The sequence below is a fragment of the Silurus aristotelis genome (assembly GCF_946808225.1).
Source record: "Silurus aristotelis genome assembly, chromosome: 12".
NCBI classification, from domain to species: Eukaryota; Metazoa; Chordata; class Actinopteri; order Siluriformes; family Siluridae; genus Silurus; species Silurus aristotelis.
In genome coordinates, this window is record NC_139585.1 from 33,464 (window position 1) to 105,552 (window position 72,089).

A 72,089-nucleotide genomic window follows, 5' to 3' on the forward strand; every position below is an offset into this window, starting at 1 on the left:
AACAACGTCGAGACGGCCTACTTTTATGGACAATCAAAACCACCTTAAATTGTTTACTGTTGTTTACTGTTTTACTGCTTACTGCTATAAGCATTTTTTGTATATACATCTTTTTCCTTCATACATATATCTTTATATATTTTTATTTTATTTTATATAGTTTTTATACTTTATTTATCTGCCTTTTTTTCTTTGGTTTTTTCTCCCCATCCTATTTCCTAATGCCGGACCATCATAAAAAGCATTTCACTGCATGTCGCACCCTGTATGTATGTGTATGTGACAAATAAAATTGTATTTGATTTGAGGACTGTTGGAAAACTATTCCAAGTGATAACCTCATAATGCCGACTGAGAGAATACCAAAAAAGTGCAAAAACTGTCATCAAAGCGAAAGGTTCTACTTTGAAGAATCAACAATAGAAAATATATTCTGGGTTATTTAACGTGTTTTTGTGTACTACAGAATTCCATACGTGTTCTTTCATAGTTCTTCACTATTAATGTACAATAATAAAATATTAATAAAAATAAAGAAAAAACACTGAAGGAGAAGGTGTGTTTAAACTTTTGATTGTTAAAGTACACACACACATGCACATACACACACACACAGTATCTCACAAAAGTAAGTGCACCCCTCACATTTCAGCATCCATTTTAGTATCTTCTAAAGGGACAATAATAAAGAAATGAAGCGTGGATATATTTTAGATGTGTAGTTTGCGTAGCAGTACAGATGTACTGTCGTACAGTCAATGTCTAAATAAAAAATTTTTAGTGCACCCTTAATGACAACAGCTGCATTTTGTGTAATTATACATGTTCCACATGTTCTATTCACCATGTTCATGTCCTTGTCTGCTTGTCAGAACCATACAAATTTGTGTCTTGTATTAGAGCAGTTACAATTTGTGCTTTGAGTCGATTCTCTCATACTGAACACTGGATGTTCAACAAGGACCTCATGAAGCTGAAGAAGTGGCCAAGTATGTCTCCAGACCTAAACCCTATTGAGCACCTGTGGGCCTCAAGCAGAGGTTGGAGAAGCTCCATGTATATCCTCTGTGATGTTATTATGGAGGAGTGGAAGAGGAACAGCAACAACCTGTGCAGCTCTGGTGAATATCACACCCAGGAGGATTAAAGCAGTTTTGGATAATGATGTGCTCACACACAATATTCACATGTTGCACACATTTTTGATGTTCAATTAGGGTGTACTCACTTTTGTTGCCACTTATTTAGACAGAAATGGCTGTATGTTAAGTTATTTTCAGAGAACAGTAAATCTGTACTGCTGAACAAACTGCACACTGACTCCTCTAAAATATCTCCAAGTTTTATTTCTATATTGTCCCTTTATAAGATACTAAAATGGTTGCTGAAATGTGCAGTGTGTGTGTGTGTGTGTGTGTGTGTGTGTGTATATTTATATATATATATATATATAGATGAGAGAGAGAACGAAAAAAGAGAGAATGATTTCAGCCACATTATCACCTGTATTGAAAACAGTTGCCAAAAAACAAAACAAAACAATCCCTACATTCCTCTTTACTCTGATCTGTCCATCTTTCTATCTGTTTCTTCAGCACTTCCTCCTGCGGAAGACAGGGTTAGCTACATCTAACATGTAGAATATTATCTAGGGTGTACTGTAACCGTTTATTCTACTCAAATAGGTCAGTCAACATCACATTTACACCAGAAATTAATGAATGGTAAAAAATTAATTAAACACACCGACCTGCTCTTAATGAAATTAATTTAGAAATGACTTGTCCTCTGGTTTTGCTGCGAATCAAACGACCTCCTAACAGCGCCGCCATGTTCACAGACTTTCCGTTCAGAGCATGCGCACTACTCAACTTACCGGCGGAAATGCGTCATCAATGAAATGTCGGAAAGAATTCATTTTTAAGTCTCTCTCTCTCTCTCTCTCTCTCTCTCTCTCTCTCTCTCTCTCTACATATATATATATATATATATATATATATATATATATATATATAAAACTCGCTTTACTGTAATTTTGTAGTTATTTTGTGTACTGTACTTGTTACTGTAGCGACGCCGAACGGGAGCAGCCGAAAGAAGAAGAATGTAATGTGGGAACTACTGCGCGTGCGGTTTTGACGCGTCACGCTTCAGGTGGCTGCAAAACGCGAAGACGTCAGAGGGTGAAAAGCAAAAACTTGAAACAATTTGAGCAGTATTCTCATCAAAATCAGTAAACACATAGTTAGAATTTCTTTTATCTGTAGCCAGAATATGACCTTTTTCTACGAAGTTTATATTAAAATGACCACCTGTTTAAATGTAAGTATGAATGTAATATATATCATTAGGGTTTGGTTCATGTGAACGTTATGTGATTGATAGATACAATGCCAATAAATAAGTACACCGTTTAAGCCCACTTCAAAACTTAAAAAAACTACACTACACCCCCCACATTAAGAAAGTAAGATACTTGAGTAGAATATTTGATTACTCTTTCCACCTCTCTCTCTCTCTCTATCTCTCTCTCTCTCTCTCTCTCTCTCTCCATATATATATATATATATTCGTAGATTTAAATGGAGAGCTATCCAGGATAATGCTAGTAAATTATGGCGTGCCACAAGGGTCAGTTCTGGGACCCCTGCTTTTTACAATATACATGCTTCCATTAGGAAATATTATTAGAAGGCATGGAATTAGCTTCCATTGTTATGCTGATGATACCCAGCTATATATTTCATCCAAACCAGGCGATACAGCTCAATTAGCTCGCATAACTGAGTGTGTTGAAGAAATAAGAGATTGGATGACCCATAACTTTCTGCTATTAAATTCTGATAAAACGGAGATTTTGCTCATCGGCCCAAAAAATAGTACACAGAAGCTCCAGCATCTCAGCCTGCATTTAGACGGTTGTTCTGTAACTACTAGTTCAACGGTAAAAGACCTGGGAGTTATTTTAGACAGCAACTTATCTTTTAAAAATCACATCAATCAAGTTACAAAAACAGCCTTCTTTCACCTTAGAAATATTTCTAAGCTAAGAAATATGTTATCTATATCTGATGCAGAGAAGCTCGTCCATGCGTTTATGACCTCTAGAATAGACTACTGTAATGCATTACTAGGTGGATGTCCTGCATCATTAATAAACAAGCTTCAGTTAGTTCAGAATGCAGCAGCAAGAGTTCTTACTAGGTCAAGAAAATACGATCATATAACCCCAATCTTATCGTCCCTACATTGGCTTCCTATTAAGTTTCGAATAGACTACAAACTACTGCTACTCACTTATAAAGCACTAAATGGTTTGGCTCCCATGTATCTATCCAGTCTCTTAACACGCTACAATCCGTCACGCTCCCTGAGATCTCAAAACTCTGGGCTTCTAGTAGTTCCTAGAATAGCAAAGTCCACTAAAGGCGGTAGAGCATTTTCACATTTAGCTCCTAAACTCTGGAATAGTCTTCCTGACAGTGTTCGGGGTTCAGATACACTCTCCCAGTTTAAGTGCAGATTAAAAACATATCTTTTTAGCAAAGCCTACACATAACACACATCACACACATCACATCACAACCTTGTGCTCCAGAACATCTGATCACATGCACATTATCAACTTGTGCTGTTAATATCATGAACAGCAGCTACGCTAATTCCTCTCCACTGCTTCTCTTTCTCTCCCCATCCCGAGGCATCCTGAGGTTTGGCCAGCTCCAGTCACGTCCCACCTCGTGAAGATTATGGACCTATGGATGATCATGGAGAAGTAGATGCCGAGTGTTTAAAGGCCCTGGCATGGAGAAGCTGATGCTGGATCTATGATGATCACAAATTGTTCTGTATTGTTGAAAGATTTATGACCAAACTTTTGATGTCACCCATATGAGGATGGGTTCCCCTTTGAGTCTGGTTCCTCTCAAGGTTTCTTCCTCATATCATCTAAGGGAGTTTTTCCTTGCCACTGTCGCCACGGCTGCTCATCAGGGACAAACGCACACCATTCACCTTCACTGTTGTTTTCTGTAAAGCTGCTTTGAGACAATGTCTGTTGTGAAAAGCGCTATACAAATAAACTTGACTTGACTTGACTTGACTTGATATATATACACACACACACACACACACACACACACACACACACTGGAGATCAAAATTTTTAAACAATTTATAAACAATTGAACAATTCTGCTCCACAGTTGAAGGAGTTTTTGTCGTGTCTACACCATGCTACCAGAACACCTTTTCCACAAAATAACTAAGGCATTTAAAAAAAAATAATTATTATTTTGCAGAAAACACACTGATCAAAATTAGAGAACAACAATGACTGTAGCATGGAAAAAGATTACAACTAAATGTTCTGAAGGTTACAACAGTCAGTAATTAGTAGGAAGTGTCCAGGCCTCTGCTCTGAATGACTTCAGCACATCTGCACTCGTCAGGACAGCACCAGTCTCTCACACTGCTCTGGTGTGATTTTGGTCCACTCTTCTTCCAGTCTCCTCCACAGTTCGGTGACTGTAGTGGGTTTCTTGGCCATAACTTTGTCGGCAAGGATTTTCCAGAGGTTCTCTATTGGGTTGAGATCAGGACTCTGGGCAGGACATCAACACTGCGGGCTGATTGGGTGATGAACGCAGGGAAGGAACCATATGTTGTTGAAGAAGGTTCTGATAAACATTTGCATTCACTCTGCCATGTAGCTGTATAAGAGGCCCAACTCCTGCTGCAGAACACATGCCCCAAATCATCACACTTCCTCCTCCACTTTTCACTGACTTCTTTACACACTTCGGGTTCAGTCTTTCTCCAGTTTGTCGCCGAACATAATGTTTCCCATCGGACCCAAATAAATTAAACTTGCTTTCATCACTGAAGTGAACTTTGGACCAGTTCTCCTCTGTCCACACAACATGCTCCTCAGCAAAGCTTAGTCTAGCCTTTTGATTCTTTCTGCTAATGAGAGGTTTGGTCACTGCAGAGCAGAGGAGGAAGTAAGGGAGTACAAATACTTCGTTACTGTACTTAAGTAGATTTTTTCGGTATCAGTTTTTTACTCCACTATTTATTTTTCAGACAACTTTTTACTTTTACTCATTACATTTTTACACAAATATCTGTACTTTTTACTTCTTACATTTTTAAAACAGGCTCTTACTTTAGTTTTAATTCATTGATTTGGTGAAATATATTTTTTATTTTCACTGCGCGCTGATTTCAGCCGAACAACTGATTTCCTGTTACTGCGCGTCTTTTTCAATCCGCTGGTGTATAAAGTCCTGACCCTCACTCACCACAGATGTAGACTAGTTTATGAAGATAAGAATCAGCAGGCAGAAGGCAGTAAGAAGTTTGGGGTTAATGTGGATGAGACAGAGGGAGTCAGTGATGAGAACATGACTGAGAACAGACACATTCCTGATCATCATCATCTTTTCTCTGCTTGTGTTCTATATGTGGATCTTCAGCCTGGATACATTCATTAGATAACAACATTTTTAATTCATTTTGTATTAATATATATATATATATATATATATATATATATATATATATTTGGCTGTCAAAATTCTAATTATTTGAAACGGCACTAAAAGTTTATTAACATGCTATCAATTCAGCGCGCATTTCTGTTTTTACCATTTTTGTAAAAAAAAATAAAAAAATGTAAATACATAAATAAATAACTAAATATAAAAGGCGAAATTAAAACCTCCAGCAAAACATACACTTATTCGCTACGTCCCTTCTTTACTTAGATACAAAAAAAATAAATAAATAAACTCCACTGAAAAATCATTTTAATCAGTAAACATTTGTTTTATTTCTGCGCCAAGTCTCAAATCAAACACCAAATCCCTCATGTTTTACACAATTTACCCTCTAGGTGGCGTTTTGTGGGTTTTTCCCCTCATAATGGCAACTACTTCTTCTTTCGGCTGGTCCCATTAGGGGTCGCCACAGCGGATCATCCGTCTCCATACCACCCTGTCCTCTATATCTGCCTCTTTTACTCCACTGCTCTTATCACTCCACTGCCCTCCCTCTCATTCACACACATGTACTCTGTCTTACTCCTACTGACTTTCATTCCCCTTCTCTCCAGCGCATATCTCCACCTCTCCAGGCTCTTCTCAACCTGCTCTCTACTCTCACCACAAATCACAATATCATCTGCAAACATCATAGTCCAGGGAGACTCCTGTCTGACCTCGTCCGTCAACCTGTCCATCACCACTGCAAACAGGAAAGGGCTCAGGGCCGATCCTTGATGCAGTCTAACCTTCACCCTGAACCAGTCTGTCGTACCTACTGCACACTTTACTGCCATCACACTGTCCTCATACATGTCCTGCACCACCCTCACATACTTCTCTGACACACCTGACTTCCTCATACAATACCACAACTCCTCTCTCGGCACCCTGTTGTACGCTTTCTCTAAATCCACAAATACACAATGCAGCTCCTTCTGTCCTTCTCTATACTTCTCCATCAACATCCTTAAAGCAAATAAGGCATCTGTGGTGCTCTTCCTCGGCATGAAACCATACTGTTGCTCACAGATGGTCACCTCTTCTCTCAACCTGGCTTCCACTACTCTTTCCCATAACTTCATGGTGTGACTGATCAACTTAATTCCCCTGTAGTTACTGCAGGTCTGCACATCTCCCTTATGCTTAAAGATCGGTACCAGCACACTCCTTCTCCATTCCTCAGGCATCCTCTCCCCTTCCAGAATCCTGTTAAACAATCTGGTTAAAAACTCCACTGCCATCTCTCCTAAACATCTCCACGCTTCTACCGGTATGTCATCTGGTCCAACCGACTTTCCATTCTTCATCCTCTTAATCGCTGCTCTCACTTCCTCCTTACTAAACCTATCTACATCCTGCTTCACCTACTCCACATCCTCCAACCTTCTCTCTCTCTTAATTTCCTCATTCATCAGCTGCTCAAAATACTCCCTCCATCTTCTCAACACACTCTCCTCACTAGTCAACACATTTCCCTCTCCATCCTTTATTGCTCTAACTTGCAGTACATCCTTCCCAGCTCGGTCCCTCTGCCTGGCCAATCGGTATAAATCCTTTTCTCCTTCCTTAGTGTCCAACCTCTTATACAGTTCCTCATATGCCTTTTCCTTGGCTTTCGCCACATCCCTTTTAACCTGCTGCCGCATCTCCTTGTACTCCTGCCTACTTTTCTCATCACTCTGTCGATCCCACTTCTGTTTTGCCAACCTCTTTCCCCTAATGCTCTCCTGCACTTCCTTATTCCACCACCAAGTCTCCTTGTCTTGCTTTCTATTTCCAGATGTCACACCAAGTACTTTTGTAGCTGCCTCCCGCATCACTCCTGCAGTAGTTACCCAATCATCCAACACCTCTTCAACACCACCGAGCCCCTGTCTGACCTCTTCCCTGAACCTCACACTACACTCTTCCTCCTTCAGTTTCCACCATCTTATTCTTCTTTCAAACCTTACTTTCCTCCTCTTCTTCTTCGCCTCCAAAACCATCCTACAGACCACCATCCGATGCTGTCTAGCTACACTGTCCCCCGCCAACACCTTACAGTCTCCAATCTCCTTCAGGTTGCATCTCCCACATAGAAGATAATCCACCTGTGTGCACCTTCCTCCACTCTTATACGTCACCCTATGATCCTCCTTCTTCTTAAAATACGTGTTCACCACTGCCATTTCCATCCTTTTAGCAAAATCCACCACCATCTGCCCTTCCACATTCCTCTCCTTAAAACCATACCTACCCATCACCTCCTTATCACCTCTGTTCCCTTCACCTACATGCCCATTAAAGTCTGCCCCAATCACCAATCGTTCTTTCCTAGGTACACCATCTACCACTTCATCTAATTCACTCCAGAATCTTTCTTTCTCCTCCATCTCACAGCCAACTTGTGGAGCATAGGCACTGATGACATTTATCATCATCCCTTAAACTTCCACCTTCACGATCATCACCCTATCAGAAACTCTCTTCACCTCCACTACACTCTTACTGTACGCTTCCTTCAGAATCACCCCTACATCATTTCTCTTCCCATCCACACCATGATAAAACAGTTTAAACCCACCTCCAATGTTCCTGGCCTTACTCCCTTTCCACTTGGTCTCCTGAACACACAACACATCTACCTTTCTCCTCTCCATCATATCAGCTAACTCTCTCCCTTTACCCGTCATAGTACCAACATTTAAAGTACCAACCCGAACCTCTACTCTCCTACACTGCTCCTTTTCCTGCCGTCTCTGTAGACGTCTTCCTCCTCTCCTTCTCCTCCTTCGGCCAACAGTAGCCCAATTTCCACCGGTACCCTGTCGGCTAACGATACCTGTGGCGGTCGTTGTTAACCCGGGCCTCGACCGATCCGGTATGAAATTCTCATTTGTGATCCGCATATTTGATTTGGCACATGTTTTACGCTGGATGCCCTTCCTAACGCAACCCTCCCCATTTACCCGGGCTTGGGACCGGCACTAAGAGTACACTGGCTTGTGCCCCCCTAATGGCTGGGTTCCCCTCATAATGGCAACACGACCTTAAAATTACTGTCTTCATTGATCGTACAGATAAAAACAATACATCATTCAAATCTGTAAAATGTCTATATCTATCTATCTATCTATCTATCTATCTATCTATCTATCTATCTATATATATATATATATATATATATATATATATATATATTCAATATTCAATATTCTTATAATCACAGATTTGGAACGACCAACTTGTTTTGCTGTGGCTGATTGGGTCGTCCCTTTGGCCTTCATCTGGACAACCTGCTGCCAGAGGCTTTCAGTCACTTTAGAACGGCCCACCATCTTGCAGAGTCAGTGAAACTGGAAGTTAGGCTGCCAGTTAAATAGGGGTTGCCAGATAATCAAGGAAATTAGTTTTTGGTACCAGATTAACACCAGTAATTGGGAGGTATCTGAAAGTGTTCTCTAATATTGATCAGTGTGTTTTCTGCAAAATAATGTTGTTTTTTTTACGTCTAAAAAGGTGTTCTGGTAGCATGGTATAGACACGACAAAAACTCCTTCAACTGTTGAGCAGTGAAGATCACATTATTTCAGAATTGTTCAATTGTTTATAAATTGTTCTCTAATTTTGATCTCCAGTGTATATTTTTCATTAGATTAAAATATTTATTTATGATTAATCTCATTATTGTTCAGTTAACTCGTGACTAATCCCAACTTCATTGCACATTTGTATTCTAAATGTACTTTGAATTAATACTTAATACATATTTAATTACGTATTTAATTATCTAATCAACATGAACATGGACAAATATTTGCATAAACTAGATTTATGCAAATGTATGTTTATTATTAGTTAAACCAAACTCAACATAGAGCATGAAGACAAAATATTTTTGTAAATGTTTGAACATACTGCTATTAGGACACCAAACTGAAAAATTTTTGTTTTCACACGGATGGTTTTAATGACTTTCTGTATCAGTAAAATAAATGTTGTGATTAAAAATGAATTTTCACTTGAGTTTATTTTTTATAACTGAGTAAAGAAAGGGTATCATGAATAAATGTGTCTTGCGTTGAACAATGCATTGTATCATGTCTTCTGTCTGTATACATCTGGGAACTGAGGAGAGCAGTTGGTGAAGTTTTTAGAGAGGAATGTTGTACCATATGCGTCTGATACAGGATTCTAACTGCTGTAAAATCCTGGGTTTCCTTTGTGGTCCTTTGCCTGCAGGCAGTCCAGTTTAGCTACTACTAGGTCATGCTATTGTAATAGATGCAGTTAACATTGTCCTACTTAAACTTCCCTGAAAAAATGCATTTGTTGCTTTAAAACCTGTATATAGAGTTCAGCATTCATGGAGCCTTTCCAGATGTACAAGCGGCTTTTAAAGAAATTTAAAATTTTAGCAGAACAGTTTTTCACTTTGCCTCAGTACATTTTAAACAAGCTTTGTCCCAGAGAGAACAGTGGCGTTTCTGGATAAATATACGTGTGTGTGTGTGTGTGTGTGTGTGTGTATGTGTGTGTTGGGGGAGAGATTAAACAGTTTCAGTGCTGCAGGATTTTACTGTTTAATTCACTTTTATTGACTGTGCAGAAATCCCCCCTCACCCCCAACCACACCCACACACACACACACACACGCACACACACTCTCTCCCTTCAACCCCCAACACACACACAATTCAGCTAATTTTAATGTACAAAACATGTTATTCAGCAAGGGGGAATTTAAAGCTTCTGATTTGATTCTCTTTTCCCCTGGTACAGCGTGACTACGCCAGGTCTTATCTTCATCCAGAGATGATCAGAGGAACATCACTGCAACTGAGACACCCATACAATAAAACACACACACACACACACACACACACACACACACACACACACACACACACACTTACTACACAGTAGTAGTTCACTGAAAGTGGGGGAAAGTCATGTTTATTAATAATTAATGTTAGCAATAATGTAGGCAGCTGACATTAGTGATAGGAGTGATAAATATAACTCCAAAAACACACAGAGCATATAAATCCAAATCTAACTAACTAAGACTAACAGTTATCTCATTATACAGCTGAGCAATTAAGAGTTAAGGGCCTTAATCAAGGGCCCAGCAGTGGCAGCTTGGTGATGCTGGGATTTGAACCCATGATCTGATCAGAAGTCAAACATCTTATCCACTGAGCTACCACATTCATTTTGACCTTTGAATGAGTTTTGCTATATAAAAGTATTTACAATAAATCAACATGTGACAGTACAGAAATATTCACTACTTAAATAGTCTTGAGTCCTGAACTCAAAAACCATTCTGAGCTTCACACCCAGTATTAATGACGGAGCTACAGTAGGGGCAAAGTGAAGGTGAAATTTAATCTAAAGCCTTTTTAATGATGAATCAATCAAGTAGGCTTTAAAGGTATTCAAACAATATACAGTGCAGTACACAGTGAAAGCAAACTTTTTCCCAGGACGAGGTTCTCCATCAGACAAAATTAATCAACAAAAGAAACATCGAACTAAACAGAACTATGTAGTACTATGACAATTATTTGGCATTTTACAATGTAGTCGAATCACATTGTATTTATAATGACATTTAAATTAGAAGTAATTACCACATTATCCGTTCCTGTGGCTCCCGTCCCCGGTGCGTTTGGCACGAGCCATGACAAGTTCAGTGGGGACACGGCGGCGGTCTTTAGCCAAACCCACCACATGCATGAGGTCGATGAAGCAGGTGGTAAGGTTCAGCTTACAGCCAAACTCACTGGTGGCGTAATCATACGGGAAGGTGTGATGGTAATTATGAAATCCTTCACCTGAAAAACGAATCAGTGTTTATTTATGCTAATCTAAAAACAAAAAAGATTCAAACAAAGTCATGATTGATAAGTGATCAAGAAGCGGCTATGAAGGGCGTATGAGCAGCGGCTATAGAGCGCGTATGAGCAGCGACTATAGAGCATAATTCTGCAGTAAGTTGTACATTAACAGTGTATTCATAATGAAAGTAAACCACACCAATGGCACTGAAGGTGACAAAACGGTTCTCCCGTGGGTTGATGTTCGCATCGTATGGCCGGTTTCCCCACATGTGGGCAGCACTGTTCACTAACCAGGTGGCATTTAGCACCAGCGTGTACCTGAGGAGTCCAGGTACAAAAAAGGCAATCCACAGAGACTCCTCCCACAGGAACCATGGCAGCATCGCTGGGACCAGGAAGCACATCACTAGTACAGACTCTTTATAGTACCTGAAACGACATACAGAGAGCATTACATTTTATCCCTTTATCCCATTCTGGATCAGTTTGAGGAGTCAAATAACAAGTGCAAAAGCACCTGTGTGTCTTTAGTGAATGAAATTGACAAATTGTCCTGATTTTGTAAAGAGGAAATGCACAAGTGTATGAGATTAGAAATGTGTAAAAGTCCGTTGGAGATCACAAGCTCATTATTTATGTGAGGCTTTGAAGGCTACAGTTGTTATGTTTAAATGCATTATTATCTATTCGTAGGCAAATATTATGATGTTTATATGAATGTTAACAGTCAGCATGAGCAAATTAAGGCTCATTTACAAATAATTTGTTGACAGTAAGACATTTGACCTTAACAGTCACAGTAGCTTGAAAAAGGTTTGCCCATTTTAAACAAATTTCACCTAAAGATTGAACAGTAATTAAAAGAGTGCGCTGCTCCTTGTGGATGGGTAGTGAACTGCATGTGTCAGTTTGAAGAGGTGATTTATTTCCTGCGTTGCGTGTACATGCTGACTTCTGCTGGACAGTATATTTTCAGTTGGTGCCTTATATTACATGCATTATTTACTATATTATACACTTACATGACTACATGATTAAAATGATGGATAATGTCAGCTAGCTTCCAAATGGTGACACAATCAGTTATAACTCAAAGCTCTAAAATTGTTTACCAACAGCATGTGAACATTTTTATAGCTGCAATTGAGCCCTTTACATCCTAATGAAATAACACAGTACTTTGTAATTGTGTATAACTTTTACACTTTTCTGTAAGATCTCGCACGTGTGCTCCTGAGGTAAACAAGTATTTATTGCCAGTACAGGACTTATAAAGACTTTTCTTCACCAATATGGGTGGGAAAGAAGCAGAACACTGACCAGTCAGCTTTATCTTCTCCATCTTCTGACATCAAACTTTTTACTGAGTAGAATCTGCTTCCATGTTTATCCAAGATGACTCACATTCAAAAAAGCTTTGAGACCAAACTATAGGAGTAACTTACGCCATATGTCTCACATATAGTCATTAGTTGTACCTTTTCTGGAACATGACAACTCTGTCATTCTTCAGGTCACTGAGGTCCAGTTTTTGTCCATCCTTGATGACATTGGGGTGTTTCCTCACTAGCAGCCAGCCAATGTGAGAGAAGAAGAATCCACGAGAGGCGTTATGGGGATCTGAGTCTGTCTCTGAAAACTTATGGTGGACACGGTGGTCTCGGGACCACTCGTAAATATCATTCTGATTAACACACAAAAGAAAATTACATTATACATAAACCTTTGAATTTACATTTCTATCAAACATATTAATGAGTTAAACAGTGTCATTTTCGAGGAAATCTTTAGAAGTTGACTCCAAATGTACTCAGATGTAAATAGGAGGTAGACATTGCTTCCTTTATCTCACATGTCAGGACCAATTTGGTCAGAACAGCAGGGTGCTGAAGTAATAATCCTGAACTCTCTCTCTGTCATCCCACTACTCTCTCTCTCTCTCTCTCTCTCTCTCTCTCTCTCTCTCTCTCTCTCTCTCTCTCTTTCTCTCATGCTCCTGAGGTACCAGTGATATGTGTTCCTGTATGTTTCTTCTCTTTGCATCTGTCTGATTCATCTCAATGTATCAGACAGAGGGAACTCCAGAGGGAACTCCATCCGTACAGCTGGAGATGTTCCACATCAACAGCCTAAAGATCCATGAAGTTACTGAGCAACTGAAGAATTTTGAGGATGGATTCAGACTGTAATTAATATCAACAGTCTGCTACAATGTGCTCAGGACCAGAGTTTGCATTTAATCACCGTCACTGCACACTTTAACAATGACATGATAAATATTTTTCTTCTAATTGCGCCATTTTCAGCACATCAACATGTTTCTTGTCACTGTGCAGCTTTTTTAATCCACTGGTGGATCATCTCCTGTCTCTCTCAAACCACAGACGTAGACTAGTTTCTGAAGCTCACAATGAGCAGGCAGAAGGCAGTAAGAGGTCTGGGGTTAACGTGGATGAGACAGAGGGAGTCATTGATGAGAACAGGACTGAGAACAGATACATTCCTGATTATCATCATCATTTCTCTGCTTGTGTTCTATATGGTCGATCTTTATCCTGCATACATTCATTAGAAAACAACATTTAAAATAAAAATCCACCATGATTCACACACTTAACCCTCTTGAGTCAACAAAAAAAATAGTGAGTTTTGGGGCATTTTTTCCTCATAACGCCGAAACATACTTAAATTACTCTGTCTTTTATTTGTATGCACTCATAAAAACAACAGAACGCTGTGCTTTTGTAAAATAAAGAAAACAGACAGGGGGCACTCTTTGCTGTTTCTGTCATCTCTCTTCACAGATATGTAAATAAAACAACCTGAACCTCAGTGAATATTTGCCTTAGAGACTAAATAAATATATGTATAGAAAACTCGAAATGTCTTTTTTTAAATAAACCAACACAATTCACATAATGAGTTAAAAGAGGTACAGTTTTTCTGATATCATCTCATTAACAGTCCGTGTGGAAACATAGCACAGATTCCGTTTGGTGTCCTGATAATTTATGTAATTTAAACCACCATAATTACTTTGAAACATTGACAAGAATATTTTGTTATCATGCTCTATTTTACTAGATCTTAGTGCTGCGTTCGACACTATAGACCATAACTTTCTCCTGAATCGCTTACAGAATTACATCGGCATTCAGGGACAGGCATTAAACTGGTTTAAATCCTACCTGTCTGATCGTTTTGAATGGAGGACCCATTTTTTTTACAATATACCTGCTTCCCTTGGGAAATATCATTAGAAGACATGGGATCAAATCCCACTGTTATGCTGATGATACCCAGCTATATAGCTCATCAAAACCAGGCCATACAGCTTAATTGGCTCTGATAACTGAGTGTGTTAAAGAATTAAAAGACTGAATGACTCATAACTTTCTACTATTAAATTCTGAAAAGGCTCCAGCATTTCAACCTGCATTTAGACGGATGTTCTGTAACCACTAGCTCAACAGTAAAAGTTATTTTACACACCAACTTGTCTTTCAAAAATCATATCAACCATGTTACAAAACAGCTTCTTCCACCTTAGAAATATTTCTAAGCTAAGAAATATGTTATCTATATCTGATGCAGAGAAGCTCGTCCATGCGTTTATGACCTCTAGAATAGACTACTGTAATGCATTACTAGGTGGATGTCCTGCATCATTAATAAACAAGCTTCAGTTAGTTCAGAATGCAGCAGCAAGAGTTCTTGCAAGGTCAAGAAAATATCACCATATAACCCCAATCTTCTCGTCCCTACACTGGCTTCCTGTTAAGTTTTAAATCCACTACAAATCAACTACTGCTACTTACCTACACAACACTAAATGGTTTGGCTCCCATGTATCTCCAGTCTTCTAACACGCTACAATCCGTCACGCTCCCTGAGATCTCAAAACTCTGGGCTTCTAGTAGTTCCTAGAATAGCAAAGTCCACTAAAGGTGGTAGAACATTCTCACATTTAGCTCCTAAACTCTGGAATAGTCTTCCTGACAGTGTTCGGGGTTCAGATACACTCTCCCAGTTTAAGTGCAGATTAAAGACGTATGTTTTTAGCGAGTTCTACACATCACACACATCACATCATAACCTTGTGCTCCAGAACATCTGATCACATCACATTATCAACTTGTGCTGTTAATATCATGAACAGCAGCTACGCTAATTCCTCTCCACTGCTTCTCTTTCTCTCCCCATCCCGAGGCTTCCTGAGGTTGCTCCAGCTCCAGTCACGTCCCACCTCATGAAGATTGTGGACCTTTAAAGAAGTAGATGCCGACCCCGCAAACATCCTGAATCATCTAGAGACGTACCAGCTCCATCTGGATTCCACTTCATGTGGAGTTTGGACATTAGACCTCTTTTGAGTGTTTAAAGGCTCCTCTAAACCTCATAACATCTAAGAGAGTTTTTCCTTCACCACAGTCTCCATGGCTGCTCATCAGGGATAAATACACATGAGTGAAGGATGAGTGGACTTTTGCCACCTCTGGATCCCTTTGGGGGATAAACTTATAATTATAAGGAACAAACTTATAGACACTAAACTTCCACATCATTTTATACAACTTTATAACCTCCTCATCTCTGTAAAGCTGCTTTGGGACATTGTTAAAGTAGCAAATAAACTACAAATAAAATGGAACTGAATTTTGTTGAATTTATGTTCATTATGATTTTCATTGTGTGTGTGTGTGTGTGTGTGTGTGTGTGTATTAGTTACCTGGAAGGCCATGGAGTTTGCAACAGCGAGAAAGATTCGTAAAGGCAGAGAGGCTTTATATGATCTGTGACTCCACAATCTGTGTGCTCCTGCAGTTATACCCAGTGCACTAAACACAAAGCAAAACACAGCTACACACACACACACACACACACACACACACACACACACCAGTAAGATGCATTTTATTGAGCAAACTACAGAAATAATACAACTAACTTAAACTACATGCACAAAAGTATGTGCACCCCTAACTTTCACACCCATGTTTTTTTCAAGTGATTTATCTTTATGTCAAGATCTTGTGATCTCTATGTCCAACTCTCTGATCTCACCCTTGGTCACTGCATGCAACCTTGGGGGTAACTATGATCTAACAACATTCCCTCTCTTCTTACATCACTAATCTAATGTGCTTGTTTTGATTTAACTTTTACAACATTGGGAGACTTTGTCCTTTTCTGTCCACACGCCACTGAGGTGCTTGTTCAGTCCCTCATCATCTCAAGACTGGACGACTACAACTGGCTCCTGAAGGTTTGTCTCTGAAACTTAAATGAGCACCTCTACTTTATAAGATTAAGTGTTTTTAGTCTGTGTCCTAATGAACTTGTATCATAAATTAGGTATTATATATGATATATAGAATGTACTTCGAAGCATTTTTGTAAGTCACGCCAGATAAAATGCCAGAAGTCATGAATATAATTGGTTCTGACTTTGTGGTAAGAGATTGAGGAAGATCCTAAAATTCCTGGAGATTCTGTAGCTGCCTTTACAAGAGTATCTGGACTATCACAGTGATATTTTAAAAAGACATTTACACTGATACCACTGATCCAACAACAACAACAACAACAATAATAATAATGATGATAATAATAATAATAATAATAATAATAATAATAATGGGGCAGCTCTGAAAACCCTGTACACCTGCCCATGTTCTACAGGTGGATTAGGTGATAAGATTGTAATGTATTGCAAAAGTGTGGATTGACGTGTGAAAAAAAACTCCATAAATATATGAACTCACTCCACAGCAGTGTGTATGCAGAAGCAGAAGGGATGAGGAAAAGGGCGTACACAGCCGAAGCGTGAAGGACACTCATCAGCACCACGTTTCTCCACACAAACACCATTGGAACATCTGTACGCTGTGGGTGTGTGGGCGTTTGTTTGAGATCACACTCATCTTCCAGGACGGTAGAACCTCGGAGTGTTCCTGCACAGGTATCATCCATCTCTGTCAGCTCCACACGTCACAACTGCAGACACCACAATGTTCTGCACATTACAACAATCAGGAGAACATCCAGGAAATCCAGCTCAGGACTGAACTTCTGTTCCAACAACAGCCCGAGCTTGTGTTTAAAATATACAATATAGTGTAAATAAAACATCTTTAAATATCTTTTGATCAATATTGACGGAATAGATTCAATCTTTTAGTACATTATTCAGTGGGATGAGAAACTGTAATAAACTCAGAACTTCCGGTTTATAAAGGAGTGTTTACTCACCTGATGAGTCGCAAAGAAACGCGGATTTCAGCGCAAAAGAAAAAGAAACGCGAGAAGCGCGATGAATGAGTGCAGAGCGCGTGAGTGCGTGCGGAGTTTTAAATATCTTGTTGTTGTGCTCGTAGGACGCGCTCTGATTGGTCAGTAAGATTGATGCCACCCGGTTTTGCGCTTTTGATTGGCTAATATTCATCTGCTGTTCAGGCGGCTTCCTTCTTACTCATATCACTTTTTATTCATGCATTCATGTTCCAGGGTGGAGAATTATGGAGACACATATTTAAAACAATATAAACATAAAAATAAACATAAAAACATCACATATCACACCATGAATCAAATGATAACCGACGCTGTTGCAAGAAAAAAAAAAAAGTTATAATGACGCAGATTCAAATCTAATCTGATATTTAACCCTATAGTGCACATTCCTGCCACATAAACATAGAATTTATTATTATTATAATTATATAACACATTTTATTTCTCACTAGTTAGGGTTGTCTCTAGATTTTAGTATATAAACAAATATTCTTTGCTCTTCCTGTGTATGAAAGTGAATCTACACTTTTTTTTTACTCTTGTTAAAGTGCTTGGAAATGTAAATAAAAATGTTTTACTCTCATGTACAGTCAGGTCCATAAATATTTGGACTTAGATAAAGTGATTGTTTATTTAACTGTCTACCTGATCATGGTTGAAATGAAATAATGAGTATTAACATCAAAAATAATATTTAAGAATTACATGGTTTAAAATGTTATTTGGCCATAAGTATTTTGTTCCTCTATTTTTTCACTAAATCACAAAAGAATTATGTCAGGAAGCAAATGATCATGATCTGAAGTACTTCATCTTCTAGGGTGCCCATGTATGGTTGCCATTGGAACTGCTTTTGACGTGTTGCTACTGCTGATACATGCAGGATGAATTCTGAAGGTGTCAGATAATAACAGGGATAAAGGATACAAGTGCCAAAACTCTCATCTTTTTTAGCATAATGCATAGTCTCAGACAATCCAGAGCCAGATAAATCGAAATGAAATGTAATGAAATGAAATACACTTTGTCCCCAAAAGGGAAATTTGTGTTGGAATCAAGGTGTTCACAATAACATGCTGAGTCAGCTAAACCAACTGCCTGCTACCTGCCTGCTATAACTCAGATTCACTATATATTCACTAACTGTGTATGTGACATTCAAATATATTTTACTTGTGTAGCACGTTTAACAATGGACATTGTCCCAAAGCAGATTTACAGAAATAAATAGTTTATATTTATAAATCAGTCTCTCTAAGTTAATCCTTATTTAGCGAGCCAGTGGTGACAGTGACTAGGAAAAACTCATTGAGAAGGAAAAACCTTGAGAGGAAACCAGACTCAATACCTGATCCATATCTAGGGTGACACTGAACAGCAATTCAGTTCAGTTCTATCTATCTATCTATCTATCTATCTATCTATCTATCTATCTATCTATCTATCTATCTATCTATCTATCTATCTATCTATCTATCTATCTATCTATCTATCTATCTACAGTGAGGAAAATAAGTGTTTAAACACCGTGCTATTTTGCAAGTTCTCCCACTTAGAAATCATGGAGGGGTCTGAAATTGTCATCGTAGGTGCATGTCCACTGTGAGAGACATAATCTAAAAAAAAAATCCAGAAATCACAATATATGATTTTTAAACTATTTATTTGTATGATACAGCTGCAAATAAGTATTTGAACACCTGTCTATCAGTTAGAATTCTGACCCTCAAAGACCTGTTAGTCTGCCTTTAAAATGTCCACCTCCACTACATTTATTATCCTAAATTACATGCACCTGTTTGAGGTCGTTAGCTGCATAAAGACACCTGTCCACCCCATACAATCAGTAAGAATCCAACTACTAACATGGCCAAGACCAAAGAGCTGTCCAAAGACACTAGAGACAAAATTGTACACCTCCACAAGGCTGGAAAAGGCTACGGGGAAATTGCCAAGCAGCTTGGTGAAAAAAGGTCCACTGTTGGAGCAATCATTAGAAAGTGGAAGAAGCTAAACATGACTGTCAATCGCCCTCGGACTGGGGCTCCATGCAAGATCTCACCTCGTGGGGTCTCAATGATCCTAAGGAAGGTGAGAAATCAGCCCAGAACTACACGGGAGGAGCTGGTCAATGACCTGAAAAGAGCTGGGACCACCGTTTCCAAGGTTACTGTTGGTAATACACTAAGACGTCATGGTTTGAAATCATACATGGTACGGAAGGTTCCCCTGCTTAAACCAGCACATGTCCAGGCACGTCTTAAGTTTGCCAATGACCATTTGGATGATCCAGAGGAGTCATGGGCGAAAGTCATGTGGTCAGATGAGACCAAAATAGAACTTTTGGGTCATAATTCCACTAAACGTGTTTGGAGGAAGAAGAATGATGAGTACCATCCCAAGAACACCATCCCTACTGTGAAGCATGGGGGTGGTAGCATCATGCTTTGGGGGTGTTTTTCTGCACATGGGACAGGGCGACTGCACTGTATTAAGGAGAGGATGACCGGGGCCATGTATTGCGAGATTTTGGGGAACAACCTCCTTCCCTCAGTTAGAGCATTGAAGATGGGTCGAGGCTGGGTCTCCCAACATGACAATGACCTGAAGCACACAGCCAGGATAACCAAGGAGTGGCTCTGTAAGAAGCATATCAAGGTTCTGGCGTGGCCTAGCCAGTCTCCAGACCTAAACCCAATAGAGAATCTTTGGAGGGAGCTCAAACTCCGTGTTTCTCAGCGACAGGCCAGAAACCTGACTGATCTAGAGAAGATCTGTGTGGAGGAGTGGGCCAAAATCCCTCCTGCAGTGTGTGCAAACCTGGTGAAGAACTACAGGAAACGTTTGACCTCTGTAATTGCAAACAAAGGCTACTGTACCAAATATTAACATTGACTTTCTCAGGTGTTCAAATACTTATTTGCAGCTGTATCATACAAATAAATAGTTAAAAAATCATACATTGTGATTTTCGGGTTTTTTTTTTTTTTAGATTATGTCTCTCACAGTGGACATGCACCTACGATGACAATTTCAGACCCTCCATGATTTCTAAGTGGGAGAACTTGCAAAATAGCAGTGTGTTCAAATACTTATTTTCCTCACTCTATCTATCTATCTATCTATCTATCTATCTATCTATCTATCTATCTATCTATCTATCTATCTATCTATCTATCTATCTATCTATCTATCTATCTATCTATCTAGGGTTATACGCACAGTATCTCACAAATGTAAAGGCACCCCTCACATTTCAGCATCCATTTTAGTATCTTCTAAAGGGACAATAATAAAGAAATGAAGCGTGGATATATTTTAGATGTGCAGTTTGTGTAGCAGTACAGATGTACTGTCGTACAGTCAATAATGTCTAAATAACTGGTTCTAATGTTCTATTTACCATGTTCATGTTCTTGTCTGCTTGTCTGAACCATACAAATGTTTTGTATTAGAGCAGTTACAATTTGTGCTTTGAGTCGATTTTCTCATACTGACCACTGGATGTTCAACATGGACCTCATGGTAAAGACTCTCTAAAGATTGAGAATTAGAATTGTTTCTCTCCACAAAGATGCACCTGTGGGCCTCGAGCGGAAGGTGGAGACGCTCCATGTGTGTAATATCCAGCAGCTGTGTAATGTTATTATGGAGGAGTAAAAGAGGATCCCAGCAACAACCTGTGCAGCTCTGGTGAATGCGCACCCAGTAGAATTAAAGCAGTGTTGGATAATGATGTGCTCAACCACAATTATTAACACTTTGGACACAGTTTTGAAATGTTCAATTAGGGTGTACTCACTTTTGTTGCCAGTTATTTAGACAGAAATGGCTGTATGTTAAGTTATTTTCAGAGAACAGTAAATCTGTACTGCTGAACAAACTGCACACTGACTCCTCTAAAATATCTCCAAGTTTTATTTCTATACTATTGTCTCTTCAGAAGATACTAAAATGAATGCTGAAATTTAAGGGGTGTATTTACTTTTGAGAGATACTGTATATATACTATTAAAACTATTATCCAAATCCATCATCATGGTTCTTGAGTTTTACCCTCCACATTAACCTCATGGATATTTAGACTGTTTGTGTGGACCAATCATCAGCTGTACTGAGAGGTAATAATAATAATAATAATAATAATAATAATAATAAATAATATTTTTATATAATAAATATTATGTTTGATTTATATACCTCCTTTCCTGAGCTTAAGTTCCACAATAAGGAACAATATAAGACAATCACATCTTGTCAAGCATTGGGATATGGACATTTGCCCATACCAACCCAAATGCCAATGCAGTTGGGTGTAGCATTTGTATTAAAGTGTACAAACAAATCACGTCCTTATTAAAGAACACATATCATATAGACGGTTTAGAAACTATAAGCAATACAAACTTGTAAACGCAATTAACAGTACATGGAATAAATACACATTATTATTAATTTTAATATTGGGAAAATAAATAGGTCAGACAGATAATAGAGACAGACAGACAGACATGTTCTTTTAAGTATCTTTCATAATATTTAGGGACACTGTGCAATATGATCAGAGTGCAAATAACGAAACACAGGACTTGCTATGACAACATATCTAAATGGGAGTCTGACAGTTACAGTTCATGAACTTTGCTATGTAAATATGATCATAGCTTCTGTGCTAACTTTGGTTGTACAGCTGACAGAGGCTGAGATTAAGTTCTTTAATTAGGTGTTTGTTAACTGACAATTTACATGATTTGGGTACATAACCAAAGCTAATGTAAGAATTTATTATTTTTGGAACAGGTTCCAGTTTTCTGGAATAAATTTGCTCTTGAATAGGAATACAACTTACAATTATAAGGAACAAACTAAGAGGAACTGAACTTATACACAACTTTGTAAATGTAATTTTTTACTGTACTTAAGTTTTTTTTTCACGTATCTGTTCTTTACGGAAGTGTTTACGTTTTGATTTTTATTGTAATCACTACATTTCCAAATCAAATATTTAGACTCAAATACATTTAGTGAAATCAGTCTGTTTTATTAATAAGGATAAAAACGTAACTGGTGAAACACTCAGCGAGTCACAAATCAGGATCGAGCGCACGCTCTGTTTTACACGTGTTCTGATCGGCGCTTGGTGTATCTACTGATCACCAACATACAGTTCAGCATCAGTTCAACATCAAGCAGAACATTTAGAGAGGAATCTATGAAGAACTAACTCCAGACTTATTTACACAATTTTTTAAGTAGTTGAAAAGAAGGTTTTGTGCTCATGATAAGTGTAACAGAAATCAGTGTTTTACTCATCAATATTATTCTATTAACCCACGACTGTACTTTTCTGCATAACGCCAACATCTTCATCAAGTATGCAGATGACACCACTTAGTCTCCTGAGAAAGAACGAGTCTGCTCTGCCCTTTTTTATAAATTGCCTCAGTATTGTCTGTCCAGTTCAGTTTGCTGTTCAGATTAACACCAGGTATTAGTAAGAGTCCACTCTCACAATCTCCTTTCCCTGAATGTTTACTGGTAGTAATGATGAAGTGTGTTTGTGACTATGGAAATCCACCACCAGTTCTTTGGTTTTCCCCGCGTTTATCTCAAATCAAATCAAATCAAATTTTATTTGTCACATACACATACATACAGGGTACGACAGGCAGTAAAATGCTCTTTACGACGGTCTGGCATGAGGGAATAGTATGGGGAGAAAAATAGAACAAAGAAAAAGAAGGCACATAAATAAAGAATAAAAACTATATAAAATAAAATAAGAATATATAAAGCTGTAGCCTCGAAACGGGCGTAAAAGGTGATTATCCGTGATTGTTCTTAGTTCCTGCCACAGGCTCCTAGAGCCCGATGAATCCCACAACCGCTTCCGTAACATGTTGACGTCATTAGAGCTGCGCCTGAACATGTCCCAGTCTGCGTCATCCAAAGCGGCCACCGATTGGTCAGTCCAGCACGCAACCTCCCTCTGAACCGGAGCTTCCGGTTTCAGCCTTTGTTTGTAAACAGGCATGAGGAAGATGGCGGCATGGTCCGATTTCCCAAACGGTGGATGTGATTGTGCCTTGTAGCTGTTTTTTTATTTGTGTGTAACAGTGGTCCAGTGTCCTTTCGCTCTTGGTGGGGCAGGTGATGTGCTGATGAAAGTTCAGTAGTGTGCGCTTGAGGTTGACACTGTTCTCCCACCACAATGAGCGCAGCGTCCCGATGCTGTATTTGGTGAAGTGTTATTGTCTCTTGTAAGTCCCATACTGCAGTGTCTGTGTCTGCTTGAGGTGGAATATAAACAGCACTGACTATGACTGAGCTGAATTCCCGAGGTAGATAAGAAAATTAGGTGTGTTATGTGTAGGCTGTGAGCTGATAGCAGTGCAGAGAGAGATGGGACTGGAGCAGCTTGCTGTGGTAGCAGAGAAGGGGACTTGCAGCAGGGGGGACTGGGTGGGGGCAGAAAAGGGGAGCTGATCAATCTGTTAAAGAATAGATTAAGATCATTCACCCACTTCTGGTCACCCTCAGCCTGAGAGCTGGTCTCCTTATTACCAGTGATGGTTTTCAGCCCCTTCCACACACCGCTAAAGTTGTTCTGCTGCAGCTGATCCTTCATCTTCCTCCTGTAGCATGCTCCATGGTTTGGTTTTGGGAAAACACTGTACAGTCCTGTTAATAATAATAATCAGTAATGCAGTCTGTTAGATTGTCAATATCCTCCCCATGAGATTTGCACAATTCCTCACACATAGTTGTTTCAAAACAGTCTTTCAGAGCCTCACTGGTCTCATCAGACCATGTACTCACTGTGCGAGAGGCATCTGGTTGCCTGCATACAAGGGGTTTGTACACAGGTAGGAGATGAACCAGGTTGTGATCCGATCTTCCCAAAGGGGGGGAGGGGTGCTGGAGTATAAGCCTCCCTTAAGTTTGCATAAAATAAATCCAGTGTTTTATTGTCTATGGTGTGGCATGAAACATACTGGGTGAATTTGGGCAGAGTGGAGGATGGAGTGGCATGCAGAGCTAATGAGAGGCATTTGGACTTCGTGTTAACAGTCTGTTAGCAACAGAATGCAGGACATCGCATGTCGGTTCACTGTCAGCACAGGGGGGAATATACACAGCTATCTCGATAACATGCAAGAATTCCTTGAGCAGATAGTACGGCCTCATGCTAGCGGCTAACAGCTCAATGTCCTTACAGCAGATCTGCTCTTTAATAGTGACCAGGTTTACACCATCTATTATTCACAAACACTGCCAGTCCTCCTCCCTTTCTCTTACAGCTCTCCATCGTTCTGTCCGCGCGCAGTAAATCAAATCCATCCAGAGCCACGGTCGTATCTGGTGTTAGCTTGGTTAGCCATGACTCTGTGAACAGCATGATGCTACATTCCCGGAATTCCCTCTGATGCCGCTAGCTCATCCATCTTGTTGGGTAAAGATCTCACATTTCCCATGATGATGGACGGGAGAGTTGGTCTTTAACGTCTCTTTTTAGTCAGACACATAGCTCCAGCACGTTTTCCCCGTCGTCTCCTTCTTAGATCACGGGGAATATCCTTTTTTTCCCTGTAGTAGCATCGGCGTGTTGCGGAATGCTAACAGCTGATCCCTGGTGTAAACAATAGGACCGCGGCTGTGAACATAGTTTCCAGACGCGACTATGAACAAAGTCCAAAAAAGCAGGAAAAGTAGAGCAAACTCTGTAACTTTGTTGATGTCCATTGTGCAGTTTACAATTACACACATATACTCAAAGAAAAAAACACAAAGTGCCAGAACACTACAAAATAAATAAAAAAGAGTACAAACTTAAAGGGAGCTGCTGCAACAGGCTGCCACTTGGGCGGCGCCTAATCTGTTGAATAGGGTCAAAACCACTATTTATAATCTATCTATCTATAAAACTTAATAAAGTTTGTTAAAAACTTAAGTACATTTGAAAGCAATCTTCAAGTTAGAAAACATCTTTCCACTAAATTCTGATAAGATGGAAGTACTTTTACTAGGACCACATGCAGCTAGAAGCAGGCCACTGTCATGGAACATCAGACGGCAAACACCGGGAGTAAAACAAGGTGTAGTTTTTGTGATCCTTGAAGAGAAAAACAAAGGAGATTCAGAAACTAGAGTTTGGAAATGACAAACTTAACTGTAGCGAGCAGGATCACACGAAAACACAGGATCAGTAAGGAGTCTGGATGATCTAGGGTAAGTGTACAGCTGAGTGTTGAGCCTTTGAGGGGGTGTGGCAGGTGGTTCGCTGACAGCCACATGGATACACTTTTTTTTATTATAACATCGCTCTCATTCATTTATAAATTTATTCATGCTTTTGTTACATGTAGATTAGACTACTGTAACACTTTACTCTCTGGATGTTCTAGCAAGTGCATAAACCACATCAATTTAGTCCCAAGTGCAGCAGCAAGCGCAATTACAAGAACCAGAAAATATTACTACATCCCTTTTGTCCGATACAATTTACACTGGTTCCCAATCAAATCTCCCATTTATTATAAAATATTACTATTAAATTTAATTCAGTAGTTTTATTTGTGTTGTGTTTTTAACAGTGGACATTTTGCCACACCAGCTTTACAGAGATAAAGAGGTTCATTCATTCATTTTCTCCCGCTTCAGATAAAGAGGTTATAAAGTTTTATAAGAGATTAGAAGTTTAGTGTCTATAAGATTAAGTGCTCCAGTGGTGATTGTGGTGAAGAAAAAACTCCCTGAGATGGAATTGGGAGAAACCCTGAGAGGAATCAGACTCAGAAGGAAACCTTAATTATCATTCTCAACACAGAATGTCCATCATTACAGTTCCATCATTGTTAAAGTGTGCAGTGATGTGAATAAATGCAAACTCTGGTCCTGAGCACATTGTAGCACACGTTTGGCATTAATCACAGTCCAAATCCATCCTCAAAGTTCTTGAGATGTTAAAAAACTTCATGGATTTTTAGGCTGTTTAAACTCAAGCTGTACAGAGTTTTCAACTGAAGAGAACTCCATCCAGAGGTAGAACGTCAGGATAAATCTGATAGATCTGAAGAGAGAAAAGTGAGGGGAACATTGATCACTGGTGTCTCAGGAGCATGTTTAACACAATAAGGTCTTTGCTGTTCCATCTTGAGACAAAAACACTATCCAGGGATGCTACATATTCTGAAGATTATTCTGAAAGGGGCCAGTGATGTGTATCACTGCAAAGTAACACTTCTAGTTTATCTGAGTTTAAAAAGCCAATTTGGTTCATGTTTTACAATTCACATTATTCCAGTTTCTTAATCTTGTGTTGGTGTTCTTTCTTTTTCATGTGTTTTTGTATTCTTGCACTAATCTACTCTGGTAATTGGCCAATTTTAGCTTTAAGCTTGTTTCACTTTTTTAGTTTGCATGCCATTTTAGATTTGTTTGTCTTTCTATTCAAATTAACGTTCTTACTCAGCACTTGCATCTGCCTTCACTATCGTGTGTGTTCCTCACTTTCAATAAGATTTGGTTAAAGTAAATTCTATGTAAAGTAGGAAAACAATGACACAAATGTTATCAAACCTAAATGTAAACAAACAGAAACAATTTTTTTCAGATCCTGCAACAAGCTTCTAAACAACACTGATGTAAATTGTTTACGTTCTTCATATTTCTTTGAGATTTCAGTACTCGCCTGCAATATTTCAGTTATTCCCTGAATTTATGATTAATGACAGATCAATGGTGGTCAAGGTACACAAACCATGTTTATTTGAGTTCATGTAGAGAGACACTCTGCAAGATTTGACTCCATTAAAAGTGTCCCTTTTACATTTGTAGTTGAGTAAAAGTTCAAGTTCAAGTTTATTTCTATTGTGCTTTTCACAATGGACATTGTCTCCAAGCAGCTTTATAGAACTTATGAATTAAATTGAATGATGTGTGTTTATCCCTGATGAGCAGCCTGGGCGACTGTGGCAAGAAAAGTACGAAAGTATTTGCCTTCATAAACTTAAGTATGATTCAAGTAGTAATATGAAAGAACTATGATTTATTATGGCTATGATTGTACATGTTATCATTTTTCATTCCTTAATGTTCACCGCTGATATGGCTTGACTATAATGTCTTATTTTCAGTAGTAATGTAACATATAATCAATTGCATACACACTACAAATGTTACAAAACTGATCTAGTTAATTAGAGACATTAAATAATAAATAAGAGCCAAAGCTAGGGAGTAGACAAGCAGCCTAACCCAGCCTGTATGCTAGCTGCTTTAAGTCATCATTCAGATTGCACTATATTGAGACTGGGTTTGTTTCTTAAGTTAGACAAAATGCAGAAATACTTATGAAGTTTACAGCTAACAACATCAGCCCCATTTGACTGGCAGAGGCCACAATTATTTATATTAATAATTTAAGAACCACCCAATATGTATGAAGTGCTTTAGAGTAACATATGTAGATACACACTCATTATTATTTACAGATTCCCAAAGACCTATTCTGAATTCCTTTTTAAAGTTGTTTAAAGTGGATTTCTCTTCAAATTCACTTATTCTCTAAACAAACTATTAATTGTAACTGACTTTAATATTAATTTTAATAATCAAAAAACCCCTCTCAGAACAGCAGTTTTAGATTCAGTATGGATTAAAATAATCTTTAATCCAGAAATCTAATTATTTCTGTAAAGCTGTTTTGTGACAATGTCCAGTGTTAAAAGTGCTACACAAATAACATTTTATTTAATTTATTTGAACAAAATAGGGTTAGGGTTAACCCTAACCCACTAATAATGTGGACACACATTCTAACAGCAAAAAGACTAAACCTGCAATGTTTTTTTTCCACATCTATTATCTATAGCTTTAAATATCAAAGCAGGGAATGTCCAACATGTATATAATTATACCCTATACACAACATGATACATTTTCCCATTCTTGTGCAGTTTAAGTCATACCCTACCACCAATCTGATTTGGTTAATTCAAATTTGTATGTAAAATAAAGCATAAAGGGCATGGTGATTTGCATAATAAGGTAACACTTGCTTTGAATTCTACAATTAGACATTTTACAAACTATTTGTAAACTGTCTTAAAGACAGATACTTTTAAACTCCAAAGAAGAGACATCTTCATCAGCACCCTTCATTTACCCCATGGGCCAAAGATATACAGTTATAGAGTTGATTCTCAGGCGATCTCTGTTTATCTATACTATAAAATGCTTTATGCTAATTAATAAAATTTTATATCGCTTTATAATACTATTCAATGCATGTATACAAATAAGTCATTCACCATTAATGTCTTCATATTCCTAATATTTATTTCTAGCATCCTCTAAGAACAACAATATAATTACTCATTATGGATTAGCAGAAAATCTGCAACTATGCAGTAATTATTGAGTCTTACATTTCTCCTGAAGAATTACTAGCTTAACAATGGCTTTGTTATATAACTACTGATTCATTATTATTTCCAAACAACAAATCATGGAGATCTATTTTCAAATATATATTAACCTATTCCAATAGCTCAGTGTATACAATGTAAATGTGTACGACTTGGGGTTAGTAATGAGGTTAAAGTTAAGAGTTATTGATGGGGTTAAAGGTAGTGAAGGGGTTAGATTGAAGGTTTAGTGATGGTATTAAGGTTAGTGATGGGATTAGGGTTATTCATTGGTTTAGGGTTATTGATGGGATTAGAGAGAAGGGTTAGTGATGGTATTAAGGTTAGTGATGGGGTTAGAGTGAAGGGTTAGTGATGGGTTTAGGGTTATTGATGGGATTAGAGAGAAGGGTTAGTGATGGTATTAAGGTTAGTGATGGGGTTAGAGTGAAGGGTTAGTGATGGGTTTAGGGTTATTGATGGGATTAGAGAGAAGGGTTAGTGATGGTATTAAGGTTAGTGATGGGGTTATAGTGAAGGGTTAGTGATGGGTTTAGGGTTATTGATGGGATTAGAGAGAAGGGTTAGTGATAGTATTAAGGTTAGTGATGGGGTTAGAGTGAAGGGTTAGTGATGGTATTAAGGTTAGTGATGGGGTTAGAGTGAAGGGTTAGTGATGGGGTTAGGGTTATTGATGGGACTAGAGTGAAGGGTTAGTGATGGGATTAGGGTTAGTGATGGAGTTAGAGTGAAGGGTTAGTGATGGTATTAAGGTTAGTGATGGGGTTAGAGTGAAGGGTTAGTGATGGGGTTAGGGTTAGTGATGGGGTTAGAGTGAAGGGTTAGTGATGGGATTAGGGTTAGTGATGGGGTTAGAGTGAAGGGTTAGTGATGGTATTAAGGTTAGTGATGGGGTTAGAGTGAAGGGTTAGTGATGGGGTTAGGGTTAGTGATGGGGTTAGAGTGAAGGGTTAGTGATGGGATTAGGGTTAGTGATGGGGTTAGAGTGAAGGGTTAGTGATGGTATTAAGGTTAGTGATGGGGTTAGAGTGAAGGGTTAGTGATGGGGTTAGGGTTAGTGATGGGGTTAGAGTGAAGGGTTAGTGATGGGATTAGGGTTAGTGATGGGGTTAGAGTGAAGGGTTAGTGATGGTATTAAGGTTAGTGATGGGGTTAGAGTGAAGGGTTAGTGATGGGGTTAGGGTTAGTGATGGGGTTAGAGTGAAGGGTTAGTGATGGGATTAGGGTTAGTGATGGGGTTAGAGTGAAGGGTTAGTGATGGTATTAAGGTTAGTGATGGGGTTAGAGTGAAGGGTTAGTGATGGGGTTAGGGTTAGTGATGGGGTTAGAGTGAAGGGTTAGTGATGGGATTAGGGTTAGTGATGGGGTTAGAGTGAAGGGTTAGTGATGGTATTAAGGTTAGTGATGGGGTTAGAGTGAAGGGTTAGTGATGGGGTTAGGGTTAGTGATGGGGTTAGAGTGAAGGGTTAGTGATGGGATTAGGGTTAGTGATGGGGTTAGAGTGAAGGGTTAGTGATGGTATTAAGGTTAGTGATGGGGTTAGAGTGAAGGGTTAGTGATGGGGTTAGGGTTAGTGATGGGGTTAGAGTGAAGGGTTAGTGATGGGGTTAGGGTTAGTGATGGGGTTAGATTGAAGGGTTAGTGATGGGATTAGGGTTAGTTATGGGGTGATAATGAGAGCTAGATAGAGAGACTGAGATGGTTAGTGATAGTAAAAGGTTTAGGGTTCGTAACAGGGTTAGTGAATAGATTTGCTATTGGGAATTAATAAGATTGCAAATGATCAGTGTTTATTGTAAAATAAATTCAACTGGCTAGTTTTTTTGGAGAAATATAAGACACAGCATTTGCTCTTTGCTTGAGTAATTACCAAATAGTTTACTATGAACTCCTGCAAACATTTGTACTGAGTATTTTACCAGAAATAATGGTACATACATTATATACTATATTATATACATTATTATATATTATATATTATGTACACTGGATGCAGTCCATCCAAAAAATACAGCATATATACAGATGGTATCCATAGATAAAGTAGAATAATCTATAAAGTTACAGTCATATACAGTTATAATTATTCAGGGATGATACAGAATGTACAGAGTGGAGAACTGCATGATGATTACAGACAGTAAAATGAAAATGCATAGTTACCAAAATGTTGATGAACAATACATTTGACCTTCATGTTCAAAAAGTAATAAATACTTCTTTCTAAAATGTAACATTGGAAAAGAATGAAAAAGAAAATCTCTTGTGTTTTTCCATTTCGGCTGTACCTTACTCCCAAAGGATTAGTTTTTTTTGTGTAGGTAAATCTCTATGAAAACTAAGAAAGGTGTCATCAAGCAGAAGGAGAAAAAAAACCCAAAGATGTAGATTAGTGCTGAAGACAATGCAGAAGTCTCTGAAGGACACTAGCATACAGAAACACTACATCACTGTTTTACCACCTTCACATCTCAGGTATGTTCTAAAATTCCAGTTATTTCTTACCATTTCATGTGTAAATGCTTTACATAAATATACATGTGGGGCAATTTCTAATTTTGGGTAAATGAATGTTTTTTTTTAATCATAACACAAATGTGGTTATGAAGAGGCTCATGGATGAATTGCAGAAAATAATCAGAAAAATAAATAAAATATAATTAGGTGTTTTATTGTTGTTAATGTTGACATTTTTACTTCTTATTGTCTTCTCTAATTTGTCAGCTAAGACTTAAATTCCTTTCTGACAATCTTCTTCTTCTTCTTCTTCTTCTTTCGGCTGCTCCCATTAGGGGTCGCCACAGCGGATCATCCGTCTCCATACCCCCCTGTCCTCTATATCTACCTCTTTCACACCAACTACCTGCATGTCTTCCCTCACCACATCCATGAACCTCCTCCTTGGTCTTCCTCTTTTCCTCCTACCTGGTGGCTCCATCCTCAGCATTCTTCTACCAATATAATTCATGTCCCTCCTCTGCACATGTCCAAACCATCTCAATCTCACCTTCCTTACCTTGTCACCAAAACGTCCTACATGCGCTGTCCCTCTAATAAACTCATTTCTAATCTTGTCCATCGTCGTCACTCCCAACGAAAACCTCAACATCTTCAGCTCTGCTACCTCCAGCTCCACCTCCTGTCTTTTACTCAATGCCACTGTCTCTAATCCATACAACATCTCAGGTCTCACCACAGTCCTATAAACTTTCCCTTTCATTCTTGCAGATACCCTACTTCTGACAATATCTAGGGTTAAATAAGTTTTATTTATAATAGTGCTTTTAACAGAAGACAAAGCAAGTGATTTATATAATCACTTGCTATATCACCTGATAGTGTTTTTTTTTATTAGTTTTTAAGTCTATAATCTCCAGATGTGTATAACAGGTACTCTGGGAGGATTAACTCTGACATCGTAACTAAAAGGGATATATATGGTGGCTGAGAATTGCAAAACACATTAACAAATCTGAAAACAAAATAACAAATGCAAAAATGGTAAATGACAGGTTTCCAGCTAACAAACTATACCTAACTTTTCCAGTTTGTCAGACTTGTCGTTATGTTTTTGCATTTGTTATTTTGTTTTCGGATTTGTTAATGTGTTTTGCACTTCTCGGCCACCATAGATATAGGATATAAAACACTGTCCATGCCACGATCCACAAACATGAGATCAAGACAAAGTGTTTATAATATTCATTAAAAACAATGTGAACAATCATTATTTAAACTACAATATGGGTACAAATAAACACAAATAAAATCCTATATAAAACTGTATAATATTGCTGAACTAGTCACCATGAGACCTTTGTAATAGTGAATCATGTTTTTATGCCAGTGTTTTATGTCATCTTAGATATGTGAAATGTCCTCACCAAACATTCAGGCATGACAAACATCCAGCTCTGCGTTTAGAGCCAATCTTGATTAAGAGCATGCGTGCATTTAATCAAAGCAAACAGGACTGAGGGACTGAAATATCCTGGTGTTTCATCATAAATTGATTCATGACTGTTCAGGAGTTCAGGCTTTTATTTGCTGAACATTAAACTGGACATTTATTTGTGAAAAACAGCTGATAAGTTGTTTTACACTTGTAAGGTGTATATATACTGTATATATACGAATATATATGAATGAACATATATGAATATATATATTTGTGTTTAGCTTAAAATATAGTATAAAATGTGTAGTCTCTGAATTGTGGGATTTATTTTGTGTATTTTTCAACATCAGTGATGGAGCAGTGTCTGTTCATACTCCTGTTTTTCACAGGTGGGAAAAATTATTTTTCACTTAAATTTCTTTTTAGCATTTTCATAAATACACATTTTCACAAAGCTACTGTAGTGAAATCCTGATGTACGCTGAGATTCTTAAAAGCAAACAAAACAAGCATTTCCTTAGTAACATTGGACACAATAAGCAATTATGCAAATGTGTGGCAAGTTTATTGTTATCAGAATGCAAGCAGGTATTTCTAACAGATCGAGTTACTGATTACTACAAATGTTGAAATGTTCAGGGTTCCGAACAACCCAAACAGAATCGGAAAGGCAGTGTACTGTACAATATCCTTTAAATCTTTTAAGTGCTCCAGAAGGCTTATCACAAAGCACATAAAGATCAGTCATCCCACAACCCTGTAAACATTCTTGCCATTTAGCAGAAGAATCCATTTCACTATGCCTTCCACCATTTGCATTAAACAGAGAATCGTACATCTGCTGCAATTCAACTGTCTCTGACCTACATGGACAAAGAGGACAGTTATGTAAGCTTAGTGTTACATCTCTGGACTGTTTCACTATATCACTTTAATCTCTGGACTGTCACTTTAACTGTGGACTTGCACACAACACCGCACACGTTCACTTTATACCACACCACACCGCACACATTCACTTTAAGGACAATCACATCAACCACCCAAGTGATTACTGTACATATCCATAAGCATACCCTGTATATACACTTTTTCCTTATATATATACATAGTTTATACTCTGTATTTATCTGCCTTCTTTTTCTTTGTTTTATTTTTCTCCCCATCCTATTCCCTCATGCCGGACAGTCGTATAAAGCATTTCACTGCATGTCGTACTCTGTATGTATGTGTATGTGACAAATACAATTTTATTAGATTTTTATAAAAAACACCCCCCCGAAAACTAAATTTCGGAATTTTAGAGAATGCAAATGTAATCCATAATAATCGGTATCCCAACATTTTGGAACTGAATACAGGTACCAGCTACTCTGTTTACACTGATAAATCAGAATTATATGATGTATTGTTTATAGTTGAAATGGCAATAAAAGTCTATTTGACTTGACTCGTAATTGTGCTACAAATTGGAGATCAAATCACATCATCAGGTTTGCTATGTTTAGAGACAATATTTATCTCTCAACTTTGATAAAAATGAAGAGATGACTAAAGAGCTCAGAAGGACCTGTTTGGACCACTAAAAGCATAACTGTGGAAAGATTTTTGGTGTGAACACAGACCCAGTAGAATTTATATCACACACCGGCACATGCTGCTGCTTCACTACACAATTGTTTAAACACAATGATTGCTCTAGTTTTTCCCCAAATGTCCTGTTACTAATTACTTTAGTTGCCTATATGATCCCTGCATCTAATCTAATTTTACTAAAGAGACATTTCTGCAAACATCGCTGAGGAAAAACAGAAATGTAGTGTTAAATATTTTTAAACCAAAATGTACACTTTCTTCCACAGGAATTGTGTCTCTCACTGCATCTGTCTCTTTTAAGTATTATCTAATACTAGAAAGAAAAACATGGACTGATGCTCAAGCTTACTGCAAGGCTAATCACACCGACCTGGCTATCATTGATAGTAATGATAAGATGATCCAACTTCAGAATGAAGCACAGAGACAACAATTTAGATCCAGTGCTTGGATTGGACTGTACAATAATGTCAACAGCTGGCGCTGGACTATTGGAAATGAGCCCCTGGGAACTCTGAATAAATGGGGACTTGGCGAGCCTAATAACTATAATGGAAATCAGGAGTGTGGCGCGATACACTATGTGGGTTTGTTGGATAGAGCGTGTAAAGAAACACTTTATTTTATCTGCTTTGATGGTAAGAAGCTTCATGGTTTTGAAATGTTTTATAACAATTTTTTAACTCTACATGCGATAGACAAAATATATTTTAGGGCACGTTGACAAAATATATGCCATGTTTTCCTTTATTTTCATGTTAGATGTTTTTCCTGAGAAATCTCCTTTAAATTTATGCTGTAGCCAAATATTATTTCACTTTTAAAAGTTAATGCTATTATTAAAAACTCAGGATGTATTAATTGTGTGTTTTCTAATCTTTTAGGCAGAAACCCAGCAAACTACAGCTATGTTTTTGTTTCTAATGTGAAAACTTGGTATGATGCTCAGAGTTACTGCAGACTGCATCACACAGAACTGGCCAGCACAAGAAATGCATCAGAATACACAACTGTATATAACATAGTAACTTCAAGTACTAAAAACATGACTTGGATTGGTCTGTTCAGAGATTCCTGGAAGTGGACAGACCATACCAACTTTTCCTCCATCAGTTGGATGAATGGATACCCTCTTAACATCTTGAGAAATGAAAATTGTGGTTACTTAAACAACACTAAGGTTTCTGATGCACAGTGCTCAGATTTAATGTCTTTTTACTGCTACACAGGCAAGTTAAAGTTTTCAATCTGTCTCATATGTAGACCAAATGAATCTGATTTTTAAAATTAATTTTAATTGTGTCAGTATGTACTGTCAGGTTTGAGAGCAGGTCTCAAACCCGGGTCGCTAGAGTGAGTGGCAGACACTTTAGCTGTCTGCCACGCAGATTTTCACTTTTGATGAAAGTAATAAATCCAACAAATAAGCTCAAGAAAAGAGACCCAAAAAGAGTTGGTTGTCAATACAAAATAATAAAAACAAGATTAATTCAAATGAAAGTAATGTCAAAACAGAACAAAGAACCTCGGGCGATACCAGGAGACTCGAGAAAACAATCCCAGCAAAACAGAACTACTGGTCATCCCAGGCTCTGGAACAAAGAAACCTCCTTGTCGGTGTTCGGGAGCAGAGCGGCACCCTCTCTAGCACCCTCTGCAAAGCTAGGAAAAAAAGAAACCACCTTGTTGGTCATTAGGAGCAAAGCAGCGCCCTCTCTGGTGCCTTCTGCACAGCTCAAGAACAAAGAAACCACCTTGTCGGTGCTTGGAAGCAGAGTGGCACCCTCTCTGGTGTCCTCTGCGAAGCTCGGGAATGGTGCAACAACTCAAGTCAAGTCAAGAGGCTTTTAATGTCATTTCTACTATACATAGTAAAAATGCTTCAGAACCGTTTTCCTGATGGCAGGAGTGTGAAAAGTGTGTGTGAGGGGTGTGTGTGAGGTCTGTGGGGTCGTCCACAATTCTGTGTGCTTTGCAGATGCAGCGTGTGGTGTAAATGTGCATGATGGAGGGGAGATTATCTTCTCTTCGATGATCTTCTCAGTTTTCCTCACTATCCTCTGTAGGGTCTTGCGATCCGAGACGGTGCAGTTCCCAAACCAGGCGGTGATGCAGCTGCTCAAGATGCTCTTAATGGTCCCTCTGTAGAACATGGTCAGGATGGGGGGAGGGAGATGGGCTTTGCTCAGCCTTCTCAGGAAGTAGAGATGCTGCTGGGCTTTCTTGGTGATGGAGCTGGTGTTGAGTGACCAGGTGAGGTTGTCTGCCAGATGAACACCAAGGAATTTGGTGCTCTTGATGATCATTATTGATGGATCCACAGAGGATCCATCAATAATCAGTAAAGATTGGTAACTCTGTGCTCTCCTGAAGTCCTCAACAATCTCTCTGGTTTTGTCAACGTTCAGAGACAGGTTGTTGGCTCCACATCAGGCAGTTAGCTGTTTCACCTCCTCTCTGTATGCTGACTCGTCGTTCTTGCTGATTAGACCCACCACAGTCGTGTCTTCGGCAAACTTGACGATGTGGTTGGAGCTGTGCATTGCTACACAGTCGTGAGTCAGCAGAGTGAACAGCAGTGGGCTGAGCACAGAGCCCTAAGGGGCCCCCGTGCTCAGTGTGATGGTGCTGGAGATGCTGTTCCCGATCCGGACTGACCGAGGTCTCCCAGTCAGGAAGTCCAGGATCCAGTAGCAGAGGGAGGTGTTCAGGCCCAGTAGGCTCAACTTCTCGATCAGATTCTAAATGGGGTTTAGGTCGGGCGAGTTTGCTGGCCAATCAAGCACATGGATACCATGGTCCTTAAACCAGGTATTAGAACTTTTGGCAGTGTGAGCAGGTGCCAAATCCTGCTGAAAAATAAAAAGATGAAGAGCAGAGGGAAGCATTAAGTGCTCTAGAACTTCCTGGTGGATGACTGTGCTGACCTTGGACTTGATTAAATACAGTGGACCAACACCAGCAGATGACATGACTCCCCAGACCCCCACTGACTGTGCAAACTTTACACTGGACCTCAAGCAGCTTGGATTCTGTGTCTCTACTCTCTTCTTCCAGACTCTGGGACCCTGATTTCCAAATTAAATGCAAAGTTTTCTTTCCTTTCATCTGAAAAGACGACTTTGGGCCACTGAGCAACAGTCCAGTCCCTTTTGTCCTTTGTTCAGGTAAGAAACCTCTGATGTTGTCTCTGGTTCAGCAGTGGCTCGACACAAGGAATGACTCCAGCTGCAGTCCAATCTTTGTGAATCTCCACAAAATTCTTGAATCTGCTTTGTTTCTCGTTTTTCTACCACATTTTTCCCTTCCATTCAACTTTTTATCAATGTGCTTGGATCCAGCAGTCTGTAAACAGCAGCTTCTTTAGCGATGACCTTGTGTGTCTCACCCTTCATGTGCAGGGGGTCAATGATAATCTTCTGGAGAATTGTCGAGTCAGCAGTCTTCCCCATGATTGTGGAGCCTGAACCAGACCGAGACACCATTTAAAGACTCAGGAAACCTGAGCAGGTGTTTGGATTTAATGAGCTGATTAGAGTGAGACACCGTGAGTCTCCAATAGTCAACTTTTTCACAATATTTTAGTTTTCTGAGATGCTGAATTTTGGGTTTTCATTACCTGTGAGCCAAAATCATCAAAAGGGGAAAAAAAAACAAAACACTTGAAATATATCAGTGTGTGATGAAACTATATAATATACCAGTTTCACTTTTTCTTTAATTACTAAAATAAATAAAATAAAACATTTTTTAATGATATTCTAATTTATTGAGCTGCACCTATGTATATCTTTGCATTTCTACATAGGAGTCACAAGGAGAAGTCAAGTTATAAAGGTGAAGGTTCAGTCCAGTCAGGATTTGAATGATCCTGCAGTAAAGGATGACATCTTAAAGCAGGTGGGTCTCAAATGATGCAGGACACTTCTGAAATTGTACATTTCTTTCATCATCACTGCATCCAGAACCAAAGAATTCATCAACAACTGGAGGTATAATGCATTGTTTTAATGCAAACTATCCAATAAAACATTTTCAAATACAACCATTGAAGGCATAAATTATGGATCCTTCATCCTTCATCCTTCCTTTTTTTCACAAAAAGAACACCAACATGATTCATAATGCAAATCTATAAATCCAAATAAGGTCAAGGTCACAGGTATCATGTCATTCCCTTATTATTATCCATTATTCCCTTATTGACCCAAAAATGACAAAAACATCAAGGATCAGGGACCAAGTTATAAAAAAGAAAACTGTGCCATTCATTATTATTGGATTACTGCCCCCTACCTGCTGAATAACAAAACATGTTAAATAAAATCCAAACATGAAATAAACCACATGGCAGCTGCTATAATACATTTTTAAAGTGCCCTGCTGTATATGTAGATTACAGTTGCTTTATTTATTTGTCCAACTTTGAACTTTGCATTAATCTCTGAAATTCCTGTTATACTTGAGCAGAAGTTGAATTTACACAATTAGTAAAAGGTATGAATATGACTGTGAACTGTAGTGGAAGGTTTGCATATAGTATAGTTTTTGCTGGGTTGTATGAGGTAATTATACCTGGTCAGTGTTTTATCTGCAGTAGATTGCACTCAGTTCTCTCCCTGTGTGGAAAACAGAGATACACTGCTGAGCACAGGAATAGTAACACAGCACCAAAAACATTTTATCCTCCTACAAGAAGTTGCTGTGTTGTTCCTGTGCTTAGTGGTGTCTCTCTGGTTCTGTCCCTGACTGCGCTCTACAACAACAACAACAACAACAACTGAACATCCCATTCACACAATTGTTGAGTTTCAAACACCCAAGCCGATAACCACTTCTTGGGGGTTTGGTCTGTCTGTCTGCATGTCTATCAACTTGTGAATCAATGTACAAATATATATATTATTTAATAAATGTATTATGAAAAATAATTAATTTACAACTCAATATTACTCACATAGAAATCATGTCTTTACTGGATTTTTAACAACAGATCCTGGGGTCTTTTTTTACTGTCTTTATCATCTCCAAAACTGTCTCACTACATCATTACAACTATAAAGCCCTCATGACATGACCGTGTTAGCTAGCAAGCAAATGCTTACACATTATTTATTCACATATTGAATTATCCCTTTATATGTGAGAACAGACCTGTCCATCCTCATCACTCCCAACGAAAACCTTCTTCAGCTCTGCTACCTCCAGCTCCACCTCCTGTCTTTCACTCAATGCCACTGTCTCTAAACCATACAACATCTCAGGTCTCACCACAGTCCTATAAACTTTCCCTTTCACTCTTACAGATACTCTTCTATCACAAATCACTCCTGCTATCACTCTTCTCCACCCACTCCACCCTGCCTGCACTCTTTTCTTCCCATCTCTAACACACTCTTCATTACTCTGCACTGTTGACCACAGATAACTGAACTCCTTCACCTTCTCCACCTCTTCTCCCTGCAACCGCACCCCTCCACTGCCCTTCCTCTCATTCACACACATGTACTCTGTCTTACTCCTACTGACTTTCATTCCCCTTCTCTCCAGCGTGTACCTCCACCTCTCCAGGATCTTCTCCACCTGCTCCTTACTCTCACCACAAATAACAATATAATTCCCAAATCATGGTCCATGGAGACTCCTGTCTGACCTCGTCCTTCAACCTGTACATCACCACTGCAAACAGGAAAGGGCTCAGAGCCGATCCTTGATGCAGTTCCAACTTTACCTTGAACCAGTCTGCCGTTTCTACTGCACACTTCGCTGCTGTCACACTGTCCTCATACATGTCCTGCACCACCCTCACATACTTCTCTCACACACCAGACTTCCTCATACAATACCACAACTCGTCTCTCGGCACCCTGTCGTACGCTTTCTCTAAATCCACAAACACACAATGCAACTCCTTCTGTCCTTCTCTATACTTCTCCATCAACATTCTCAAAGCAAATAATGCGTCTGTGGTGCTCTTCCTCGGCATGAAACCATACTGTTGCTCACAGATGGTCACCTCTTCTCTCAGCCTGGCTTCCACTACTCTTTCCCATAACTTCATGGTGTGACTGATCAACTTTTTAAAATTATAGATTTTAATTACAAACGATTACTATGAAGAGGTGACTGTCAGGCTGCAGACGCGGAAGCCGATATAGTCCGATCATCGTCCTTCTATTTCAAAAACCGTACAACACAAAAACACTCATAAGCCGTTGAAAACAACAAACAAAGACATCCGCTCGATACGCGTTGCCCACTATGAGTTTGAATGTCCCAAGCATAATCCATAAAGCCTTCGGCAATGAGTAATCCAAGTCGGAAGTGGAATTCGGATATACAGCCAGCAGTCGAGCAGCCACGCGATTGTCCAGCTTGACAATATAACAACCGACAGCCTGTGACTCAAGAACGTAAGTTTAAGTAGTCTGTTCTTTAATGAGCCACAGCTGTCGGTAATCTTGGAAAGCAGCGTGACTGCTATCGAGGGGGGCGTGGCAGGGTGAATCCCTGACAGTGACAAAAAGATCTGATCACAGTAACATGAGTAAATATAATTCATTACTTTCATGCCTGCTGATCATCATATAACGTCTTTATTTTCTGTAGCATTTTTTACAAGAGATCAGGGTCTCTATTCTAAACTTATTAACATTTTATTCTGTTCTTCCAGGTCAAGCAAAACTTAAAAGATTACTGCATGACAGAGAACATCACAGTGAACTGGAGAAAGCAAACAGATGGAGTGGTGTTTCACAAGGAGACTGGACCATACTAAAATATGATCAGAGTAAATAGAGACTTTAGCTTAGGCTTAATTGTGTAGTTTACTTTAAATGATAATGGAACAGTCATATTTACAATATTTATTTTGTTTTTTTTCTGTAATATTCACTCTATATTTCCCTTTATATGTATTCACTTCTTTTATTAATATGTACCGTATTTTTCGGACTATAAAGCCCTGTTCGGACGGGACTAGTTTTCCAAACAACGTTTGAGTTAGAATTTTTTTCAGCTGACGTCTGTTATTTCATGTATGGATTCAGACGGGACTCACATCTCTGTGTTTATTACGGAGGTAGGAGTGTCTGTGTTTTACATGTGGGCGTTGCACAAGACCACATGTCCAGAATGCGTAAATTGCGCATGGTCACATGACCGAAACAGAAACTTTAATACCGGCGCGCTAGGGTTAGTACGGTAGTTCACGTTGATCAAAACAGGTTTTGGAAAAAAACATTTTCAGCATTCACAGACATTCGCATTCGGACGGGATTTCTCAGAGGACCGCCAAGTTTTCTGAAAAACAGTAGGTAATTTGCTCCGGAATTGTTACAGAGGTCCTGTAAGAAAAAGACAGACATGGCAGATTCGGACGGGATTAAAATCACAAAGTACGTCTGTGAAACAGAAATTTCTCTAACGACCCCCTGTAAAACTAGTTCCGTCCGAATAGGGCTTAAGCCGCTACTTTTTTCCTCACGCTTTGAACCCCGTGGCTTAAACAATGAAGCGGCTAATTTATGGCTTTTTCCCAGGTTTTTCCCGGTTTCACAAGCTTCAAAGACAAAAAACTGAGACCCATAACATTAGACCAAAGAAATTGCAGAACGGGTTCAGGTAATCCAATGAAACTCTTTATATTAAATCAGATGCGCTCCCACTAAATCGGGCCGCACCACATCATAAATATGGATGATGTTCCTCTGAGGTTTGACCTGCCACTCACTCGGACTGTCTACAGGAACTGCAAATCATTCGTCACGCTGAAAACAACCGGACATGAAAAAACGCACTTTACCTGTGTTCTGAGCTGCACGGCATCGGGAGAAAAGCTTCACCGATGGTGATTTTTAAACACACGACGATGCCAAAAGATAAACTCTCGAGAGAAATTGTTGTAAAAGGAAGGAGGAAGACAGAGAACAATGATTTTCTTAGTAGGCTACTGTTTAGATACAAGCCGTGTAACAGACACTGTCTTTCATTACTAAAGTTCATTAGTTTCAGTGTAGAAACCTGCGGCTTATAGACATTATTTATGATAAAAATAAAAATCTTTGTAAAATTCAGTGGGTGCGGCTTATATTTGGGTGTGCTTAATAGTCTGGAAATTAAGGTACACACTGTACAAATTGTATCCAATTCTGCTATGACAAAAAAAAATCTAGACTGGATTAGGATTCCCATAAACCCATCACAAAGCTTTACAAGAACAGAACCCTCGAGTCTCAACTTCAAAACCTTGCTAATATCCAATTCAAATAATAATTTATAATAATAGATAATCTAATAATAATATTAAAAAAAAAACACCTCTGGTCCTTGTTAGAAAGAACAATGGTTTATACATGTCACATTTACTCACAGTGGAATTCTTTCTTCACATATCCCAGTGTTGTTAGAAAGCTGAGGCCAGAATGTAGGTTCAGCCATGAGACAGCACCCTGGAATACAGAAAGTTAAGGGCCTCAAGGGTTTGAACCCCCAACCTTCTGATCAGTAACTCAGGGCCTTAACCACTGAGATACCACCTCCCCCAATGATACTAACTTTAATGGGGCCAATATACAAGGTTGTGAGTCCAAGGGCACTGGCCAGGATTAGTGTAAATTAGGGTTAATCAGAGTTAGGGTTATTTAGGATTAGGGTTTCCGTGGAGGAAAGAGGGGCAAGAACAGTGGTCACTGGAACCTCAGGAGCATGTTTAACTTGAGAGAGAGAAAGAGAGAGAGAGAGAGAGAGAGAGAGAGAGAGAGAGAGAGAGAGAGAGAGAGCGGTGTAGCAGCAGTGAATATGATAAAAACAGGGGGGATGTGGGCATATTTTCTAGATCTAGTGAGGACTCTTGTTGCTGCATTCTGAACTAACTGAAGCTTATTTATGCACGTAGTGTTTAATGTCCTTTACACACACTCCACTAGCTGATCTCTCTCATCTGGCTTTGCTGAAATATACAGCTGTGTATCATCAGCATAGCAATGGAAGCGAATACTATGTTTATGTATAATTTCACCCAGAGGCAGCAGATAGAAAGAGAAAAGCAGTGGGCTTAAGACAGATCCTTGCGGAACACCAAACTTTACTTCAGAGAGTGTGGAGAACTTACCATTTAAATCAACAAACTCATAGCGATCATTCAGATAAGAGCTGAGCCAGGAGAGAGCTATTCCCTTTATTTCAACAACGTTCTCCAGTCCAGCAAGCAGGAGATTATGATCAATGGTGTCAAAAGCTGCACAGAGGTCGAGCAAAACAAGTAAAGAGACAAAACCCTGATCAGAGGCCAATAACAGTCATTTAGCACCTTAACTAGCGCCGTCTCTGTGCTATGATGAGGCCGAAATCCTGACTGATACATTTCATAAATGTTATTCCTCAGTAGATGTGAGCAGAACTGCTGTGCTACAACTTTTTCTAGAATCTTGGAGATAAAGGGGAGATTTGATATTGGACTGTAGTTGGACAGCTGACAGGGTGAAGGTCAGGTTTCTTAATTAGGGGGTTGATAACTGCAGTTTGAAGGATTTAGGTACAAAACCAGTGTTAATGGAAGAGTTTATTATTTTAGGGTTCAATTTCCTCTGGAATGATCTGTTTGAGGAAACTTGTAGGCGAGGGATCGAGAATGCAGGTTGATTATTTTGATGAGGAAATAAATGAAGTCGTTCTCTTGAATAGGAGTAAAACTTTCTAATTGATATGTTGTCTGTTATAATTACACTGCTGTCTACAGAGTTATTTAAAAAATAGTTTGGATTTATTTTAATCCTCTGGATTTCTTGCCTGATGTTTTCAACTTTATTAATAAAAAAGTTCATGAAATCATTACTACCTATTGATGGTGTGCATGTGAGTGCAGTGCTTTTATTTCCCAATAAATTTGCTACCGTGCTGAATAAAAATATAGGATTCTGCTTGTTATTTTCTATAAGGGTGGAGAAATATGCTCATCAGCAGCATAACGAGATTTTCTAGAACTCAGGAAAGTCTCCTTCCATGATATTTAAAATACTGTTAATTTGGTTTGACTCTGTACCAGCGGTGGGCGAGTGGAGGCGGAGCGGGCAGAGACAAGCAGTAAGAAACTCCTGCAGCTGATAAGACTGATCGGTGCTCTCTGTTTCAGTGAAAGACTTGTCGGCCGGCAAATGAACTCGGGTGGACGCGAGAAAAGGCATGCCTACCCGCGAGGAAACTTGGGCACGCGTTAAAGAGTGAAAGCGTACCGAGCCGGGAGGTACTACTGCCGGTGAACATCAAGAGGAAAGGCATCCTGAACCGCAAGTGTGTGGGTGAGCCCTGCCATGAGTACTGAAAAGGAAGGCGCCAGGGTGAAAACTAAATTAAATAAAGAAAGCTCTGCTTGGTGAACTTTTCCTGTCTATCTTTCTTCCAGTGCGGTACCAGTGAATTTGTTACAGACTCCATTTACACTCTAATTTCCGAGTGGTCTATTTTAAGGTGTACGTATGATCATTATACCACTGTGCTCACTTTTTCTCCCTGATCATTTTGGTTTTAAGGGGAGCTTCATCATCCTGAGTGTAACAAAACTTTGATTCTAGGTATTAAGTGGTTTTGTCGAGCTCTGTGGGGCCAGGCAGAAATCTATTTAATATCAACAGTTCCGAAAAATTATTAATAGAACTTGCTGCTGTAGTTGACGTGAACGTGTTTAAGTCAAGTCAAGTCAAGTCAAGTTTATTTGTATTGCGCTTTTCACAACAGACATTGTCTCAAAGCAGCTTTACACAAATCAACAGTTAAGGTGAATGGTGTGAATTTGTCCCTGATGAGCAGCCGCTGGCGACTGTGGCAAGGAAAAACTCCCTTAGATGTTATGAGGAAGAAACCTTGAGAGGAACCGGACTCAAAAGGGGAACCCATCCTCATTTGGGTGACATCAAGAGTTTGATCATAAATATTTTAACAATACAGAACACTGGAGAGTGAGAACTAACATGAGTACTGGAGTATAAGATTATAAGTGATGTTCTTTCTGCAGTCTTATACAGTCTATATGGTTAGTAGCTCCTAGTTTTATAAGCTCAGCATTTGTGATCATCACAGATCCAGCATCAGCTTCTCCATGCCAGAGCCTTTAAACACTCCAGGAGGTCCATTGTCAAACTCCACACATGTAGCGGGATCCAAATGGCACTGGTATGTCTCTAGATGGTTCGGGATGTTTGCGAGTTCTGCATCTACTTCTTCAAAGGTCCGTAATCATCACAAGGTGGGAGGTGACTGGAGCTGGCCAAACCTCAGGGTGTCTCGGGATGGGGAGAGAAAGAGAAGCAGTGGAGAGGAATTAGCGTAACTGCTGTTCATGATATTAACAGCACAAGTTGATAATGTGCATGTGATCAGATGTTCTGGAGCACAAAGTTATGATATGTGATGTGTGTTATGTGTAGGCTTTGCTAAAAATATATGTTTTTAATCTGCACTTAAACTGGGTGAGTGTGTTGGAGCCCCGAACACTGTCAGGAAGACTATTCCAGAGTTTAGGAGCTAAATGTGAAAATGTTCTACCACCTTTAGTGGACTTTGCTATTCTAGGAACTACTAGAAGCCCAGAGTTTTGAGATCTCATGGAGCGTGGCGGATTGTAGCGTGTTAAAAGACTGGATAGATACATAGGAGCCAAACCATTTAGTGCTTTATAAGTGAGAAGTAATAGTTTGTAGTCTATTCGAAACTTAACAGGAAGCCAATGTAGGGACGATAAGATTGGGGTTATGTGATCATATTTTCTTGTCCTTGTGAGAACTCTGGCTGCTGCATTCTGGACTAACTGAAGCTTTTTTATTAATGACGCAGGACATCCACCTAGTAATGCATAACAGTAGTCTATTCTGGAGGTCATAAACGCATGGACGAGCTTCTCTGCATTGGATATAGACAACATGTTTCTTAACTTAGAAATATTTCTAAGGTGAAAGAAGGCTGTTTTTGTAACTTGGTTGATATGATATTTGAAAGACAAGTTGCTGTCTAAAATAACTCCCAGGTCTTTTACCGTTGAACTAGTGGTTACAGAACATCCGTCTAAATGCAAGTTGAGATGCTGGAGCTTCTGTATACTAGTTTTTGGGCCGATGAGCAAAATCTCAGTCTTATCAGAATTTAATAGCAGAAAGTTATGGGTCATCCAATCTCTTATTTCCTTAACACACTCAGTTATCCGAGTTAATTGAGCTGTATCGCCTGGTTTAGATGAGATATATAGCTGAGTATCATCAGCATAACAATGGAAGCTAATTCCATGCCTTCTAATAATATTTCCTAACGTAAGCATGTATATTGTGAAGAGCAGGGGTCCTAGAACTGAACCTTGCGGCACGCCATAATTTATTTGCATTAGCCTGGATAGCTCTCCATTTAAATCTACGAAATGGTAACGATCGGACAGGTAGGATTTAAACCAGCTTAATGCCTGTCCCTGAATGCCGATGTAATTTTGTAAGCGATCTAGGAGGAGATCATGGTCTATAGTGTCGAATGCAGCACTAAGATCTAGTAGAACCAACAACGAGATGAAGCCTTGGTCTGAAGCTAAAAACAGGTCATTAGTGATTTTAACTAGAGCAGTTTCTGTGCTATGATGGGGCCTAAAACCTGACTGAAATTCTTCAAAGATATTGTTCTCTTGCAGGTAGGAACATAACTGGGCAGCGACAATCTTTTCTAAAATCTTAGACATAAATGGGAGATTTGAAATTGGTCTGTAATTCGATAGCGTGCTTGGATCCAGATTAGGTTTTTTAATGAGGGGCTTAATAACTGCTAACTTGAGGGATTTAGGGACATGTCCTAACGATAGTGAATCGTTAATAATATTCAGAAGAGGTTCACCAGTTGTATATAACACTTCCTTCAGTAATTTAGTAGAAATGGGATCTAACAGAGATGTTGTCGATTTAGATTTGGCAATAACATCATACAGCTCTTCCTGTCCTGTACATGTAAAGCAGTGGAGTTGTGGAGTTGAAGGTAACACTGTCTCAGGAGATGGTGTCAGAGGTTAAACTGCCACAATTGTTTTTCTAATGTTATCTATTTTTCAGTGAAGAAATTCATAAAGACTTCACTACTAAACTGTGATGGAACACAATTTTCAGAGCCCTGATTTGTAGTTAGTTTAGCTACAGTACTGAAAAGGAACCTGGGGTTGTTTTTGTTGTTTTCTATGAGTTTGCTCAGGTGTTCAGCTTTAGCAGCTTTTAGCGCCTGTCTGTAGCTGAGCATACTGTCTTTATACGCAATTCTAAATACCTCCAATTTAGTTTTCCTCCATTTTCTCTCAAGATTACGTGTTGTTCTCTTGAGGGCATGCGTCTGACAATTATACCAGGGTGCAGGTGCTCGTTCTCTAACCTTTTTTAACCGGATGGGGGCAACGTGTCTAATGTGCTAGTGAGGATAAGGTTTATGTTGTTAATTATTTCATTAAGATTATTATCAGTTATGGGTTTAGGGTAAAATTGAGATAAATCAGGCAGGTTATTTATGAATCTGTCCTTAGTGGTTGGAACAATAGTCCTACCAGGTTGATAGCGTGGTGAAACACGGCTAATCTGCTCTACCGGTAGTGTGTATAGTACAAGGTAATGGTCTGTGATGTCATCACTCTGAGGTAAAATATCGATATCAGTGACGTCTGCTCCGTGGGATATTATTAAGTCTAGTGTGTGGTTAAAACAGTGGGTTGGTCTGGTGACGTTTTGTTTAACCCCAAAAGAGTTTAATAAATCAACAAATGATAATCCTAGAGCATCGTTTACATCATCTACATGAATATTAAAATCTCCTACAAGCAGCACTTTATCAAAATTGATCAAGAGATCGGATAGAAAACAAGCAAACTCTTGAAGAAAATTAGCGTAGGGCCCTGGGGGTCTGTACACGGTGACCAGAGCGAGTTTTCTATGTATGTCTGAAAGTATAATTTTAAGAACGAGCACTTCAAATGATTTAAAGGTGAATCCTAATCTCTGACTAACATTAAGAGAGGCACTATAAATGGTTCCTACGCGGGTACCTGCGCAGCGACATCGAGAACACGAGCACCAGGAAAACAGTGAGTGTGCACCTTACCTTTGTCTCCGGTAGCGCGGACATGCCGGACGATGGAATCTCCGAGAATCACAGTGTCGCGTTCCGTCTCGCAGAGAGGGGCGAAGCGGTTCTACCATGTTTAACACGGTAACGTGGCGAGGTTCTAATGCAATGACTGTTGTGTTGTATGCTTAGCTTAGGAGCGTGCTTAGTCGGCTCTCGAGGGTATCGGTTGTTAGCATTTTAGCCGTGTGGCTATGCGCTCCCGGCTGCAAGGCGAGCCAAGCTCCTGTTCCCCGGGGATTGCGGTCGTTTGGCGGTTCCTTCTCCGGTGCGTGTGACACTTCCTCCGGGGTGGGAGGATTTTCGGAGAGCGCTCTCCGAGGTGAACGGGACGATGCCGCTTGTGGTGGAGATGCTAGCTAGCTGTCTCTCTGAGTGCTGCATCTATGATGGCTATTGGTTTGCCTACGAAGAGCCGCTTGGCTCTGGTAGGTAGGGCTACGCGGCGGGTCAGGCTGCGGGTTGCTTCCACATGATGTGTGTTGCAGGCATACCAGGCTGGCCTGCTATCGGGGACGATGTGAGCTTCCTTCTGTGCGCCACGGTGACCCCTCCTGGCCTGACTTGATAACACTGTAGGTGAGGGCGATTGCTGGCGGGTTCAGGAGACCATGGTGGCGTTTCAGTGGTAGTTCCTCGCTGCTCCGATGGGGCTGCTTGGCGGCAGCCTCGCCCTGGTATGTCCAGGCACAGCAAATGAGCCCGGTGAGAGAGCGTTGCCACCCGATTCTTGCGGGGAGGTCCTAGGGTCCCCTGGCGACACTCTAAGCCCGAGGTGGGGCGGGACGACCTGAGGATCGTCCTCGCCTCTAGTGAACAGACTGTGGTGCGTAAGCCTGATGGCTTGCATCTTGGAGGGCGTTGTGCGCCTGATGCTACGGTGCCTGTCCCTCCCCGGCACTACCGGGAGGTCGGTCTGTCGGCCCTGCCACAGGGTGTTCGGGACGCTGCCTCCCTCCAGCGGTTAACTCCCTTATTCCACCCGAAAGTTTGTTGCGGATGGGGGACATTCGCCGCCTCTCAGGAGGCTTCAACGGCCGCAGTACGCTGCTCCTGCCGTTCGGGTTCAGGAGGACTGTCAGCCAGCCCTGCCACGGGTCGTGTTCAGGGCGCAGCTTTCTCCAGTGGTTTGCTCCCCGTATTCCATCCGTATGATCGCTGGGGATGGGGGGATCCGCCGCCTCTCAGGAGTTGATTCTCCCTGTGGAAACTTTCTGTCAGTCTGGAGGGTTGTCAGGAGTCTCTCGGGGGTCCTGTGTTCTGTGGAGAAGGGCTGCGTGATTCAGTTTGCATCTTTCCCTCCCCCGTTTGATGGGGTGTGTCCCACCCTGGTGGGACCCGTGCAGGCTCTGGTCCTGGGAGGAGGTGGGTGCTCTCCTGTGGAAACGGGCCATCGAGGTGGTTCCCTCCTCCTTGTTTAGAGAGTCAGGCTGCTTCAGCCCGTGCTTCATTGTTCTGAAGAAGGACGGCGGGTTGCATCCCATTCTGGATCTCCACTCCTTGAACCACTCACTTTTGAGGCTCGGGTTCAGGTTTCTCGTTTAGAGAGGTCGTGTCTCAGGTCGAGTCCGATGACTGATTTGTCATGCGTTAGATCTGGTGGTCGCATGCTCCTATGCAGTTGTCCTTCACCGCACACGGGAGGTTCCTGAGGTTGCTTTCGGGGTGAAGCTTACCAATATCGGTCCTTCCGTTCGGCCTAGCGCTCTCACCCTGTACCTTTACAGAGTGCGTGAACACAGCACTGACCCCGCTGCGTCTTCAGGGCATCCGCATTTTGTATTATATCGACGATTGGTTGATGTTGGCTCGTTAGAGCACCAGGCAGTTCGGCATTGAGATGCTGTTCTCGCCTGCATGCAGGTACTGGGGTTCAGACTGAAACGCGGGCTGGGGTGTACTTTCTCCAGCGCGGAGAACCACTTTCTTGGCGTGGTGTGGGACTCGGCCAGGTTGCGGGCAAGGTTGTCTCCCGCCCAGTTTGTAGTCATCCACACCGCATTCAGGAGGGTAGGAGCAGGCCAGCCGGTCACTGTAAGCCAGTTCCAGAGGCTGCTGGGTCTTATGGCGGCAGCGTCCAGTGTATTTCCACTCGGCCTTCTCCGCATAAGGCCCCCCTAGTGGTGGCGCCGGGGCAGGAGGGTTCTCCCCCAGAGGGAGTCTGTATCGTACCATCAAGGTCCTGCAGTGTGCCCTTTGAGCCTTGGTTGCATGGAAGGACCCTACATTCTGTCCCGAGGCCACGTTTTAGGGACTCCTTGTCGTCGCGTAACGCTAACGACGGATGCTTCCCTCACGGGGTGGGGAGCGGTCATGAGTGGCCACTCCGCCCAGGGTCTGTGGAGCGGCCCACGTCTCTTGTGGCACATAGGTTGCCGGGAGAAGTTGGCAGTGTTATTGGGGTTACAACACTTCCTCCCAGTCCTGAGAGATCGCCACGTCTTGGTCCACACGGACAATACTGCGGTGGTCTCGTACATCAACCACCTGGGGGGCCTCCGGTCTTGACCCTTGCAAACAACTGGCACGGGAGGTCCTCTTGTGGTCCCGGGATGAACTCCTCTCATTTAGAGCCGTTTACTTCCCGGGATGGTTTGATGTCTGAGCAGACGCCCTGTAGAGACAGTGGCTGCCATGGAACGGCCTTAGTAGAGGCTCTTCTCCACTCCAGAGCTCCCTCCACGAGGAGGTTGTACGCCGCACGATGGCAACTGTTCGCTGATCCCAGTTGACTGCCCGGTTGGTTCAGTTCTGGAGTTTTTACAGGTACAGTTTTCCACAGAGTTAACCCCTTCGACCCTGAGGGTTTCCGTGTTTGCTGGGTAGGCACCCATTCGTGACGCGTTTCCTTCGTGGCGCCTGGAGGCTGAGGCCCGGGCAGGACTTGGAGTGCCTGTTTGGGACTTGGCAGTTGCCTCGTCCCGCCTGGAGTTTGCCCCCTGGCATGGCCAGAGTGTTTCTTTACACGAGGCTGGGTACTCCCACACGATGTGTCGTGTTACAGGCATTCTGCCCTCATCTGTTTATAGCCCCCGTCCAGGGGTTACAAGGCCCGGCTGTGTCCAGTGCGAGCACTGGGGGCTTATCTCCACAGGACGAGTCATTAAAGCAATCGGTGCAGCTGTTCGTCTGCTGTGGCCTTAATAGGGCGGGTCTCCTGGCCGATGGGTGGACGTTAAGCAGGTGGGTAGCGGATGGCATCCTTTCAGCTGCGAGTCCGGGTCCCCGCTCCGATCGGGGTCCGGCTCGCTCCACTGGAGTGTGGCGGCCTCTACGGCCGTGTCCGCTGGAGTGTCACTCCGGGACATTTGTGACGCTGCGGGTTGGTCCATCCCGCTGACCTTTGTCAGGTTCTATGGCATTGACCTCAGAGCCACCCTGGGCTCCTCTGTCCTACGTGCTGGTGCCGAGGCCCTCACTCTCTCGGCAGGGTCTGGTCAGTGTGATGTGATTGGACATAGCGTTTCGACACGGCTTGAGTTCCTGAAGGGAAACGTCTCTAGGTTACGAACGTAACCCTAGTTCCCTGAGGGAATGAGACGCTGCGTCTCCGTGCCACACTCCCTGCATCCCTGCGGCGCTTACCTTCTCTCTTTGCAGAAGCTAATGTCGCTACCACCGCACAGCCATCTTGTAGCGTCCTGGTTTACGCGACGTCGCCTGTCTATGACATCACGGCTTGCCTATTGGCTAGATTTCACACGTGGTTCAGAGCGTGGACAACGCAGGGGCGTTCCCATAGCGTTTTGACGCAGCGTCTCATTCCCTCGGGGAACTAGGGTTACGTTCGTATCCTAGAGACGTTTCTGTGCTATGATGGGGCCTAAAACCTGACTGAAATTCTTCAAAGATATTGTTTTCTTGCAGGTAGGAACATAACTGGGCTGCGACAATCTTTTCTAAAATCTTAGACATAAATGGGTGATTTGAAATAGGTCTGTAATTCGATAGCGTGTTTGGATCCAGATTAGGTTTTTTAATGAGAGGCTTAATAACTGCTAACTTGAGGGATTTAGGGACATGACCTAACGATAGTGAGGAGTTAATAATATTGAGAAGAGGATCACCAGTTGTATATAACACTTCCTTCAGTAATTTAGTTGGAATGGGATCTAACTGGCATGTTGTCGATTTAGCTTTGGCAATAACATTATACAGCTCTTCCTGTCCTATACATGTAAAACAGTGTAGTTGTGGAGTTGAAGGCGAGATAATGTCAGGAGATGCTGTCAGAGGTTGGACCGCCACAATTGTTTTAATGTTGTAATGTTATCTATTTTTTCACTAAAAAAATCCATAAAGTCCTTACTACTAAACTGTGATGGAACACAATTTTCAGAGCCCTGATTTGTAGTTAGTTTAGCTACAGTACTGAAAAGGAACCTGGGGTTGTTTTTGTTGTTTTCTATGAGTTTGCTCAGGTGTTCAGCTTTAGCAGCTTTTAGCGCCTGTCTGTAGCTGAGCATACTGTCTTTATACGCAATTCTAAATACCTCCAATTTAGTTTTCCTCCATTTTCTCTCCAGATTACGTGTTGTTCTCTTGAGGGCATGCGTATGACTATTATACCAGGGTGCAGGTGCTCGTTCTCTAACCTTTTTTAACCAGGTGGGGGCAACGGTGTCTAATGTGCTAGTGAGGATAAGGTTTATGTTGTTAGTTATTTCATTAAGATTATTATCAGTTATGGGTTTAGGGTAAAATTGAGATAAATCAGGCAGGTTATTTATGAATCTGTCCTAAGTGGTTGGAACAATAGTCCTACCAGGTCGATAGCGTGGTGAAACACGGCTAATCTGCTCTACCGGTAGTGTGTATAGTATAAGGTAATGGTCTGTGATGTCATCACTCTGAGGTAAAATATCGATATCAGTGACGTCTGCTACGTGGGATATTATTAAGTCTAGTGTGTGGTTAAAACAGTGGGTTGGTCTGGTGACGTTTTGTTTAACCCCAAAAGAGTTTAATAAATCAACAAATGATAATCCTAGAGCATCGTTTACATCATCTACATGAATAATAAAATCTCCTACAAGCAGCACTTTATCAAAATTGATCAAGAGATCGGATAGAAAACAAGCAAACTCTTGAAGAAAATTAGCGTAGGGCCCTGGGGGTCTGTACATGGTGACCAGAGCGAGTTTTCTATGTATGTCTGAAAGTACAACTTTTAGAACGAGCACTTTAAATGATTTAAAGCTAAATCCTAATATCTGACTAACATTAAGAGAGGCACTATAAATGGTAGCTACATCCCCCCGCCCCAACAACCAGTCTGACAGGGCTCATGCTTATAAACAGTAACATGCAGTAACATGCTCTGGCCCCATCCCAATACGACGTGGCGATGTAGCCTACAGCAGTTTATGGTCGCTGAACTGCTGGATGTCCGAGTGGTGCTCCAAAAATAATGTGGGCTTCATTAATAATTGGAGCAATTTTATGGGCAAAGCTGGCCTGTTAGGGTGGGACGGTATCCATCCCACCCGGGAAGGTGCTGCTCTCATTGCTTGTAGTATAGGTAATAGTCTCAGAACAGCACTAGTTAACAAGTGACTGTCTAAAACCAAATCCAGGGAGCAGACAGACAGGCTAAACCGACCGTCTGCTAGCTGCACAGAGTTGTCACTCAGGATCCACCATATTGAGACGTTGTCTGTCCCCCGAGCAAAACCAAAATATAGGAATTATCAGAAAGTCTGTTTTAGTAACCTGATTAACATTAAATTAAATAGGACTGAACGCACAGCCAGCACCTCTGATCTAAAAATTTGATTGTTGAATATTAGAGCTCTCATGTCAAAAACACTATAAACGAAATTATTACCGACCAGGAGTTTAATATAATGTGTTTGACAGAAACGTGGATTAAATCGAATGAATATGTAGCATTAAATTAAGCGAGTCCTCCTGGGTATAGTTACATACACCAACCCCGTCTAAATGGCAGAGGAGGCGGAGTCGCAGCTATTTATAATAATAATCTAAACGTCACACTAAAGACTAAACAAAAATGTAAAACATTTGAAGTTCTTTACACCAGCATAAAATATTCAGTGTCCGAAAGCAGGTCCAGACAGTCAATTCCACTAATTATTATTTATAGACCCCCAGGGGCCCTACTCTGATTTTCTGATAGAATTTGCAGATTTCATCACAAATCTAGCTACTTCTTAAGACAAAGCATTAATTGTTGGTGACTTTAATATTGATTTTGATAATCAGGAAGACTCCTTAAGAGCAGCTGTTGTGTCCATTCTAGATTCAGTTGGAATTAATCAGAATGTTATAGGACCCACTCATAGTGGTGACACACTCTCGATTTGTTGTTAACATTTGGATTAAAAATAAAAAACGTAGTCATAATTCCACAGTCTGAAGCTATTTCAGACCATTATCTCATCTCTTTTAAAATTTGCCTCAGTCATTGCATTACTACTTCACCACGTTACCGTGTTAAGCGTACTTTCACGTCAGCTACAGCAGCACGTTTTATTAATAATCTTCCAGAAATTACGATATTAGATAGATCTCCGTCAGACCCTGCAGAGCTCGACTGGGCCACTGAACATCTAGAATCAACATTACGTTATACCCTAGATGATGTAGCTCCCCTTAAGACCAAAATGATCAGGGAGAAAAAATTAGCACAGTGGTATAATGATCATACGCGCACCTTAAAACAGACCACTCGAAAATTAGAACATAAATGGCATCAAACAAAATTAACAGTATTTCAAATAGCATGGAAGGGGAGCCTCCTAATTTATAGAAAATCTCTTAGTGCTGCTGATCAGCATATTTCTCCACCCTCATAGAAAATAACAAGCATAATCCTAGATGTTTATTCAGCACGGTAGCAAATTTAACAGGGGATAAAAGCACTGCACTCACATGCACACCATCAATAGGTACTAATGATTTCATGAACTTTTAAAAAATAAAATTGAAAACATCAGGCAAGAAATCCAGACGGTTAATATAAATCCAAATTATTTTACAAGTAACCCTGTAGACATCAGTGTCATTATAACAGACAATCAATTACAAAGCTTCACTCCTATTCATGAGAATGACTTAATTTCATTAACTTCCTCATCAAAATCATCAACCTGCATTCTCGATCCCTCGCCTACAAGTTTCTTTAAACAGATCATTCCAGAGGTAATTAAACCTGTTTTAAAATAATAAACTCTTCCATTAGCACTGGTTTTGTACCAAAATCTTTCAAACTGGCAGTTATACAGCCCCTTATTAAGAAACCTGACCTTGAGCCATGTCAGCTGTCCAACTACCGACCAATATCAAATCTCCCCTTCATATCCAAAATTTTAAAAAAGGTTGTAGCACAGCAGTTCTGCTCACAACTACTTATGAATAACATTTTTGAAATGTATCAGTCAGGATTTCGGCCTCATCATAGCACAGAGACGGCTCTAGTTAAGGTGGTAAATGACCTGTTATTGGCCTCTGATCAGGGTTTTGTCTCCTTACTTGTTTTGCTCGACCTTAGTGCAGCTTTTGACACCATTGATCACACTATACTACTTGCTAGACTTGAGAACGTTGTTGGAATAAAGAGAACAGCTCTCTCTTGGCTCAGGTCTTATCTGACTGATCCCTAGCAGTTTGTTGATGTAAATGGTGAGTTCTCCACACTCTATGAGGTAAAGTTTGGTGTTCCTCAAGGATCTGTCTTAGGCCCTCTGCTTTTCTCTTTATATATGCTGCCTCTTGGTGAAATCATTCATAAACATGGGACTCGCTTCCATTGCTATGCTGATGACACACAGCTGTATATTTCAGCAAAGCCAAATGAGAGAGATCAGCTTAACAATTTTGACAAGTGTGTAAAGGACATTAGACAGTGGATGCTTAATAACTTTCTTCTGCTCAACTGAGATAAGACGGAAGTACTTTTACTAGGACCACATGCAGCTAGAAGCAAACTTTCCGATTACGTAGCATCTCTGGATGGTGTTTATTTACCCTAGTCTTTCCTTTGAGTCTCACGTGAATAATATCACCAGGATCTCCTTCTTTCACCTTAGAAATATTGCTAAATTTAGAAATATGATGTCGTTACAGGATGCAGAAAAACTAGTTCATGCTTTTGTTACTTCTAGATTAGACTTCTGTAACGCTTTACTGTCTGGGTGTGCAAATAAGTGCATAAATAAGCTTCAGTTAATTCAGAATGCAGCAGCAAGAGTCCTCACTAGATCTAGGAAATATGACCACATCACCCGTTTTAATCAGTCTACACTGGCTCCCAATTAAATCTCGCATTGATTATAAAATACTACTACTGACATATAAAGCACTTAATGGTCTCGCACCGCAGTATCTGAGTGAACTTCTGTACCAGTATGATCCTCCACGCCTACTTAGATCAAAAGGTGCTGGCTATCGGTGGTTCCTCAAATAATAAAGACTACAGCAGACTAAGCTTTCTCTTATAAAGCCCCACAGTTATGGAACAGCCTTCCAACCAGTGTTCGGGACTCAGACACAGTCTCAGTGTTCAAGTCGAGGTTGAAAACGTATTTATTTAGTCAAGCCTTTGATCAGTAGATTTTTTTCATAGGTAAAGGCTTAGATCTGGAGGGAACATAGATAGAGTGTTTGGTGAACTGGGATATTTGTATGCTGTCGTCCCCTCACATTCACACGTTCACTCAGGTTTGTTGACGGTGGTGTGGTGGGTTGTCTCTTATCACAGAGATCCCCCATGTTTGTGTTACCTTCTGGTTCTCCCTTTTAGTTATGCTGCCATAGCGAGTCTTGCCAGAGTCCAAACTGCACAGTGACATTAACTTTCATACAACAATAAGGACACTTAATAATCCATATCCTTCTCTTCCTGTCACCCTCTTCTCTCTCTCTCTCTCTCTCTTTCTCTCTCTCTCTCTCTCTCTCTCTCTCTCTCTCTCTCTCTCTCTCTCTCTCTCTATCTCTCTCGGTCAAGTTAAACATGCTCCTGAGACTCCAGTGACCACTGTTCCTGCCCCTCTCCCCTCCGTGGATCTTCCCACTTAGTCCAGGCTTGCCTCTGGATAGTGTTCTCTTCGACTGGAGGCCACTCTGTGTAGCTTGGGACGGTTTCTCATCAACACCTTGGGTGGTTCCATGAAATTCCGGAGTAAGAACTGGCGCCTTGAGGATAGATTGGACTGTAGTTAATGTCAACAGTCTGCTACACTGATTTAGGATACAGTTCGCTTCTGATCATCATCACTGTACCCCGTAACATTGTATATGTACTTCAAATAAACATTCGGTGCAACCCAGATGAGGATGGGTTCCCTCTTGAGTCTGGTTCTTCTCAAGGTTTCTTCCTTATGCCATCTCGGGGAGTTTTTCCTTGCCACAGTTGCTCATCAGGGACAAACTTACTTACAAAGAGCATATTTACTTTTAATCACCACATTATCTGTGTAAAGCTGCTTTGAGACAATGTTCATTGTTAAAAGCGCAATACAAATAAAAATGAATTGAATTGAGTTACTGTTGAAAGTAACTTTTTAGTTACTTTTTTAAAGACCCTTCTTTAATGTTCCCATTAATGCCCTTTTGTGTGTTATGGTCTATACAAACACAAAACTGACTTAAACACAAAGTAGTTTTAAATATTATTTTATTAAAGTCAGAGCAGCACAAACTGAATATATCACAAGGATTTCTGAAATAAATAACAAAACAAGCTGAATAATATATTCACAATCAAAAACTAAAGTGGCTTCTGCTGTTGTGTTGAGCTCTTAAAAAAGTTCCTTTCACAGCTGAAGTATGAAAACTATCAACAATGTAGAACAGAACACTGGGTTAGCTTCTAGCTTCTAGCATGGAGGTCCTGGAGGAGCTTCAACAGATTGGAGTTGCTGTTTATCGCAGTAGATACGAGCTTCGAAACCAGAAAGACACAGCTTACATTTGACTTTAAAGTTTTTGTCTTTATACTCAACTAAAGTGAAATATTGAGCCTATATCCACTTTGAGAAACTCGTCTTGCTCTCGCCTCGACTCACCATTACTGCCGCACAGACCTGAATAAATGGAGACACGCCCACAGTGCGTCTTCTTCGTGTTTACAGTGGTGTTTGTCCTCCAATCCCACAATGCGTCTTCTTCCTGTTTACAGTGGTTTATTCACCAATCCTACAATGCGTCTCTCCTGTAAGCAAGTTAGACTGTAGTCTACACTTTAGCCGAAATTAATTCATTTAAAAAAGTAACGGGTAATGCACCATACAGTAACAGTAACGAAGTTACTTTATTTTTTGAAGTAACGAGTTACAGTATTAGTTACTGTAAAAAGTTACGCGTTACTGCCCAACACTGCATACGACTGTGCAGCAATGCACAGCTCGAATCACATCATCAAGTTCGCTGATGACACAGCAAGATCATCAGCAAGAACGATGAGTCAGCATACAGAAAGGAGGTGCAACGATTAACAGCCTGGTGTTGTGCGAACAACCCGTCTCTAATCATTGACAAAACAAAAGAGTTGGTTGTTGAGGAGAGCACAGCGTGACCATTCTCCACTGAACATCGATGGATCCTCCGTGGAGATCGTCAAGGGCACCAAATTCCTTGTTGTTCACCTGGCGAATAACCTCACCAAGAAAGCCCAGCAGCATCTCTACTTCCTGAGAAGGCTGAGGAAAACCCATCTCCCTCCCCCCATCCTGACCACGTTCTAAAGGGGGACCATTGAGAGCACTGAGCAGCTGCATCATTGCCTGGTTTGGGAACTGCACCGTCTCGGATCACAAGACCCTACAGAGTATAGTGAGGACAGCTGAGATAATCAGAGACTCTTTCCCCTCCATCAAGGGGCCCCACACACCCGTCACAGACACACCCCCCTCACACACACATTTAAATTTACGGCATTTAGCAGACGCCCTTATCCAGAGCGACGTACAAAAGTGCTTTGAGTCTCTAGCAATGAATAAATCTACACTGGTACGCAAGATTACAAACTTAATATAAATATAACTCGAATTCTACAGAGCAAACTTGGAAAGTGCTAATTTGAGTGTTTCAGTAAGATGAAGGTCTTCCATCGCTTGAAGATAGCCAGGGCTGTACGGACATCTAGGTGAAGTTCATTCCACCACCTCGGTACCAGAACAGAGAAGAGCCTTGAAGTATACTTACCTCTTATTCTGAGAGAAGGTGGTACCAGTTGAGCAGTGCTGGAGGATCTCAGACAGCATGGTGCAGTGCAAGATGTGATTAGGTCTCTGAGGTAAGATGACGCTGGTCCATTTTTGGTCTTGTAAGCAAGCATCAGTGTTTTGAATCTGATACGTGAAGTTACTGGAAGCCAGTGAAGGGAGCAGCAGTGGGGTGGTGTGGGAGAACTTGGGCAGATTGAACACAAGTCGTGCAGCTGTGTTTTGGATCATTTGCAGTAGATGAATAGCGTTCAGAGGAAGACCTGGCAGTAGTTTTGCAGTAGTATAGTCTTGAAATGACAAGAGACTAAACAAGTACCTGGGCAGCCTGTGTGGACAGAAATAGTCAAATCCTTCGAGTGTTGTAGAGCAGAAATCGTCAGGAACGAGCCACATTAGCGACATGTGAGAAGGACAGTTAAGTGTCCATAGTTCCCCCAAGGTTACGAGCAGTGGCTAAAGGGGAGAGCAGAAAGTCATGAAGAGACGCCATCTCTGTGACAACAGTAAACCCGCACCTCTTGGTAAGTGAGAGAAAGCATAGGCAGAAGACAGAGCAGCGGGTGTAGCAGTGTTCTGTGGGGATTTCCTTACAGCAGACTGGCAATTCCAGAGCCCACCTACCACCACTGTTTAAGATTGAGACAACAAAGGAGGATAGATGAGGTTACTTGCAATGGGACCTCTGTATGAATTTTAAAAAGAATATATATAATGTTAAATAAACATTAAGCATTACTGGCCTTAGGTGGGTTACCTACAATTGCTACAGACAATATAAATTCAATATAAATTCACGATAGAGCTAAAGCACACTGAAGATTGAGCTGGTTACACCTTCAATATAAGTGAGTAAGCCCTGCCCACAATTCACACCTCAAGTGAGACTGAAACTACCCTAGATTAATCACCTGATGATAATCAACTAATAAGCAGTGACCAACACTCCAGAATCAACTGAGTTGAGTAGATATACAAAGTTAGAATCCTACCTTACCAGAAGAGAGTAGATCCACAATAGAGCTAAAGCACACTGTGTCTTTTATGGCATCGCCAGGCTGAAACAGAGCGCACTGATTAGTCTCATCAGCTGCAGGTGTTTCTTACCACTTGTTCCGTCCGGCTCCACCCTCCACTCTCTCACCGCTGGCACAATCATTAAATATCAAAGTCTGGAAATACAGCCATTAACCTCTCACACAACAATTACTCTGTGTCCTAACTATAATGGTTTACATAACAAAACTGACATCTACATTTTCGTCTTCAAATTTGATCTCAGATTGAGGATACCACTAATTCATGCTGTGATTTCGCAAGATTCGCAAGATGGCGCCGGTGAGGTCGGCTGCTGTCACGACTGCTCCGGCTACGTTTTTTCTTTTTTTGTTTATTTTATACTTTTATTTAACTAGTTTTAGTTTAATTTACATAAGATGGACATCATTAGATATGACAGAGACACTCTTATATCTATTGGTGTACAATGCACTCACCTGTCACCGTTTTTTAAACCCGGACCCATGCTGGCCGAGCGAGATCCTGAGGGAGAACAAAGGATGCGACCCGTACCGGCGTCCGCGAGGGAAACGAGCCGGCGTCAGGAACAGGCTGAGGGCACGCACACACTGCGCTCCCTTACCTAGTATCTTGTTAGCCAACGTCCAGTCACTGGAGAACAAGCTCGACAACCTCAGGGCAAGGATCAAGTTCCAAAGAGACATTCGGGACTGCAACCTTCTCTGCTCCACCGAGACATGGCTGAACCCAGCGGTACCGGACCACGCCATCCAGCTGGCCGAGTTTTTCTCGGTTTACCGCATGGACAGAACACTGGTGTCAGGGAAGTCAAGAGGAGGTGGAGTGTGTCTGATGGTGAACAACCACTGGTGCGACAGCGCGAGCATCGTTCCTCTTTCACGCTCCTGCACACCACATCTGGAACTACTGACCATCAATGTCGGCCCTTATATCTACCTCGGGAATTCAGCTCGGTCATAGTCAGTGCCGTTTATATACTACCTCAAGCGGACACGGACACTGCAGTATGGGACTTACATGAGACACTAACGCAACACCAAACACAGCATCGGGACGCTACGCTCATTATGGTAGGAGATTTCAACAGGGCCAACCTCAAACGCGCACTACCGAACTTTTATCAGCACATCACCTGCCCCACCAGGGGCGAAAGAACACTGGACCACTGCTATACAACGTTCAAGAACAGCTACAAGGCACAATCACGTCCACCGTTTGGGAAATCAGACCATGCCGCCATCTTCCACATGCCTGTTTACAAACAAAGGCTGAAACAGGAACCTCCGGTTCAGAGGGAGGTCGCGCGCTGGACTGACCAATCGGTGGCCGCTCTGCAGGACGCTTTGGATGACGCAGACTGGAACATGTTCCAGCGCAGCTCTGATGACGTCAACATGTTTACGGAAGCAGTTGTGGGATTAATCAGGAAACTAGCAGATGATACGGTGCAAAAAAACACTATCATAACATTTCCCAACCAGAAGCCGTGGGTGGATAAAACCATCGGCGACGCTCTGAGATCCCGCTTCGCTGCCTACAACACGGGGCTCACCACCGGGGACATGGATGAATACAAGGCTGCGTCTTACAGTGTTCGCAGAGCGGTGAAGGATGCAAAGCGGCGCTACGGAAGAAAACTAGAGTCACAGTTCCAACAAGGTGGTTTTAGAAGCCTGTGGCAGGGACTAAGGACAATAACGGACTATAGAACACCATCTTCCAGAATGGTGGATGCGGACGCTTTAGCTCTGGCAGATGAGCTAAACACCTTTTACGCACGTTTCAAAGCTGCAGCTAACCGCGCTAGTGGCACAACCAGCGTGCACGCCGAGAGAGCCGGAGAGGTAAACACATTCACCATCTCAGAGCATGACGTGAGGAGGGCATTTAAGAGAGTGAATACCAGGAAGGCAGCAGGACCAGATGGCATCACAGGTCAGGTTCTGAAAGCCTGCGCTGACCAGCTAGCACCGGTGTTCACTGAGATATTCAACCTCTCACTGAAACAATCTATTGTCCCCTCATGTTTCAAACAGTCCACCATTGTTCCTGTCCTGAAGAAACCCCAGCCCGCCTGCCTTAACGACTACCGCCCTGTAGCTCTGACCTCAGTAGTGATGAAGTGCTTTGAGAGACTGGTCAGAGACTTCATCACTGCATCACTTCCAGACACACTGGACCCACTACAGTTTGCGTACCGTCAGAACAGTTCGACTGAGGACACCATTGCACATCTTCTCCACACTACAATCAGCCACCTGGACCAAAGAAACGGGAATTACACAAAGATGCTGTTTGTGGACTACAGTTCAGCATTTAACACCATAATTCCCTCCACACTCACCTCTAAGTTGGAGGTCCTGGGACTCTCTGTGTCAATGGATCTCTAACTTCCTGACTGACAGACCACAAGCCGTACGGGTGGGAAAACACACTTCATCCACCCTCACCCTCAGCACTGGAGCTCCCCAAGGTTGTGTTCTAAGCCCCCTGCTGTACTCACTGTACACATATGACTGTGTGGCCTCTTCCATCTCCACCACCATCATCAAGTTTGCTGACGACACTGTTGTGGTGGGCCTGATCTCCAACAACGACGAGACAGCCTACCTACAGGAGGTTAAAAACCTGAAGAGATGGTGCCAGGTAAACAACCTTCTCCTGAACGTCAGCAAGACTAAGGAGTTAATCGTGAACTTCAGCATGAAGCAGGAGTGGTCATACCAACCGCTAAACATCAACTGGACCCCAGTGGAGAGAATGGACAGTTTATGGTACCTTGGTGTTCACATCACACAGGACCTGTCTTGGTCCTGTCACATCAACACAATTGTGAAGAAGACACTTCAGACACTGGACTTGCACAGCACAGTGCACTTTACATTTCATACTTTTTTATATTCTTATTTTTTATACCACACCATTCCGCACAAGGACACTTTACACCACACCTTACTGCACACGGACACTTACGGACACTTTACACCACACCAGACCGCACACGGACACTTTATGGACAATCAAAAACCATGCTTAACTTGTTTACTGTTGTTTACTGTTTAACTGCACACTGCCATAAGCATTTTTGTATATATATAAAATCTTTATATCCTCGTATATTCTTTTTTATTATATAGTTTTTATACTTTATTTATCTGCCTTCTTTTTCTTTGTTTTTATATATTTTATTTTTATTCTTCTTTTTCACCCCATTTTATTCCCTAATGCCGGACCGTCATAAAAAGCATTTTACTGCATGTCGTACCCTGTATGTATGTGACAAATAAAATTTTATTTGATTTGAGCAAGGTGTTAATGATCACTATATTTGCTGTAATATAAATGCTGCATGGTGGGACTGCTGGAGGATTACACCAAAGGAAGAATAAGGAGAGAAGAGCCTCCAGGGACCATGATGATTTCTTGGCCCATGATGATGACCTACAGCTGAGCTCCTGGATCTATGTGCTGAATTGGGTCCAGTACTAGAGAGGGCAACATGCCGGAAATATGCCATCCCTGTTCAAAAAGAGGTCCTCACCACTCTGGGGTTAATGTCACCAAGCTGTTTCCAGTGAGAATTGAGAAACGATTTATATAAATATTATAGATAATCTTCAACTTTCTAACTAAGACCATCTTTGAAAATAATGTAATTCTATTAAATCTTATTCAATAGGTCTGGTGTATCACAGCCGTGCCAGAATACCTGCCAGTTTGGATGGTAGTATTAATATGGGTAGTCAATACATCAGGTTTCCATACACTGTGCAAGAACCGGATGAAAATAAAATGCAATTTGCAGCAGTGTCTGGTTTTGCAAATGTAATCTGCGCAACCGACTGCACTCAAATTGCTATAAGGACTTTGTATGAAAACAAAATAGTTTATGCTAATAGAAAGGAGTAGAAACTTTCAGTATACCTTTCAGACTGGATCACTTTTTCTTTAGTTCTGTAACTGCCCCGTCTGTCCCACTGACTCGTTTATCAGAAGCAGCAACATGTTGCCACTTGCGCTGCTTCCGTTTATTAATGATTCTGCTGCTGCAGCCACCAGATAATGTCGTTTTCACCTCCATTTACAAGTGTGTACATCTCTGCGTTTCTTTGCTCTTTTCTCACCTTTCACAATTATTCACCGTAACAAAATTACAATTGTATGTCAGGATTATGGAAATAAGTAGAATATATTAATATGGATTAGCAGTCATTAGGTGATTGGGGTGTATGTAATTTTTAGCTTTTGGGCGCACGTACACTTTTAGTAAGAATCACACACAGTTTTATAAATACGACCCCAGGATGGTGGAGGTGGTGTGATGTGGGAAACGTTTCTTCAGCACACTTTTGCCCTTTAACAATTATGAATTAAATCCCACTGATTATTAAGAGTTTTGCTGCTGATCATGTTCATCACTTCATGACCACAATTTACCACCTTCTAACATCTACTTTTAGACCACCACCTCATCTTCTGAACATATTGATGAGTTTAGTATTGTTCAGTGTCCTTCTCTGCCACTGGTCTGAATCATTAGGTGAAATATCAAGAATTTGTAGATATTAAAGACAATTAAATTAAATGTTAACTATAAATATTAATATATTAATAAATTACAGTAGCCATTTTTTGTTGTTCAATAGACCTGTAATCATTACAGAGTTTATTATATTATTCTTTCCTGAACAAAGAAACATCTTGCACTATGACTCCATATGCTCCACATCCTGTTCCAAACTGATCACAGCTTCCACTAAGTTCTACTGCTTTTTACATTTAATTACAAACTAAAGCACCACTTGCTCTAAGTAAAAAAAAAAAATCAGACTCAGAGTCAGAGAGGAAGAGCAGAGCAGAGAAAACGCAAAAAAAAAACAAAAAGAAAGAAACATGTTAAACACACAGCAGCACACAGAATGATTATTCCACAGCTCTTTAATTAAAAGCCCATAATAATGTTTTTCTTTATTGCGGTGGCGAGTGTATAAAACAGTATTAATTCAGATAAAACAATAAAAAAAAATACAAAGCTGTAAATGTTGTACATTTCCCATTAGCCATCATTCTCTTAAAATAATGCAATACAAACACAACATGAAGGAAGAAATCAGAAACAAAGAGAGGCAACATTTAAGGTTAGATGATAAATAAATTATTTTAAAGGAATCTTAAGTCATCTTAACTAATACTTAATGCATTTCAAACCAAAACAATAACTACCTCTTACACCATGACACTGGAAGCTACAAAACTACACGTATAGGACAAATCCACCACAATGCTTTTTACACCCAGTACCACTATTACACCTCATCTCACCCAGAACTTCATCACACCTCATCTCACCCAGAACTTCATCACACCTCATCTCACCCAGAACTTCATCACACCTCATCTCACCCAGAACTTCATCACACCCAGTACCATTATCATACCTCATCTCAGCCAGAACTTAATCACACCTCATCTCACCCCGAACTTCATCACACCCAGTACCACTATCATACCTCATCTCAGCCAGAACTTAATCACACCTCATCTCACCCAGAACTTCATCACACCCAGTACCACTATCACACCTCATCTCAACCAGAACTTCATCACACCCAGTACCATTATCATACCTCATCTCAGCCAGAACTTAATCACACCTCATCTCACCCAGAACTTCATCACACCCAGTACCATTATCATACCTCATCTCAGCCAGAACTTAATCACACCTCATCTCACCCCGAACTTCATCACACCCAGTACCACTATCATACCTCATCTCAGCCAGAACTTAATCACACCTCATCTCACCCAGAACTTCATCACACCCAGTACCATTATCACACCTCATCTCACCCAGAACTTCATCACACTCAGTACCACTATCACACCTCATCTCACCCCGAACTTCATCACACCTCATCTCACCCCGAACTTCATCACACCTCATCTCACCCCGAACTTCATCACACCTCATCTCACCCAGAACTTCATCACACCCAGTACCACTATCACACCTCATCTCACCCCGAACTTCATCACACCTCATCTCACCCAGAACTTCATCACACCCAGTACCATTATCACACCTCATCTCACCCAGAACTTCATCACACTCAGTACCACTATTACACCTCATCTAACCTAGAACCTGATTTTACCCAGAACCTCATCACACCCAGTACCACTATCACAACTCATCTTACTCAGAACCTAATCTAACACAGAACTTTATCAATGCGTATGTGCGCATGTTTGTGTATGTGTATATATGTTTACATGCCTGTATGTATGTATGTATGTGTGTGTGTGTGTGTGTATATGTATGTGTGTATCTGTGTTTGTTTGTGTTGTCTGTGTGTATATGTATGTGTGTATATGTGTTTGTGTGTCTGTGTGTATGTATGCACACTGGCGATCAAAATTTGTAAACAATTTATAAACAATTGAACAATTCTGAAATAATGTGATCTTTACTGCTCCACAGTTGAAGGAGTTTTTGTCGTGTCTATACCATGCTACCAGAACACCTTTTCCACAAAATAACTAAAGCATTAAAAAAAAAAAAAAAAACATTATTTTGCAGAAAACACACTGTGCAAGTGAACAACAAAATTAGAGAACAACAATGACTGTAGCATGGAAAAAGATTACAACAAAATGTTCTGAAGGTTACAACAGTCAGTAATTAGTAGGAAGTGTCCAGGCCTCTGCTCTGAATGACTTCAGCACATCTGCAGCCACAGGACAGCACCAGTCTCTCACACTGCTCTGGTGTGATTTTGGTCCACTCTTCTTCCAGTCTCCTCCACAGTTGGGTGACTGTAGTGGGTTTCTTGGCCATAACTTTGTCACCAAGGATTTTCCAGAGGTTCTCTATTGGGTTGAGATCAGGACTCTGGGCAGGACATGGCATTATTTCAATGTTTTCAGTTTCAAGGAACTGCTTTACCCGTTTTGCTGTGTGACATGGAGCGTTGTCCTGCATGAACACTGCTGGCTGATTGGGTGATGAACGCAGGGAAGGAACCATATGTTGTTGAAGAAGGTTCTGATAAACATTTGCATTCACTCTGCCATGTAGCTGTATAAGAGGCCCAACTCCTGCTGCAGAACACATGCCCCAAACCATCACAATTCCTCCTCCACTTTTCACTGACTTCTTTACACACTTTGGGTTCAGTCTTTCTCCAGTTTGTCGCCGAACATAATGTTTCCCATCAGACCCAAATAAATTAAACTTGCTTTCATCACTGAAGTGAACTTTGGACCAGTTCTCCTCTGTCCACACAACATGCTCCTCAGCAAAGCTTAGTCTAGCCTTTTGATTCTTTCTGCTAATGAGAGGTTTGGTCACTGCAGAGTGGCTTTCAGTCCAAATGTTCTTAAACGTCGAGACACTGTATGACGAGACAGATCCTTACCCTGTTCATTGAGATCCTCCGCAGTATATTCTTGAAATCACAGATTTGGAACGACCAACTTGTTTTGCTGTGGCTGATTGGGTCGTCCCTTTGGCCTTCATCTGGACAACCTGCTGCCAGAGGCTTTCAGTCACTTTAGAACGGCCCACCATCTTGCAGAGTCAGTGAAACTGGAAGTTAGGCTGCCAGTTAAATAGGGGTTGCCAGATAATCAAGGAAATTAGCACCAGGTACCAGATTAACACCAATAAATGGGAGGTATCGGAAAGTGTTCTCAAATTTTGATCAGTGTGTTTTCTGCAAAATAATGTTGTTTTTTTTTTAAATGTATTAGTTATTTTGTGGAAAAGGTGTTCTGGTAGCATGGTATAGACACGACAAAAACTCCAACTGTTGAGCAGTGAAGATCACATTATTTCAGAATTGTTCAATTGTTTATAAATTGTTCTCTAATTTTGATCTCCAGTGTGTGTGTGTGTGTGTGTGTGTATCAAATCAAATCAACACAAACATGTATATGTATGTGTGTGTCTGTGTGTATGTATATGTGTGTCTGTGTGTGTGTGTGTGTATGTATATGTATGTGTGTCTGTCTGTGTGTGTGTGTGTGTGTGTGTGTGTGTGTGTGTGTGTGTGTGTGCACGCGCACCAGGATTTAAATGATCCCAAACATCACACTTCAGTTAAAAAGTCTAGCTTGACTGATGGTGCATTCTGTCAGGATGCTCTTTGATGTATGAGGTGGTATCAAAAAGTTTCTAAACTAGTTTTGTAACATGCCAACAGATGGCAGCACAAGTCACAGGGAGAACCTTAAGTCAGTGTGCCAAAAGACATGGGCTTGTGTACATCAGGAGCTGTGCAACTGGTGCTATTCTGACCACGTTCATCACCACAGCTGCTTTTCTGACCAGGTGTGCACCATTTACTGAGCACCTCGCATGCAAGTTTCTCGCTGTCTTACTTTCACACTCACAAGATTTGACTCCTGTGGACTTCGCCCTCTTCCAGAAGATGAAGATCCAGTTCAAAGGCCGTTTTGAGATCAGGCGCAAATCACTAAAGGTGCTTGACACGCTTTGTAAAGAAGACTTCCAGGACACTGGGGGCGCTGTATTACTGTAAAAGATAACTAATTTGAAGATGACAGAGTAAAAACTTAGATAAATAAAGTACTTTCTTGTAAACAGAGCGAGTTTCCAAACCTTTTGAAATCACCTCGTATGTGTGGATGAAATAGTCTTTATACTCTGATCTCATCCTCATCCATGAACAGGAAGTCGTTGTCATTGATGTTAATGCTGTGTATGCTGCTACATGTCTCAATCTCATGTGCTCTTTGTGGTTTCTCCCCATTTAATACAGAGCTAAAAGTAGACACGCATGGCACCTTCTGTTCCTGCCTCTGATTTTCTGTGAGGTCTTTCTGCTTCTGCTCCATGACACTGAGGACATCTCCGAGCATGGAGGGCCCGAGGTCAATGTGGAAGGATAGAATGGACTCTGAACGTTTCATTCCTTTACCAGAGGATGGTGTGAACATGGGGAGTTCGCTCAGCTCCCCGAAACACTGTTCCTTCAACTCTAAGCTCTGCCCACCGATCCCTGACGTTCTTCCTTTCCTTTCCAGAAAGTTTAAGGAGGTGCTCTGTGGAAGATGGAGCTTCAAGTCCTGATCTTCAATCTCATAAGGAAGAGAGAACGCACTGTTAGTGGTTAGCATGTAGCTCGTAGCCTTGGAGTTTCGCTCAGACTGTGAGCGTTTGTTGCCTCTGATGCTGGGATGCAGAAGGACGTTTTTATGCACATGATTGCTTAATTCTTGTGGTGCTCTGAGAAAGGACATGTCTCCGAAGGCTTCACCTCCACGACCAATGTGCATTGTATGGCGGAAATCAGCAAGCGGTGCGCTAATCATCTTCACTGTCAGGTCAGAGTGAGAGCGGCGCTTTGCCCCAGATGAGGTCAGCTGCTTCAGGATCGGCATAGCAACAACAAAAAACTACTTCCTTTACATTGAGAGGGGAGTTCCTGTAGGAGGTGAGATATTCTGTACAGCTCTATTCAACTCTATTATACTTTCATGAATGGAACCTTCAGGAAGTGAGATCATGAAACATCACTGTCTATGTTTCTATGAGTGAGAAGATTTTCACACAGAAAAAAAATCTAAACCACAGATGCCTAGAGGTCCAGCTCCAACAAAGGACCTGAGGACAGAAAGGGGAGAGAGACATCATTTGAATATAAGCAGCATGGAGAAGCTTTTATCTGTTCCATTTACAGGGTACGTCATGCAGCGAAATGCTTTTTACGGCGGTCCAGCATGAGGGAATAGAATGGGGAGAAAAATAAAACAAAGAAAAAGAAGTCAGTACAGGCGGATCTGAACTCTAACCCCAGTGCATCGTCACACAGGATACGACACCTACAGCAGAGGGGGTTCTAGGCTGTGTGGGCAGCAGAGGGGGTTCAGGGATGTGTGGGCAGTAGATGGGGTTGAGGGGCTATGTGGGGGTACCACAGGGGGTTTGTGTATGTATAGGGGAGGTGGTAGCTCAGTGGTTAAGGCATTGGGCTTTGGATCAGAAGATCACAGGTTCAAATCCCACCACCACCAAGCTGCCACTGCTGGGCCCTTGAGCAAAAAGCCCTAAAAAAAACTACTCCCCTGCTCAGTCGCTCTGGATAAGGGCGTCTGCCAAATGCCGCAAATGTAAATGTAAAAATGTAAATGTATGTGTAGAGGCAACAAAGAGGGTTCGGGGCTGCGTAGGGGGTTCGGGAGTGTACAGGGGCAGCAGAGGGTGTTTGAGGCTGTGTTGGAGCAGCAGAAAGGATTCGGTGCTATATGGGTTTGGGGCTGTGTAGGGGCAGCAGGGGGGATATTAGACTGAGTGGGCAGCAGAGTGGGTTTGGGGCTGTGTAGGGGCAGCAAAGGAAGTTTGAGGCTGTGTAGGGGCAGCAGAAGAGGTTTGGGACTGAGTGAGCAGCAGAGGAGGTTTTGGGGTGTGTGGGCAGCAGAGGGGGGACTAAGGACTAAGTGGGCAGCAGAGGGGGTTTGGGGGAACAGCAGAGGGGGTTCCGGGGTGTATGGGAACAGCAGAGGGGGTTCGGGACCAAGTGGGCAGCATAGGGGTTTCGGTGCTGTGTAGAGGCAGCAGAGGGATTTCGGAGGTGTGTGGGCATTGACCCGTAAATGGAGGCGGAGTCAAAAGAACAGAGCAGTGAGAATCATACACCAGATCAGTGTACTGTGTTTCAGTGAGAGGATAAAGAGGGAAAAGAGAGACAAGTGAGTGTGTGTGACAAATAGAAGAACCAAAGTAGAACCAAACGAATAGAATAAAAAGAGAAAATCAGATCAAGAATAAAAAGTACCGTAATTTCCGGACTATTAAGCGCACCCAAATATAAACCACACCCCCTGAATTTGGGTGATTTGAAAGATTTTTATTTTGAACATAAATAATCCGCACCTGTCTATAAGCCGCATGTCTACACTGAAACTAATGAACTTTACACAGGCTTTAATAAGAGACAGTGTCTGTTACACGGCTTGTATCTTAACAGTAGCAGACCAAGAAAGTCATTGTTCTCCTTCCTTTCACAACTAGTTCTCTCGGGAGTTTATCTTTTGGCATCGTCGTGCGTTTAAAAATCACCATGGGTGAATCTTTTCTCCCGATGCCATGCAGCTCAGAACACAGGTGAAGTGTGTTT

The 72,089-nt window shown here is 41.0% G+C and overlaps 3 protein-coding genes and 6 long non-coding RNA genes across 12 annotated transcripts in view; 2 read left to right on the forward strand and 7 right to left on the reverse strand.

The window, feature by feature from the left end:
- ndufb8 (NADH:ubiquinone oxidoreductase subunit B8) overlaps nt 1-1,905 on the reverse strand; it is an 8,463-nt gene extending 6,558 nt beyond the window's left edge. The window contains exon 1 of the mRNA XM_083557594.1: nt 1,751-1,905. Coding sequence (XP_083413720.1) covers nt 1,751-1,832 — 82 coding nt within the window. The 5' untranslated portion in view covers nt 1,833-1,905. The remainder of the gene's footprint in view (nt 1-1,750) is intronic.
- An 8,194-nt stretch (nt 1,906-10,099) lies between these two features.
- LOC310734990 (acyl-CoA desaturase 1-like) lies at nt 10,100-17,775 on the reverse strand. The gene is made up of 7 exons (XM_083557543.1): nt 17,624-17,775; nt 17,137-17,368; nt 16,101-16,231; nt 12,850-13,055; nt 11,568-11,800; nt 11,162-11,365; nt 10,100-10,364 (listed from the first exon to the last, which is right to left on the reverse strand). The coding sequence occupies exons 2-6, from the start codon at nt 17,342-17,344 to the stop codon at nt 11,166-11,168; spliced, it is 978 nt and encodes a 325-aa protein (XP_083413669.1). The 5' UTR covers nt 17,345-17,368; nt 17,624-17,775; the 3' UTR covers nt 10,100-10,364; nt 11,162-11,165.
- A 6,589-nt stretch (nt 17,776-24,364) lies between these two features.
- Nucleotides 24,365-29,524, forward strand: LOC310735052. Its single transcript, XR_014536209.1, has 3 exons — nt 24,365-26,297; nt 26,335-29,269; nt 29,417-29,524. It is a non-coding gene; the product is annotated as an uncharacterized lncRNA (long non-coding RNA).
- A 7,420-nt stretch (nt 29,525-36,944) lies between these two features.
- On the forward strand, nt 36,945-41,813 carry LOC310735049. Its single transcript, XR_014536205.1, has 2 exons — nt 36,945-38,488; nt 41,262-41,813. It is a non-coding gene; the product is annotated as an uncharacterized lncRNA (long non-coding RNA).
- Nucleotides 38,299-40,709, reverse strand: LOC310735046. Its single transcript, XR_014536202.1, has 2 exons — nt 40,040-40,709; nt 38,299-39,952 (listed from the first exon to the last, which is right to left on the reverse strand). It is a non-coding gene; the product is annotated as an uncharacterized lncRNA (long non-coding RNA).
- Nucleotides 41,814-55,630: 13,817 nt separating the features above from the next.
- On the reverse strand, nt 55,631-55,955 carry LOC310735096. The gene is made up of 2 exons (XR_014536220.1): nt 55,810-55,955; nt 55,631-55,770 (listed from the first exon to the last, which is right to left on the reverse strand). It is a non-coding gene; the product is annotated as an uncharacterized lncRNA (long non-coding RNA).
- Nucleotides 55,956-63,827: 7,872 nt separating this feature from the next.
- On the reverse strand, nt 63,828-64,108 carry LOC310735047. The gene is made up of 2 exons (XR_014536203.1): nt 63,955-64,108; nt 63,828-63,913 (listed from the first exon to the last, which is right to left on the reverse strand). It is a non-coding gene; the product is annotated as an uncharacterized lncRNA (long non-coding RNA).
- Nucleotides 64,109-65,885: 1,777 nt separating this feature from the next.
- LOC310734125 lies at nt 65,886-66,996 on the reverse strand. 3 transcript variants are annotated; one of them, XR_014535975.1, is made up of 5 exons: nt 66,915-66,996; nt 66,744-66,833; nt 66,483-66,527; nt 66,339-66,383; nt 65,886-66,257 (listed from the first exon to the last, which is right to left on the reverse strand). It is a non-coding gene; the product is annotated as an uncharacterized lncRNA (long non-coding RNA). The 3 variants fall into 3 exon arrangements; XR_014535976.1 differs by having other exon boundaries at nt 65,886-66,300; nt 66,337-66,383; XR_014535974.1 differs by lacking the exon at nt 66,339-66,383.
- A 1,731-nt stretch (nt 66,997-68,727) lies between these two features.
- Nucleotides 68,728-72,089, reverse strand: part of LOC310735003 (cdc42 effector protein 4-like) — a 10,404-nt gene continuing 7,042 nt past the window's right edge. The window contains exons 2-3 of one of the 2 annotated variants that reach the window (XM_083557570.1): nt 72,032-72,089; nt 68,728-70,576 (exon numbers count right to left, since the gene is read on the reverse strand). The exon at nt 72,032-72,089 is cut by the window's right edge and continues 134 nt beyond it. In XM_083557570.1, coding sequence (XP_083413696.1) covers nt 69,610-70,353 — 744 coding nt within the window. In that variant the 5' untranslated portion in view covers nt 70,354-70,576; nt 72,032-72,089 and the 3' untranslated portion in view covers nt 68,728-69,609. The remainder of the gene's footprint in view (nt 70,577-72,031) is intronic. The other variant, XM_083557571.1, reaches the window with a different exon arrangement.

Bases quoted from the DNA above. Each gene is read 5' to 3' on its own strand.
- LOC310734990 (XM_083557543.1), bottom strand. From the start codon at position 17,344: ATGGATGATACCTGTGCAGGAACACTCCGAGGTTCTACCGTCCTGGAA. The intron at 13,056-16,100 runs GTAACTAATACA...TGTGTTAATCAG, and splicing joins CAAACTCCATGGCCTTCCAG to AATGATATTTACGAGTGGTC. The intron at 11,366-11,567 runs GTGTGGTTTACT...TTCGTTTTTCAG, and splicing joins TGTCACCTTCAGTGCCATTG to GTGAAGGATTTCATAATTAC.